Source organism: Brachycentrus maculatus, unplaced genomic scaffold (assembly GCF_059751285.1).
Source record: "Brachycentrus maculatus isolate JH-2025_06_01 unplaced genomic scaffold, ASM5975128v1 h1tg000958l, whole genome shotgun sequence".
Lineage (NCBI taxonomy): Eukaryota > Metazoa > Arthropoda > Insecta > Trichoptera > Brachycentridae > Brachycentrus > Brachycentrus maculatus.
In genome coordinates, this window is record NW_028281679.1 from 237188 (window position 1) to 295953 (window position 58766).

General features: G+C 30.8%; 2 protein-coding genes across 2 annotated transcripts; both read right to left on the bottom strand.

Annotated features, from left to right (window-relative positions):
* Positions 1 to 6846: 6846 nt before the first annotated feature.
* LOC148299773 (uncharacterized) lies at positions 6847 to 18086 on the bottom strand. Its single transcript, XM_088275701.1, has 3 exons — positions 18054 to 18086; positions 12052 to 12762; positions 6847 to 11274 (listed from the first exon to the last, which is right to left on the bottom strand). Exons 1-3 carry the CDS (start codon positions 18084 to 18086, stop codon positions 10882 to 10884), a joined length of 1137 nt encoding a protein of 378 aa, XP_088131827.1. The 3' UTR covers positions 6847 to 10881.
* A 34723-nt stretch (positions 18087 to 52809) lies between these two features.
* On the bottom strand, positions 52810 to 56236 carry LOC148299774 (uncharacterized). The gene is made up of 3 exons (XM_088275706.1): positions 56087 to 56236; positions 54842 to 54982; positions 52810 to 53765 (listed from the first exon to the last, which is right to left on the bottom strand). The coding sequence occupies exons 1-3, from the start codon at positions 56117 to 56119 to the stop codon at positions 53607 to 53609; spliced, it is 333 nt and encodes a 110-aa protein (XP_088131832.1). The 5' UTR covers positions 56120 to 56236; the 3' UTR covers positions 52810 to 53606.
* Positions 56237 to 58766: the final 2530 nt, after the last annotated feature.

Here is a 58766-nt window from a genome sequence, read left to right on the forward strand (position 1 = left end):
TGGTAAAATTCTACCACTCACCGTTGATTGATTTATAGCTCTATAAAAGACTAGACTACTTCCTAATATATTAAGATTTTGATAATTAAATCACCCTACTCTCGGGCTATTTTCTGAGTTAATTTTATAGAAAAAAAATCATCTTTTTTTCTGCAGAATTATGAAAACAGATATATTTTGCTATAAAAGTTGATTTTAGGATGGAACTTAAATATTTTTTCGTAAGCGTCGAGTGTTCCCTCTCTTTGTCTCGCATTAACTATTTTTGGCACAGGGTTTAGCGCAATAGTGCAGAAAAAGGACGTGTATCACTTACGTTTGTATGTTTGGGCGGTAAAAATTGATAATACAGCTGAAAATAAATACAATCCGAGAAAAGGTAATTTATACTTTCCTCGTTAGGTTATGGAAAAATGAACAATTAACCATTATAATTTATATTTGAAGCACTAACTTTGTGATTTTCCATTTTTTAATTAAAATGTAACTTTGTTTTAAAATCACTATATTTATAGTGATTTTAAAACAAAATTACATCTCAATTATAATTAACCATTAGTTAATATATCAAGAGTTAATAATAAGGGTTTTCATTATAAGTTTTCACTTGTTTGTGAGTGATTTTAGTAATATTAAGGGTTAATAAACAATTACTGATAAAATTCTAGATACACAGGCTCATTATTAGCATAAAAGCATGCTATTGTTGAGCAATTGCTACTTGGTAGCATGTGTTCACATACTTTGCTAGATATAAGCATGTTTATTTTGAGCATGCTCAAAAATCAACAGTTGTTAATTTTCGATAATGCTACCTGTAGCGCGAATGGTAAGGGTGTACTCTGAGCGTGGCTGCTTGTAAACACGCTAGTATTGATGTATGTAAACTAGTAAATATAAAAAAAAAACAAATGTTTTCTTTAATAATTTTATGTAAACAAGCATTCTTATTTCAGGCAAATGTATACAGCTAGAGATCATGCTTAGTTAGTAACATGTGCATCTGTATTTTAAAGGTTGGTAAATAATTTTAAGTGGACAATATATGCAATTAAACTTACCTCAGTGCGACATTCATTACAAGTGTATGCAACGGACCATATCATTATTACGTACGAAGATAATTGGCTCAGAAGAAAATATAAATACAAGAAATATGTGCGGTCATTTTTTTCTTTTGTGAGGTATACGATAGTCGCCAGGGAGTTAAACACATAAAGCACTATAGATATAAAAGCAAAAGAGAAGATTACGACGATCTTTAAGCTGTAAGATTTGTTGACCGTATCCACACAATCACAAAGAGAGTCAAAGATCCTGAGGCAAACATTCATCTTAAATGCGGAGTCTTCATATTGGGATGCGCAAATATTGTAAAGCGGATCTTTAGACCACTTCCTACCGTGAAAACGAAAGGGTATCGGGTTGCTTCCTATCAAATCTCTTTCGAGCATCATTCTTAGCTGCTTATTTAGAGTGCGTATATTTTCCAGAATGATTTGAACGGTTGATCGATAAATGATCAAAACTATAGAGCAATAAAGGGTCGGTGAGAACAAAACGAAACCCATTTCGTAAGATGTGAAAATCGGAATCGTAGACATAAAACTAAAATTGACAACAACCAATGTAAACTGAGTCATAAATAAGAACGCCAAACGTAGAATATTACTTCTCTTGATTCTTGAGAAGTTTTTATCGACGCTAATTTCTTTAAATAATCCGTCAGCGGTGTGCAAATGTTTCGTGATTTTAGCGTATTTATTTTTAGAAAAAAATATTAAAACTACAACCAAAAAGAATGCGGCCGATCCTAAATAAATACTGCACAGTGCACTCAGACTCCTGACAGCGTCAAATTGAGTTACTACCCTAAAATTCAACTCCCCGTACAGAAACATCTTTATAACGCAATATATGTAATAGAAAGCTACACACGTCAATAAGAAAAAGGACTTGATATTCAAAAAACTTTGTACTTTTCGTTGTTCAAATTTAAAATCGAACGGCATCGCTCCGAATAATAGGGCTGTGAGTCTTATCGGAAAGAAAGCTTGCTTGAAATCTTCAGCATAGAAAATATTTTTAAAGGGAAATCCGCAAAACTTGTACGAATTTTTAGGTTTGTGATTCATTTTCTTGACCACCTTAACTTTGATATTCCGCTTTTGAAAATCCATTTTGAATAGAAAAAAAAACTGAAGCCATCCTTATTTATAAAACCCTGCTAATTATAGTGCATGCGAACAATTATAATAATTAATAATTAATCATGTTTGTGACACGAATACTGCAATGACATCATGAATAAAAAATTATGCAGAATGATTTTGTAAGGGAGAGAGTACATTGTAATTACATGTTTGTGTAAAATCAATATATTAATATTAATTATTCTGCAGTTCAATAAATTAAATGATTATGAATGCCTTAACTAATGTGATTATACCTGAAGATAATTTTCACACGAATAACACAAAAAGGGAATATTTTAATTAAAGCTTACTGGTTAAATATGAATGAAATCCCATAAAAGCAAATAATTGACACACTTGGGACGGGAAAGGTATTTCTACCCGTTGGGTCAATTGGTGCTTATGGAAGGGAAGGGTATTTTTACTTTCTGCGCCGGCCTCATTTCAAAGTCACAAAAGAAGGAAATACATATGTAATGTTTTGATATGAATAGTATGTAACAATCTCTTTGTTACGGTCTTAACTGTACCATATGTACATAATTATCAAATCCCATCGCCAGCAGTCTGCAGGTGTAAAAAACACCCATCAGAATTATGTTAATATGATACTTATGCAATTTATTTACATTTGAAAAAATGCATTTGGTATTATAGGGTTATGTAGTCTTATGGTGGAGACTGACCGGAGCCATTTCATCGTAACGTGTTACGTTACGATGCGAGCATTCAGGCAGTCAGTACAGCGAGCCGAGCGCTCCATCCATAGTTTCGGATGCTCACTGATGCTCGCCGCGAGCGATGTTACGACGTTACGCTACGACGAAATGCTCCGGTTAGTCCCTAGAATTACACAATTTTTTGTCATGGAAAAAACTAGTCTTTTTTTAAAAAGTAAAAATTATATATTTTTCTTGCCATACAATAACGGCCATATGATCTCCGCGGCTATTTTGACCCGGCATCTTGATCTCATTTTGATCTCCCGGCAATGACTGCATACAGGTCGAGCTTCTAAAAGAACTAGGGGATAAGGGCATAAAAACAGTGCTGGATCTTTGCAACCTCATATGGAGAACGGGAACATGGCCTCAGGAATGGGCTGAATCTGTTTTCATTCCTCTTCACAAAAAAGGCTCATCCAAAAAGTGTGAAAACTATAGGACAATAGCACTTATCTCTCACACCAGCAAGATAATGCTATATGTTCTAAAAGCACGATTACACAGTTACATTGGATGGCAAATACCAAAGGAACAAGCTGGTTTTGTGAAAGGAAGAGGAACAAGAGAGCAGATCCTCAACATCCGCCAAGTGATCGAAAAAAGCCGAGAGTTCCTGACGCCAACAGTTTTATGCTTTATCGATTACAAAAAAGCTTTCGACTGCGTGAAGTGGGAACATCTGTGGAAAGTACTCATGGAGATGGGAGTCCCATCCCATTTGATAAAACTCATCCATGGACTTTATGCCCAAAGTAAGGCAATCGTAAGAATCAATGGCATAAACACTGCAAGCTTCCCCACTGAGAAAGGTGTAAGACAGGGATGCGTATTCTCCCCTGACCTGTTTAACATCTATGGGGAATACATCATGCGCAGGGCTCTCTACGAATGGAATGGAGGAGTGTCCATTGGTGGCGTAAAGCTGTCCAATATACGATATGCGGACGACACAACACTTTTGGCCAAAGACCCAAAAGAGATGGTAGATCTCCTTAAACGAGTAGAGATTGAGAGCAAGGCACTGGGACTAGAGATTAACCAAAGCAAGACCAAGATCATGATCATAGATCGATCTAAGAAGTTTGGTGATCTCGGGAACTCACTCGAAGGTTTAGAGATAATAAACGAGTTCCAGTTCCTTGGATCTCAAATCAGCAATGAAGGAACTTGTGAAGGAGAGATTAGACGTCGTATCGCCATCGCCAAAAGTGCCATGTCTAAGCTAGACAAAATCTGGAAAGACCGAGGTGTGAGTAACAACACCAAGATGAAGCTTGTCAGGAGCTTGGTCCACTCCATTTTTCTCTATGCTGCTGAAACATGGACTATAAAAGCAGCAGAAAGGAGAAAAATTGATGCCTTCGAAATGTGGTGTTGGAGGCGCATGCTCCGAATTCCATGGACAGCTAGACGCACCAATGAGTCCATTCGCCAGGAACTACGCTTGGATGGCTTGACTCTGGCCAATATCTGTACCCGACGGATTCTCCAGTTCTTTGGACACATTGCGCGTGGTAACGAGGATAGCCTGGAACGACTAGTTGTGATCGGTAGCCTGGAGGGAAAGAGAGGGAGAGGAAGATCCCCCACACGATGGACCGATCAAATTAAGGCAGCAGCAGGCACCTCAGTGGTTGGAGCGCTACGTGCAGCGCAGTCAAGGGATAACTGGAGAAGAGTCATTGCTTCTGCAAGGGTCACAACCCTCAGCAATGAGGATTAAGACGGAGAAGAATCCACACACTTGAAATTCAAAAATTCTCAGAATCATTCAACAGCAATTTCTAATCAAACCTGATTTTTTTATTAATTTAAAGAAAAAGAATAAAACTGTTCAAAAAATTATATTTTTTGTTGTCATGTAATTTCTTTCTAACATTCTAATATAAAATTTTTCTAACCTTTATCCACACCTAATATTTTCTATGTTAAAAATTTCAAGCAAGCTTTCTTTCCGATAAAATTCACTGCCCTTTTATTCTGTGCAATGCCTTTCAATTTTAAATTTGAATAACAAAAATTACATTTAAAAAAAAAGTCCTATTTCTTATTGACGTTTGTGGCTTTCTAAGACTTATTTTGCGTTACATATAAAGATGTTCCTGTACAGGGAGTTGAATTTAAAGATAATTAATCAATTTGACGCTGTCAGGAGTTTGAGTGCATAAGGCACTGCATCATATCGACGCGGTGTTATCTTGATTATTACATGAAAGCAAGGTGATCAATCCTGCGCTTCAGGTACAAGCCGAGAGTAATATGAAATAAATATTAGAATTGAACATTACACTATGAAGGCAGACAAAATGTTATAAAACATGCACGATAGTAAAACAAAGTATTCAAAAATTAAATTATTTATTTATTTATATTTTGTTTCAATAAAAATAAAATAACCAAAACCCTTTTTAATACAACAACAAAAGTTAATAAAATATTACATTCTACTTTTATAGCGAATAAAAATATATATTTTATTAAATATGTTTATTGGATTTATATAAATTTAAAAAAAAAAACTTTAAATAAATTATTTTAAAAGAGATATCACGCACATCGGCTGTCCAAACTCAAAACACAGTAAGGGAAATTTTTTTTGTAGTACGTTTTTTTGCATTTTTTGGATTAAGTAGATTCTACTTAGTCCAAAAATGCAAAAAAAAGTACTTAAAAAAAATGTCCCTTACTGTGTTTTAAGTTTGGACAGCCGACATATACATCAAATGTTCATGTATTTTTCTTATGGCTTCGAGGATAAGTATGAGAAAATCTCTTGATCAGCCGATGACAGGTCATTAGCCCTGTAAATACCCAGACTTCTATATTCTTTTCATCTATGTTCGGATGTCAAAAATGTAAAAACAACTCCTCTAAGTGGATAAACCGAGATTTGTGAACAAGTATTTAGACACGCTCAAAGTGAGCTTGTGCACTACACGGAATTTTACCATCCGGCAGTCAAGGTTTGAAAAATAAAAGCGACTATGACAGTTTAGCGTGATTGAATTTACGCCCAACGTGTTCACGCACCGATCAAGAGCACCGATCCGAAGAAAGATGGACAAAAGCACAAGCCAATCATCGTTTTATCATGCTAACTGAAGTGCCGGACGGTAAAATTCTGTGCAGTGCACAAATCGTTCACTCCTTTTAAGAACGTCATAAATAAAAAAACTTGATTTTTCAGGAGAACGTTTTTAAAGGTAAAAAATATAATACAATGTATTAAAAATAAATATCAAGCCACTTCTTGAACATTTACTGTGCAAAAGATCTTTTTAGGTAAAACCTGAAGGTTCTTTCTCCATTTGAAAAATATATACTATATTTAAAAAAAAATTAAACAATACATTTTCTTCAAAATCCAAAAACAACACTTTCTGTCCTGTAGCGGATAAATATTAAGTTAAAAATATGCCTCTTTTGCTGGGATATAGTACATTTTCTGGGCATTCCGAAAACACGCACAACTGAAAATTTACGATTTTTTATTTGTGACGTTCTTGAAAGCAGTGCACAAATGCCCAAAATGTTATGATTTTGAGTTTTTTTTAAATTATTTTAATTTAGTTATTTTATTATAAAATAATGTTAAACTAAGTTAATACTTAACAATAATACATAAAATTTTACAATAAAATTTAACAATTAACTTAAATTCATAATTCTTAAATTATCACGATAAATTGATAAAATAGCTTTTTTCTTATTTTATTTTTAAATTTTAATAAACAGTCGATTTTATGAATCAAATTCATAACAAACTAGCATAAAAAATATAATTTAACTAAACGAAATTATACAGTATTAATATTTATTTTTAATAGTAATAATAATAGGTTCAAAACAGTGTATAAATGATGTATGGAAATTTAAATTTACATACTATGTGTTTACTCCCATACATACACGGGTATCCTGTAATTAAATAAAGTGAGCAACACAAACACTTATCCAGAAAAAAATACAACTACAGTAAAACCTCGATATAAGAGACTGATTGGGGGGGAGGGTGTGTCTACTAAAGCCGAAAGTCCGTTATATACAAACAGGTTTAAAATAAATAAATAAACTTTCTTTTAAAAATATGAACACTGTTTAAACATAAATAAACAATTATAAAACTAACTAACTAACTAACCATCACGCCGCTTCCCCGCGGGGGTAGGCAGAGAGAATAGAGCGCCACACCACTCTGTCCTTGCAAACATTCTTCGCCTCTTCCACGTTCATGCATTGTTATAATAATAAACAATTATTATAACCCTTATCCGCACCAAATGGTGCATAGGGCACTGCATCAAATTGACGCAGTGTTATCTTGATCATTACTTACATGAAGGCAAGGTGATCACTCTTGCGCTTCAGGAACCAGTCCAGGGTAATATTAAATAAATATTACAGTGTTAAATCACTAATATTTATTTTCACCCCCCCCCTGGGAATCGAACCCGGGACCTCCAGCACGGTAGCTAAACACGCTGACCATTACACCACGGAGGCGGACAAAACCTCCTCTAAATAAGCAATACAAAACACAAACAAAAATCTCTTTATTGTCTTCGGACACTCGCCGTGAAGTGACATTGCTGTTACTGATGCGCTTACTTTCGGTAATCCTGCTTTGAAAAAGGAATAAGTTTTGTTGGCACTTTTGAAGTTTGCTGTTTTTTTTTATTTTCAATTCTAAAATTACGAAAATTCATATAAATAGTTGAACTTCATTTTCTGACAAATAGTTGATAAATGTTATTAGATCGTCGAGATGTGATCTTACCACTGATAATTTAATTTTTGGCAGTGTTATTGTTGCTCCGGCTAAGTGCAGTCTACTAGCAGGACGCCATTATGTTTCAAATTCTAGTGCCAGACGTGTGACATGATTATCATGGCTGCTAAAAATTGTTAACATGCGGAGACACTTAAATTTAAGCATACAAAGCATTAACAGGACTTTTTTAAAAAAAAATTACATTTGACCATATTTTTTGTCTGTTACATCCGAAGTCCGTTAAAAAGAGGTCCATAATATCGAGGTTTTACTGTACTTTTAACATGTTGTACTACTGTTGAAACAAATATCTTCAACCGTTATAAACATTAATTGACTCACAACATTTGAAAAGCTGTAAACATCAGAAAAATTTAGATAACGGTAAATTTCTGATTAATTATTATTTTAAATAAATTTTCTCACTTGGATATATTTCTTTTCTGATTCTAGCTTATGTATGTACCTGCATTTTATATAAAAGAACACTAACATCTTAAATGATTATTAAAATAAAAAATTTGATCATTCGTCAATAACCTGTGTAAAATACTGAGCACAGTAGATATATTTTCAATGTCATACAGGTTTTTCATTTTAAAGTGGACATTTTACAAACCAAATTGGATGCCTTACAAATAAAATTGGATGTTTAACAAATTAAATAAAACATTTTACAAAACAAATCGAAATTTTTATTGTATTTGACGAAAAAATTAAATTTTTAAAAATATATTCAAAGTAGTACTCATGATTCAAAGTAGTATTGAAAATCTTGTCTAAAATCTTAAGTACACATCACGCGCACAGACTATGACAGCACGCAGCGCAGGTTTGCCAACTTGCCGACTAACACACATGCTAGTCTTAAGAATAAAAGGTGTGGGCAGGTATTTACACTGACGATATTTGTATGTCGTACTAATATGAATATATTTTTTTTAAATTTCAACTTTTTTTATAAAATACAATATAACGTCCAATTTGTTTTGTAAGGCGTCCAATTTAGTTTTTATAATGTAAAGTTTTTAACTTTGTTTTAGTTGTATAAGTGAAAAACCTGTATAACCAAATCATAAAGATAGTTACTTATAAAAATATTAAATTTTAACAAAAAAATTAATTAAACTGTAGCGAAAACCCTGTTTGGTTTGATATATGTATTACAATATCAACTACAATAATAAACAGGGGTAAAAATGGGTATACAAATATTTACTTTTTACGACACTGAAGTTGAGCACTGTGAAACATTGATACTTTTTTAAATAGAGCAAAGGGCACTGCCATAGTGTTATCTGATCATTCATTGGATTGGTTTAGTCTAGGGGGATATTAAATAAATATGAGAGTGAAAATCACTTATTTTCACCCTCTTGGATATAAAACCCGGGACCTCCAGCGCTGTAGCTAAATGCGATATCCAACATCCTCATATTAATAAGTATGATTAATTGACCATCATGCCACTCTCCACAAGGGTAGGCAGAGAAGTTCACCATATCAGAGAGGAGCACCATATCACTCTATCTTTATAAAAATAAAGAAATCTCTTTCAAGAATCATGAACATTTGATATGCTTTTACAAATTGAAAAATAAACACAGGTACCTTCTTCTCACTTAACGGCAGAGTTTTGTTCTAAAGATTAGATCAATTACCGAGAAACTTAATTATTTCTGCTTAAGGCGATTCAGTTGGCTAGGCCATGTGTCCGCATGCCTTTCGAGCGCCGCCATCAGGCTTGCCTCCTTTACAAGGCATCAGGTTCGTGCCGCCCAGGACGACCACTGCTGACAATTCCTCACCAGCTATCGTCTGAACTGCGGGATGTAGACCTGACTTGAGAGGATGCAAGGGAGCTGGTAGTCAACAGAAAAGCCTGGAGACAGTTTGTGAACTCCGTATGCTCCACATAGGGAGTGGATATGGTTGAAGTAAGTAATTATTAAGCACAAACAAATTATGAATTACACAACTTTAAAATAAATAACAAATATAAATGTTCGCATTATATTGAACAGAGTGAACGTGTTAACCCTGACATAAATAAATTTAAATTTATTCATTTAAAAAAACAAATGTACAAAAATAATTATGTCCATTATATTAATACAATCATTTTCCATGTGAACTCTAGCTCTTTCAGAAATATGCAGCTTGGAGATAGTGGTGTAGCCTAATACAATTTAACGACATTTTCTTACTATATACATATCAAGATTCGGTTGTATAAATTAAAAATATTTGCAATAATTTACATACACCCGCCGCTAATCACACACAATTAAATTGCACTGTATGAAGTTAGCTTCAAAGTATGAGCAAAATATTGTAAATTTATTGGATTTATAAAACTTGTATTTAATTTATTTGATTATATTGCATATTTGAAACGTTAAAATAATAAAATATATATTTATTTTTCAGTGATGATGAATATCACGTTTGGACAGTATTTTGTAATAATTATTTAAGGGGCTTCAGAAAGCAGTACTTTCTGATATTTATAAACATCTAGCTGTACCTGATTATGCGTTAATGTGGCTCAGACTGGTCAAACGGAAAATAAATAAAATGAAAAGCACACATTTGTCAAATTTCATAATGCTTTTGAAGTAACGATAATGTTAAAAATCTATGACAAACTTGTATAAATGGAGATAGCACATTTACCAAAATATTTATGATCTCCTAATCAGTTTCTCATAAATAAACACTGATTGATCATAACAGCCCTCATAAATATCTTTTAAATATGCATATTATTGCTGTGAGTGTTTGAAATGTGGTGTTGGAGGCGCATGCTCCGAATTCCATGGAAAGCTAGACGCACCAATGAGTCCATTCGTCAGGAGTTACACTTGGATGGCTTGACTCTGGCCAATCTCTGTACACAATGGATTCTTCAGTTCTTTGGACATGTTGCGAACGGCAATGAGTATAGCCTGGAATGACTGATTGTGATCGGTAGTCTGAAGGAGAAGAGAGGGAGAGGAAGATCCGTCACACGATGGACCATTGAAATTACGACAGCAGCAGGCACCTCGGTGGTTGGAGCACTACATGCAGCGCAGTCAAGGGATAACTGGAGAAAAGACATCGCTTCGGCAAGGGTCAAAACCCTCAGTAATTGAGAAAAAGAATCGCTGTGATAAAAACTACAATTATAAATAAAATGTATAAGTACCTACGCATAACCCGGTATCATGCTTTTGGGATTTAAATCTCTGGATTCTATGGAGTCATTATCATCGTCTGTTTTCAAGTTCAGCAAATGTTTTCGCTCCATGGAAAACTCCAGGCCGCGATGGTTATACCTGAAGTGGCTCTTCATGTTGGATTTTTGCGAGAAACCCTTCCCGCACACCGGGCAGCTGTACGGGGTTTCTCCGGTGTGAATTCGCTCGTGCTCCTTCAAGGTCTTGAGGATTGCGAATTTACCTTCGCAAAACTTGCAAGAGTATGGCTTCTCTCCTGTATGGACGCGCAGATGGAGGGTCAAGCAAGGTTTGGATATGAATTTTCTGTTGCAAACATCACACTGGAATTCTTTTTCGCCGGTGTGACTCTTCATGTGTAACTGTAATCAAATAGTAAACACATGCAATGGTTTAAAAATTCCTAAAATCACATTAATGGATTAGAATTTGTCTAAACCAGTGGTCAGTAAACATTTTAGAGATGAGGTAAAAAAAAAAAGTGATATAGCGGGTAGAAGTACTTTGTTATATTTATTAACACGTTAAACGCCAATACTAAAATTTGTCAATTTTGAAATTCACAAAAAAAACTTTTCAGTAATTTATGTATTTTAATAATATAATGTGTTGAGTTTATTTAAGTTTTTGATTTGAGACATTATCAATGTCTTAATAAGAAGAAACGCGTCACGTATTAACATATACATAAATAATTGTAGAATTCAATCCAATAAACCTTGTTTAATTTTAGATATATTACCTAACAATTCCTTCTTTTCTGACTTTGAAATGAGACCGGCTAAAAAGGTAAAAATACCATTCCCGTCCTTAAGCATCAATTGACCGAACGGGTAGATATGCTTTTCCCGCCTTAAGTGTGTTAAATTTGACATGGGTATTTGTAAACAGCAGTTTTTGAGAGAGAGAGAAATGATTATTTGACAGATGAGAATCGTAGCAAATTCGCCAACCATTACACCATGGAGGCTGACACAAATTACTAATCAGATAACTTAAAAAACTTGAAAATGTATTGTAAAATGTGCCCTTGGCACGGGAAAACCCAGTGAGCACACATTATTGTAAATGTATTAAAAAAACCCATTATTGTAAATTTGAAATTGTAAATATGATTGAAAAAATACTGATAAACATACTTTTAGGCCAGAACTTGAAGAGAGATATTTCAGGCAAAGCGTGCACTGAACGGCCCTCGCTTTTTTATGCACCATATCCATGTGCCTTTTTGTATCTCTGGGAGTCTTGAATAGTTTCCCGCACGCCTCACACGGGTAGCTCTTCACGTCCGTGTGGATCTTCTTGTGCTCGTGCAAGTGCCACTTTTCAAAGAAGGTCTTTGAGCAGATATCGCAGGTGAACGGCCTGTCAGTCTTGTGCGTTTTCAGATGGGAATTCAACGAGGACATTTTGGGGAACATCTTCCCGCAGAACGGGCAGAGCGTGCTCTTTGAAGCCGTTTCCCGTTTCTTCAGTGTAGCTATATCAAAGTCATCGGTTACTAACGATTCATCGGCGGATTTGTTCTTCGATACCCTTTTCTTAACTTTCCGTTTAACCCTATGCCCGTTTTCTCTCAACGATCTCTTCTTCCTCTTCTTAGTCTCTAACTCTTCAGGTTTTATTTCATCGTAACTCATGTAATCCGAGCCGTAATTGTTATTGATCCCGTCATCGTCGGAGTACATTTCATCCTTGACCAAGCATTTAACACCGTCTGGAAATTGGTTGGACGTGTTGCGCAGAATTTGGTCGCTTTGCTGACATTGTTTCTTGAAATTAGACCCGATTTCGATAATGCTGCAACATTTGGTGCACACGTGGTCGGGAAATCCATCTTCTTCTAAAACCTGGTGGTAAAATTATCAATTAATTGGTTAAATGGTTTAAATAGAGATCATGATAATCTGTAATAGTCCTTAAAAGGTCTAAAGGTGGGGATTGACCAGTCATTTTGTCGTAACGTAACACGTTACGATGCGAGCATTCGTATAGTCAGCACAGCGTTCCGAGTGCTCCATCCAAAGTCAGATCCTCGCCGCGAATGTTACGTTACGACGAAATATGGAGGTTAATCCTCCAAGTACCAAACACCTTAAAGTAAGTCAAAATTCTAAAGTGTTGCTTGGAGTAGTAAACTATAAGATAATAGTTTCACCATTGAAATTTTACCATTGTTTCCATAAACACCTGTTTAACCACTTTATGCTTGGATTTTACTTTATGCTTTATTTTTTCACAAAAATAGAACTAAAAATATCATTATTATAATTTAGGTTATTTTATTTTTTAATTAAAGAGTTTACATAGTTTAAATGTTTTCTAGTTCAAAAAACCAAATCAAAAGCATTTTTTTTAAACTTAACTAATATAAAAATAAAATAAAATAAGTTTACTAAAAAAAAAACAAAAATCATAAAGATAAAATTTGGTAATTTATCAAATAATTTCCAGCGTTACTGTCTGTTCATATTTATTTTACCTCTGATTTATTTATATTCATATTGATTTTATTTATGTTCATATTTATTTTACTTTACACATATTTATACTATACATATTTATACATATTTATTTTATTTATGATCATATTTATTTTACCTGTGAATTATATTTACAAAAAGCATAACAACTAGAGGTAAAATAACTGTAGATTCACTGTTCTTAATATCCATAAAATTACGGAAGAAAATTTTCGACTAACATCAAAAAGTTTCATATAATTATTATATACCTAGCCTAATCATAGAAAAGTAATAATTATGATACGCTTTATCAGTGCAAATATTGTCCATCCACTATAGGAAGTTTCCAATCTTTTATTAGTTATGTCTGTATTGATAAACTATGTCTTCCAAAAATAAGTAAACAAGATGACGAGAGTTTGTACATGGATTCCTGATATCTGAATAAACATCCCTATCTATTTGTACTCCGATATGATAATTAGTATATATTCAGCATTGTTTGGAATCAATGGTAATTCCTGATTTGGCATTCTGTCAGATGAGTTGTGAGTCGAGTCATTAGCATTGTCATTCTGAAAAATCCTTGGTTCCGTAAATTACTTCTAACCATCACGCCGCTTCTCCGCAGGGGTAGGCAGAGAGAATAGAGCGCCACACCACTCTGTCCTTGCAAGCATTCTACGCCTCTTCCACGTTCATGCATCTCCTCATACATACCCGCCGATTGTTACAACTCCTAACCTGACCACTTTCAAGTATTTGGCATACCTGATCGTGCCATGTTTTTCTCGGTCTTCCTCTGCTTATTTTCCCACTAACATTCGCCTCATAAATTTGTTTTACCGTTCATTCCTCACTCATTTGTTCTACATGTCCAAACCATCTCAACACACTTTTCTTAATTTTATCGATAATGCTTATCTCAGCTTTGCATTCCTTCCTTATTTCACTATTCGCACATCTATTATACATCGTTTTGTCGCACATTCTTCTGAGAGATCGCATTTCGACTGCATTCAGTCTACTTTCATCCTTCGTTTGCCAACTCCATGTTTCACTTCCGTAAATTATACTGTAATATTTATAACATTAACCGGTTAACTACCAAAAGCATCTTGAGATGCATAATTTTCTGTGAACGGAGCGCCGCTCATACAAAAATTACGTCTTAAGACGCGTCGTTTTAAATGGGCTTTTAGTAAATTATTTCAAATGTACAAATATATTGAACGCATAGTGACATCTATTGAGAATATCTTTGCATACTTAGAATTGAAACAGAATTTGTTTTTACCACTTTAAATGTAAATTAAAGAGAGCTTTGTCGTCGGAACAACTGACGGTGCTCAGGGTTGTCCAATAATCCCCGAGTTGCTGTCACTGCCGAATCTGATGACAGTGATTTTAGTGTCGATTCTGATTATTTTTATTTTTTAATTTTTTAAAATCATAGCGTGTGTGTGTGTATACTTTTAATATTAAACTAACATAAACAATTACTTTTGACATATAATTTAGTTTTCATATTTTCTATGACAAATTTTGTGACAACCCTGCACCATGAACAATTAGTTTTATGATTATGGATAAATGACTGCACGATTGGCGCGCCCTTAATTTATTTGGTAATTTTTATAAATAAATGTTACACTTTCAATAACGATATGTTTAGAAGGTTTTATTTTTGTCGTAAAATTCGCAGCGTGCTGGGTACCGCCATACATGTACCTGCCGGCACTTAAAAGGTTATCAATTTTATATCTTTACCATAACAACATCTTCCACCTGATCCCATATTATATCATATTTTTTTAAAGTATTACCTGGAGAAAAGTAACAAAAATATTCCATTTAAACACTAAATATGACAGAAAAAATACAATCAAAATATGCTAGAATAATTAAATAACCAATTACTTGCCTCGAGTTCACAGAAAGTTTGTAAATAATGGACCATCAATATGTCATCGTAGATTTTAAAACTTGCTCCGTCGCATAAACATAACCTACACGTATTGCCTTCCCCTTTTACGTACGAAGTAATTTCATCTTTGGGAGTTAACTCCACTTTAAAAAGGTCCGACATTATTGTATTCTGGTATTAAAAGGTCGGGTGTGAGAACATAAATATTCTTACGGTCTTAAATAAACCACTAAACCACTTCCATTTTAAAATCAGATTGGAATCGTTTACAAATCTGACACTTCGACAATATTATTTACGTTCAGTTGGTAAAACGATTCCATACCTCGTCGGTGGGTTGGTAGCATTGATTCTCGGGTGCGTTCGAAAATATTATACGGCGATCACCGACTTTTACCGATTCGTGCCGCGAAAACGAGACGATCGATCTAGTACAATTTGATTACATACATAGGAAAATATTAAAATTTGATGTAATGAATTCAGTGTTTGACGCAAAACACCAATAACTTCGAAAACTTGTTGAAATGTATTCTAAGAACTTTGTTTTAAGCAATTATACATAATGGGAAAGTGTTTTTATAACTTTTGAGTCGGGTTATTTAAACATCTTTTCTAATATTTAATTAATTTTATTGTATAGAAATACATTTGGAGTATGGTATTTATATTCACGTCTAGTTTATAAATTAGGTATTCATGAACATAACTTAAATGAGAACTTAATATACATTTTTCAAACGTTCGTTTCTGGAAATAGGTTAACTGTAAATTAAAAATATGCGTTACATCAAGAAATTCGCTTCTGATTGATTCAATAAATTAGATTAGGGTCCCATCTTTCATTCTTGAGCCAAGCAAATATATATTTACTCGTACTATTAATTGAAAAATTATAACATTCATTTCTCATTCGTAATATGTAAATGTAATAGAAGGATTACAAATTCATAATTTAATAAATAAATAAAAAATCAAATATAAAAGCTTATTTATTATTAGAGAATAACGCCCTAAAAATTAAACGGCGTCAAAAAAAAATAATTGTAAAGAATAAATCGAGAGGCTATTTTTTTGTTCTTCTTTTCTAAGTAGGCTCTTTAAACTTATATCTGTCTTCCCATTTTAACGAACTATGTACGTTAATGATTTAATGGAATAACATTGGTAATGTAACTTATACAAGCTATAGGCATTTTCTGCACAAAGAAGAACATTTGGGCTTTATGCCTTCCGTAGGGCAGCGTTCCTCCCACCATTTCATGTGTCATGTTGTCAAAATTTACGTAATAGGTGTAATTGCCCTGGAAAATAAAAAAAATATTTGATGTAGATAAATTATAATAAAACAAACGCAATAAGGTCTTTTACTATTTAAATAAAAAAATTCAGAGAAATTATATTTAATCATGGTTTTCAACCCCTGCCTTGTATATATGTAACATGGAATTTTGTCTAGCCTCCCACTTGTCTAATTGCGTCGATAATAACAAATCCCGGTCACTGGTCAAATAAAATAAATATGGAAAAAACTAAATAGTTTTATTTTATTTTATAATTTACGTAAATTCAAGTAAAAGGTCGGGATATACTTACAGGACTTAAATGACAATTTTTCCCAAATGGGAGATATTTCAAAACCTTCTGTAAAAATTCTTCTTGACACAATTTCTTAAAACTCAGAGTGACCACTTGGCGGTATTCCCCGTTCATCCAAATGTATGAACGCAATCTAGCCTGAAAGTAAGTAGGTACTACGTATTATGTAAAAGCATATTTATATTATGATAACAAGAGTTTTTTTGTTCCTTCTTCGGGACTGGACTGTACTTCACAGGATCATTTCTGTAGTACTTCCTCCCTCCTAATTTGCTTCTTCTTCTTCTTTGTTTTTGAGGGATTAGACTCCTGCGACGTAGATTCCCAGCTGTCAATCCATCTCTTTGGTGGCCTGCCTGGGAGTCGTCTACTTTGCGCTTGGCCGTGCAGTGCAATGTTGGGGAGTCTGGATGGTTCCATTCTCCTTACATGCGCATACCATTGTCTTTGACTTCCATATTCATGCATCTCTTCATACATACTCGCCGATTATTCCGACTCCTGACCTGACCACTTTCAAGTACTTGAAATACTTGATGGTGCCAAGTTTACCTCGGTCTTCCTTTTCTTTTATTACCAGGCACATACGCCCCATAAATTTGTTTTACTATTCTTTCTTCACTCATTCGTTCCACATGCCCAAACCATCTCAAATAATACCTTTCTTAATTTTATCGATGCTTATCTCAGCCTAGCACTATTTTATTATTTCACCATTCGAACATCGTTTTGCCACACATTAGTAAACTTTCATCCTTCTTTTGCCAAATCCACAGTTTACTTCTATAAATTGGTACCAGGACTCCTTTGTGTATTGCCAGTTTAGCTTTCACTGATTGGTTTCAATTCCCATTACTGATTTCAGTGCACCATTCACTCTGTTCCCATCATTCATTCTCCTTTCTATACCTTTATTAATCATTCCTTTCCATCTTTAGATATACATATATCTATCAGGCAGAGATAAGCATTATCTATCAATAATGCTTATCTGTCTTACTTATTTGACCATTCAAACATCTGTCATACATCGTTTTGCCGTACATTTGTCTGAGAGAATAAAAACATATTAGTATGATTACTGTCACGGACTATTTAGCAACCCTACATCGGAATAAATATTCAATATAAATAACCCTTATCCAATTACCTGAATTGGTCCAATTTCCTTGAAAACGAACATTTTGCCTTCTAGTACCTACTCTGCACCTTCAATTCGAATTTCGTTGATGAGTGTTTTGTTGTTTATCTTTTTATCGGGGCATAGTTCAATTGATTCCAACTGATTATAATATTTTCCCTTAAATTATAAGACGAATTACATTTCATTACTCACATACACATTTGATCCGTTAATATATATCGCTCACTCCTTTCAACAATGTCATATACCAAAAAAAATATTTTTAAGGAGATCGTTTTTAATGTTTAAAAATATTCAAAATGTATTAAAAATAAATATCAAACCACTTATTGAACTTTTTACTGTGCAACAGATCTTTTTAGGTAAAACCTGAATATTTAGTATATTTAAAAAATATATTAAACAATACCTTTTCTTCAAAATGCAAAAACAACACTTTCTGCCCTGTAGCGGGTAAATATTAAGTTAAAAACATGCAACTTTTGCTGAATATAGTACATTTTGTGGGCATTCCGAAAACATGAACAACTGAAAATTGACGATTTTTATATATGCCGTTGTTGAATGAATAAGCGATATTTTTAAACCCTTAATCCGCACCCAATGATGCATAGGGCACTAAAACAAATAACGCAGTGTTATCTTGATTGTTAACGCGTAAAGGAAAGCGGCTACCGTTCTGGAGGTCCCGGGTTCGATTCCCAGGGGGGGTCAAATGAATATAAGCGATTTTTCACTAAAATATTTATTCAGTATTACCTTGGACTGATACCTGAAGCGGAGGGCTGATCACCTTTCCTTCGTGTTAACGATCAAGATAACACTGTGTTTATATAATGCAGTGACCTATGCACCATTAGGGTGCGCATAATGGTTTGAATTGAAAATTGAAAAATATATACTTACCAACGAAGCAGACTTTGCTGCAACTTGAATCATTCGATAATCATCAAATATGACACACAAATAAATAAAAACTAAAATTGCATTTGAAATACAAAACATTCTGATTCGTTCTAATGTACGTTGGATAATGACATTATATGTTAAATATTCTAGTATTGTCGATTTCTTTCATAATACCAATACCAAATTACTGTTTAATATGTGAGATATGTATCTCTACGGATGTTATCATTGTCACATCTAATCCCATGCTTTTAAACAATAATTAACTTTTTTTAGTAATCTATATTTATAAACTACAACTAGGGAACATATCGCTCACTCCTTTCAAGAACGTCATAAATCAAAAATCGTAAATTTTCAGTTGTGCATGTTTTCGGAATGCCCAAAAAACGTACTATATCCCAGAAAAAGAGGCATATTTTTAACATAATATTTACCCACTACAGGGCAGAAAGTGTTGTTTTTGCATTTTGAAGAAAAGGTATTGTTTTTTTTTTTTTTTAAATATACTATTTATTTTTCAAATGGAAAAAAAACCTTCAGGTTTTGCCTAAAAAGATCTGTTGCACAGTAAAAAGTTCAATAAGTGGCTTGATATTTATTTTTAATACATTGTGTTATATTTTTAAACTTTAAAAACGTTCTCCTGAGAAATCAAGTTTTTTGATTTATGACGTTCTTGAAAGGAGTGAGCGATATGTTTAGTCTATTTACATATATTTGATCTAAATTATTGTGTTATATTTCATATATTATTAGATTAAAACCAATATTTTTAGCTTTTCCACTTTATTTTTATTTGACCAGCGACCGGGTTTCGTCGTTACAGACATCATCAGACTGGTGATGTCTGTGTCCAGTCTGATGATGTCTGTAACGACGAAATCGGGTCGCTGGTCAAATAAAAATAAAGTGCAAAAGCTAAAAATATTGGTTTTAATCTAATAATATATTAAAAATGCAATTCCATCACGAAGTGTCAGTGGATAATATAAATCTGTTATATTTCAATTATTGTATCATTTCGTCGTGTTGGGGAAACAAGTTTCTATGTGGATTCCTTATAGTTTTGAGATATGAGAGGTTTAAATTTTAGATAATGTTTTCTCTAATATTCTATATAAATACTTGATTATTATTTTAACAATATGATTAAATCAAACCGGAAAGCAAATTTAATGCAACATTTTTTAGAAAAGTTGGAAAATTAAATAATTTTTAAGTAAAAAAAGTTCGGATAGAACCTTGTAACCTTGAGATTTTTCAAAATTATTCAAATAACACAATGCAACAACGTTCTATCTCAAATAGAACCTTGTTGCAGTCACTTAGATGACCAAAATATTTATTTTAATTTGTTTTTACTGCCAAAGTTGGTGGAATGAAAACGTTTTTTTTAAATATTTTATTATCAATAACATTAGGAAAAACAAACAAAACATAACGTATATTGATTATCATAAATAAGGTTGATATTTTTTACATTATAGGAAACAATTTAACAGAAATAAGCATAACACAATAAAACTTTAATTAAAATATGATAAATTCAAAAAAATTTATACAATTAATTCTCGAAATAAAGCATTATAAGACATGAGTGAATGAGAAGACACGAGGAAATGAATTTATATGATCCCTGACCAAGCGCCTTTTTTCTTAGCAATTTTGTGGTGTTTTCCATGTTTACCCCTTCTGTTTTGTGAAAGTATACCTGTTGTAGCGTCTTCTAATATGGACACCGTATATAACCTTCTAAGATTTACCTATCTAGTGTTACCAAATTAAATATTTTGCATACGAAATATGATTGATTCATTTTTTAAATAGTATTTAAACGTAAACTTTTTTAAACGTATTTAAATGATATTTTAGAAATAAAATGATATTTTTCATTTCGTGACAGTTCATAATGCTTTTTAGGAATGATGTTTCTTATATCTTCTGAAATCCAGTGCCCCGCACTTAAATTTGCACTTTTCCAAGCAATTTTTCTTTTTGAGTACTTTTTTAGCAGCAACCAATTTGCCTCTGGTAAATAATGATAAATTCAACAGTGTAAATTCCACAGGTTATATATATATATATATATATATATATATATATATATATATATATATATATATATATATATATATATATATATATATATATATATATATATATATATATATATATATATATATATATATATATATATATATATATATATATATATATATATATATGTATATATATATATATACACATATATATATATATATATATATATATATATATATATATATATATATATATATATATATATATATATATATATATATATATATATATATATATATATATATATATATATATATATATATATATATATATATATATATATATATATATATATATATATATATATATATATATATATATATATATATATATATATATATATATATATATATATATATATATATATATATATATATATATATATATATATATATATATATATATATATATATATATATATATATATATATATATATATATATATATATATATATATATATATATATATATATATATATATATATATATATATATATATATATATATATATATATATATATATATATATATATATATATATATATATATATATATATATATATATATATATATATATATATATATATATATATATATATATATATATATATATATATATATATATATATATATATATATATATATATATATATATATATATATATATATATATATATATATATATATATATATATATATATATATATATATATATATATATATATATATATATTTAACAGAATGGTGACTCTCTTAATTGAGTCGACAAAATAAAAACCTCATATGCATCAATGTATTTTTTCAGGAGGAAATAAATTACACAATAAATATTTAGTTATTTGAAAAAGAATGATTGTATTTTTTGATAATTAGAATACAATATTGTAAACATCTTACGAATTAAAAATTAAACGAAAGTAACGGGATAACTTAAATATTTATTAGATTTTCAATACATTATGTTAAAACGTATTCATTATTTTCTTATTTTTTAAAATTTCTTATCAATTATAATATTTTTGATACATTTTTTTTAAAAAATGTATAGAAAAGAATTAACACACAGCTACAGTAAAACCTCGATATAACGGACCTTTATTTAACGATTCTCGGATATAATGAAAAAATGTAAATAAAAGTTTTTTTTCAAAATAATAATGGACAAATATCGCCATGCTTAAATTCAAGTGTCGCATGTAAACAATTTTTAGCGGCCATGATAATCGCGTCATACGTCTCGCAGTCAGACCTGGCCAATCCAAATTGCACCCGTGACGTCAGATTTATTTAGATTTATTTCAAACCTGTTTTCATACATCAAACTTCCGGCTTTAGTGGACACTCCCTCCCCCCAAGTCGTCTGTTATATCGAGGTTTTACTATATTTTTCTTACCTAAAGTGCGCTGACGGATATATTCAATTTCCAATTTTTATACCTTATTATAATTTTACCCACAATTTGTATAAATAAAATAAAACACAGATTTCAGGTACGTTTTTACGTAAAAGGATAACTTTTACTGACGTAACTTATGCAAAGGAGTGGTGTTTTTGTCTGAAAGAATAAAATCTGGGCGCTGTGACTGCCATAAGGCAGTGCGTCTCCAAACAGTTCGTGGGCCATGCTATTAGCGTTGACATAGAACGTGTAATTACCCTGAAAATAAATTATTGTAATAGTAAAATAGATAATGTCATAATCAAATCGGCAAATGTTATCATGAAAGCGATAAATGTAATTTATGTACGAAAGATAATTGTAATAAGGTAGGGTATGTATGAAGAGATGCATGAATGTGGAAGAGGCGAAGATTGTTTGCAATGACAGATTGGTGTGGCGTTCTCTCGGTCTCGGTCATTCTCTCGGTCTACCCCTGCAGAGAAGCAGCGTGATGGTTAGTTACTTAGTTTTTTTTAAATGTAATAACAAAATAGATAAATGTAATAATAAAATAGAATAATTTTATAATGAAATAGATAAATTTAATAATAAAATATAATAAAAGTTATGATCATACGCGCATTTTTATGTACCTATAACAGTTTTTTTCTGTTGTGAAAAAAGCTTTAGGACCGCAGTAGAAGCGCCGTCTGTTGAAGGTAACAGAATCATACAAAATACTAAACTTCATTCATGGCGGACAACTTGCTTCTTGATTGTTCGGCTGTCCAAATTTAAAACACAGTAAGGGACATTTTTTTGTAGTAGGTTTTATTTTCATTTTTGGACTAAGTAGAGTCTACTTAGTCCATAAATGCAAAAAAAAACCTTCTACAAAAAAAATGTCCCTAACTGTGTTTTAAATTTGGACAGCCGTGTTGGCAATAAGCATTTTCGATGTCTTCAATTGAATTGTTGTTTCACGGATTCTCGTTTACAATTCTGTCTATAATTGAACGTTACACAAGTGTTTAAAGTGATCAATTAAGCCAGCCAAATGCCAGGTCGCAAACCAGACCCTTGAGACGATATTTGTAAAAGTGGTGGTGTATAATTTAGCCAAATATTATACAGTAATTATGTTTATCTTTTCGGACTTAAATGGCAGTTTTTGCCAAAAGGAAGATATTTCAAAAGCTTCTGTAAAAATTGCTCCTGGCATAGTTTCTTGAAGTTCAAAGTGAGCGCTTGTCGTTTTTCACCGTCGGTCCACATGTATGTTCGCAATCTGGCCTAAAATGTTTATTACAATACATATATATTAATAATAATAATAATAAAACCCTTTTCCGCACCTCAATGGTGCATAGGGCACTGCGTCATATAAACGCAGTGTTATCTTGATCGTTTTACACTTGAAGGAAAGGTGATCAGCCCTCCGCTTCAGGTACCAGTCCAGGGTAATATTGAATAAATATGACAGTGAAAAAATCACTTATATTTATTTTACCCCCCTTGGGAATCGAACCCGGGACCTCCAGAACGGTAGCCGAGCATGCTGACCATCACACTACGGAGGCGGACTATATATATATATATATATATATATATATATATACAGTATCTACTCAATGAATTAGGGCCACCCATTATTTTTTAGAATACTCTGAAATCTTTTGGATTATTATATTTATTTTACATAAATACTTTAAGTTTTCTATTGACATCTAATATCATGTATATTACCTTCAATAATATGTAAAATATACCTGGATTATTTAAGCCTTTACAAAATTTCAAACCCTTTTTCTGAGAAAGGTCCCTAATTAGCACAGGTAGACAGATAGTTGAATGTTCGAAAAATAGTCCTATCTCATTTATTAGTGAAGTTTCTTGAGTTCTGGTTGTTGTTTTGTTCAGAGAGGTTATTTAATTATCGTGTCTTGTGAAAAAAACTTAATTTTTAATTTTAGTTCATAAAGTATAATTTTTTTTTGTAAACACAAGTGTTTTTTTTGAAAAGGACAAAATGGGAAAAAGTAAAGACATTTCTGAGGAAAAAAAGTCTAGTGTTATAATGCTACTAAAATTAGAAATACTATCTAATATAGAAATTTCAAAAAAAGTAAACGTTTCTCGTCAAACAGTGGACAGAATATCAAAATCCATAAAAAATCAGTCACCCGCCACCAGCAATCGGCGAAAGAACTGTTGTAGGATTAGAAAAACAACACCGAGGACTGATCGAAAAATCGTTCAAAGTGCCTTAGAAAACCGTAGTGCATCAGCAAAAACATTAAAAATCAAATTGGAAGAAGAGGGTATAAATATATCGGTATCAACACTGAGGCGACGTCTTTACGAAGTAAATCTGAAATGCAGGCGCCCTGTAAAAGTACCAAAATTGACACCACGAATGAAAGCGGATCGATTAAAATGGTCCAGGCTACATCGAAATTACTCGGTAGATGATTGGAAAAAGGTATTTATTTAAATTGAATTTTCAACATATCATTTTAGTAAATAAACTTATATATTTGAATTAAACTTAAATTTTCATTATTTTTCAGGTCATCTTTAGTGATGAGTGCCGGTTAGAAGCCGTGACAGAGAGCCGTCGATTTGTCAGGAGAACACCAATGGAACGTTACAATGAGTCCTGTGTGGTAAAAGTTATCAAACACCCCCCTGCAACAATGATATGGTCATGTATTATTAACAATTTACCTGGGCCGCTGTTTTTCGTGGAAGGAACAATGAACCAAAATTCCTATAAGCAGGTCCTCGAACGAATTTTATTGCCCTTCTACCATACACTCGACCCAACAGAAGGTCCATACACCTTCATGCAGGATGGGGCACCTTGCCACCGGGCTAAATCAATAATAAAATTTTTGTCTAACAAAAATCTGCCTTTGCTCCCCTGGCCTGGAAATTCTCCGGACCTTAATCCTATAGAAAACGTATGGAGCATGTTATAAAATAAGGTATACTCATTTCCAAATCCGACAGTAGACTGTCTAAAAAAAATATTCAAAAAATTTGGTCAGAAGACGAAGAAACAAAAAACATGATAAAACAGTGCATTTTAAGTATGCCAAAAAGAATTGAGGCAGTTATTTCTGCCAAAGGTGGAAATACTAAATACTAACTATATTTATATGAAAATATATGCATAATTTAAGCGTAATAAAGTGTTCATGTGTAAATAAAATTCAATGTTGTTTTATTCAAGGTTTTCTCTGAGTTATTCCTGTTTGAATTGAGAAATTGCGCGAAATTCTGCGTGGCCCTAATTCATTGAGTAGATACTGTATATATATATATATATATATATATATATATATATATATATATATATATATATATATATATATATATATATATATATATATATATATATATATATATATATATATATATATATATATATATATATATATGTATATATATATATATATATATATATATATATATATATATATATATATATATATATATATATATATATATATATATATATATTTATATATATATATATATATATATACATATATATATATATATATATATATATATATATATATATATATATATATATATATATATATATATATATATATATATATATATATATATATATATATATATATATATATATATATATATATGTATATATATATATATATATATATACATATATATATATATATATATATATATATATATATATATATATATATATATACATATATATATATATATATATATATATATATATATATATATATATATATATATATATATATATATATATATATATATATTTATATATATATATATATATTTATATATATATATACATATATATATATATATATAATATATATATATATATATATATATATATATATATATATATATATATATATATATATATATATATATATATATATATATATATATATATATATATATATATATATATATATATATATATATATATATATTTATTTATATATATATATATATATATATATGTATACATATATATATATATAAATATATATACATATATACTTGCAGAATATTCTTAACTTTGGCTTCATGATTCCCAGCCTGCAGATTTTGCATTAAGGGTAACGAAACACCAATCCACATTCTTTATAACTGTGACGCACTCGCTCGCAAACGAAGTCACATCCTTGGAGGACCACTACTGGACTCCGAAAAGGTGAAGCTCTTACCACCAAGACAGATCATGAGCTACATGACTCATGTAGGTCTTGAAATTGAGCTGTGATACAGAGGGAGGTCATAAAAGACCTAATATCGCACTCCTTTCAAGAACGTCACATTTCAAAAATCGTCAATTTTCAGTTGTGCATGTTTTCGGAATGTCCAGAAAATGTACTTTATCCCAGCAAAAGCGGCATATTTTGAACTTAATATTTACCTGCTACAGGGCAGAAAGTGTTATTTTTGCATTTTGAAGAAAATGTATTTTTTTAAATAGACTAAATATTTTTCAAATGCAGAAAAAACATTCAGGTTTTACCTAAAAATATCTGTTGTACAGTAAAAAGTTCAATAAGTAGTTTGATATTTATTTTCAATACATTTCATTATATTTTTAAATTTTAGAAATTATCTCCTGAAAAATCAATTATTTTTGATTTATGACGTTCTTGAAAAGAGTGAGCGATATGGTCGCAGTGACATAAGGAATCCTTAGACCTCATAACAACAACAAAAAAAACAAACAAAAACTACCATATATAAAATAAATTTTAAAAAATACCTGCATCGGCCCCACTGGCTTCAAAACAAACATTTTTCCTTCGAGGGTAGTTTTGTCATCTTGTAGTCGAATCTGATTAATGATCGTTTTATTGTCTGTTTTCTTATCGGCACAAAGATTGACTTCTTGCAGCTGGATGTAATACTTGCCCTTAAATTTTATCAATAAAACAAAGCAATAAGTAAAGTAGTATAAAATAATATAAAGTAGGATAAATGTTCCTTCCAAATTTGTGTATTTTTTTATAAGAGTTTGTATATTAAAATTGTATCAATTAATATATGCGAGAAGAACAAAGAGACGCAGTTCATTAACTTTTAAATGTTTACAACATTGTCCCCGCCACATGCAACTCCTTTAAAAACGTATATAAGGCAAATTTTTGTGTGCTCAGATAAGATTAAAATTCAAACGTATATACATACGTCGCGCTCGCGCTTTGTCTATTGGCGTTGCTTTGTTCTTCTCGCCCTTATAACTTTTATAATTTTCTATAAATAAATAATTGTCTTCATTTGCGCGTTTCCGTCTTCCTAACCATAAGTGTTCCAGTACCATTAGTCGCAACAATAACGTAGTTGCTTAATTAATACAACAGCTATATTTTATGACATCTCATCAACGATGAAGAAGAATATGGAAGTCTGGCATTTACGGGGCTGACGGCCGTCATAGGCTGGTTTATGTGATCACTTTACACACGTGTAACATTAACCAATTCTACCCATTGTTGATAACCACACTATTCAAATTCTTGAAAGTTCTATGTATTTGATCTAATTTCGAAACATTGTTCATGAATCACTAGAACTTCGCTAGAGAAATCTATTGGTGAGATGAAAAGAAAAGAAGCTTTTTATTGAGCAGAAACTCTTTGAAAGCCTATGACGGTCGTCAGCCTCTTTAAATGCCCAGACATCCATTTTCTTCTTCATCTTTGATGAGATGTCAAAAAATAATGTAACAATAACTCTTATAATTATAGATAATCCAGATTTTTTAACAAGTATTTGGACACACTCAAAATGTTGTAATACAACAGTAGTTTGTAATTTATGTTTTTTAATGTTCAAGCACTAATTTCAAACAGCTAACATACATTTATAAGGTTTTTAAACGATTTTGGCAAATATCACTAGTCTGTTTTTAGTTGGTTGGAAGATATTGCTTTTTAGCAATAAGCCCGCCAATGTACTTATTTATTTTAAGTGCCTACATGAAGTTTAAATAAATAAATAAATAAAGAGTAACCCCGCCATAAAACTTAAAATGTTGAAGCCTAAGTAAGGCTATGATAAGTGGTGTTGCATGAGCTGTAGCTAGATTTCAGTCACTTGGACGTTGGATAATTAAAAAAAAACTCATGTTTGCGAAAGGCATATGCGAAGGCAAAAACTACAGAGGACAACAGTAAATGCATATTTTTCTGTATTTTCTGATAGTTTGGTCTTCTTTGCCCAAAACTAACGTATAGGAGGCATTCTACTTTACATTTTTTCCAAAAAAATACGTAAGTCTTACCATTTTCGCAGCGCATACATCATTTGTAAAAAAACTTAAAAGAATATTTACTAAAATACTAGCACAAATTATGGAAAGCATTGTCACGTGTTCCTATGGACAGTACCCAAATACAAATTGTTTTGTTTACTAAAATTTGGTAATTATTGGATGAAAATTCATTTTGCGGATGTTTTTTTTCGTGATGGCAAACTATGCAAATTGCACGATATTAAATAACAATTATTACCTATATGCAATTACGATCGTTTTGTATATTAAAGAGATTCGGGTCGGTGTATTTTTAGATGTTATTTATATCATTTTGTACAATGACACAGCACTTATTTGGTTTTGTGCACGTTTTGGATCCATGGATATTTCAACATCCAATCTAACCCGTAGTTGGCAACCTTTTGATAGAAATAAAGATTAAAAAATATCATTTCAGAATCGGGTAAAAGTTCTTTAAAAATTACGGTATCTAGAAAAAAAGGAAATATGTATATACATGTTTGGATGTATGCGTAAAAATAAATTTATTATATTAAACAAACATGTAAAAAATATTCTGACTAGCATAGTGTCGATGATAACAATTTAAAAAATACCTCTATTCATTTACTTCTTCTTCTTCTTTTAAATGGCTTTTCACCCATCTTGGGTGTTCAAGTCAGTGTCGAGTTATTATTCATTTACTTATAATTATTCACGCATAAAAATAAACATTATAACTTACTCACCAATCATATATATATATATATATATATATATATATATATATATATATATATATATATATATATATATATATATATATATATATATATATATATATATATATATATATATATAAATATGTATATATATATATATATATATATATATATATATATATATATATATATATATTTATATATATATATATATTACATGTGGTAGACATTTTATATAGTTTTGAGTATGTAAATGGTGCAGGGTGGTATTGTTTGCATGTTGTGGTAGTGATTGTCCTGACGAAGAGACGGGTACGTCTCGAAACCTGTACACATAAAAATCTCGGTGAGTGGTTATATACTAATATTATTAACATTTTTGTAAAAAAATAAATAAGTAAAAACTTAAAATGTAAGTAGTTTTGTGGCATTTTACTGTATTATTCTTCCTCTAATTTTTGTTTTTTTTTTTAAATATAACATTAATATGTTTATTACAAAATAATTTGAATCGAATACAGAGATTGTCATCAAAGCAATTTAAATCTAATTTTATAACAAACACAGCAACAAGCAAGTCATATTTTGTATATCAAAAATTGCTTGCTTCATTGTTGAACATATTTTGAAGAACAACAGAATGGTATCCAATTTTCTAGCAAATATTTCAATTCCTATTTTTATTTTCTTTTTATTTTAATGGATAATAATACATTTGCGTTAAGCGCGAAGATAGCTACGATGGTAAGCAGGGATTTGTTATTTGTTGAATTCCACATCTCGAAATAGTCGGTAGGTTTCTGGAATTGTCGGAAGTGCATTTCACTTATAAAAATAGTAGTATGTACAGGGTGGCGCAAAAAGAATCACCCTATTGGAAGATTTTATAATTATTGCAAACAGCGTCATACATTAATCATATTTTAAATTTATGAATTTGACAGCTGCAGTATATAAAAAAAATAATTGAACGGGCGCAAAAGTAAATCAACACTGGCATATCATCTTTTCGACTTTCCAGAAATAAATTGTAAAGGTCCAAATAACGATTTCCAATACTCATTTTATATTTATAATTTTTACGGTGGCGCAAAATTATTAATCTCGTAATCGTAAATTTTCAGCTGTGCATGTTTTCGGAATGCCCAAAAAATGTACTTTATCCCAGCAATAGCGGCATATTTTTAACATAATATTTACCCGCTGCAGGGCAGAAAGTGTTGTTTTTGTATTTTGAAGAAAAGGTATTGTTTAATTATTTTTTTTTAATATCCTTAATATTTTTGAAATGGTGAAAAAACCTTCAGGTTTTACCTAAAAAGATTTATTGCACAGTAAAATGTTCAATAAGTAGCTTGATATTTATTTTTAAAACATTTCATTATATTCTTAAACTTTAAAAACGATCGCCTGAAAAATCAAATTTTTTGATATATGACGTTGTTGAAAGGAGTGAGCGAAATGTCAAATATGATTTCCGTGAGACGTCATTTGCAAAAAATATAACATCTTCCGATATGGTGCTGGGTGGGATAAAGCTCCCTGATAATAAGAAAAAATGCTATGTGCACCCACCTCTTTTTAATATATTTTTTATATGTTATGATTTAAGGGTAAATATTTTAACCACATCGAAGAACTCGAGCTGTGCCCAGATAAAAAAATTAACGATAAATCTCTTATCAATGAAATTCAAACCGAAGGGAAATCAGAGATTATAATAGGAAAAATATTTGCCTTCAAAGAAATGGGCCCTATACAGGTATTTTTATTTTTATTTTTTTCCATAAATTTTATCATGAATATGAAACCGCGTGACTTCATATGTTCTTCTTAGTGGATTATAATCTGAGTAATGATTGTTTTGTCCGCCTCCGTAGTGTAATGGTCAGCATGCTCGGCTACCGTTCTGGAGGTCCCGGGTTCGATTCCCAAGGGGGGTTAAATAAATATTAGTGATTTTTTCACTCTAATATTTATTCAATATTACCCTGGACTGGTACCTGAAACGGAGGGCTGATCAATTTTCCTTCATGTGTTAACGATCAAGATAACACTGCGTTTATATAATGCAGTGCCCTATGCACCATTGGGGTGCGGATAAGGGTTTGAATGAATGAAAAATGAATGATGATTGGTTTGCTTCTTTCATGATCAGTCTCCACCTGACTCTATCCTTCGCTGGTTTCTTCAACTCGACGCATCCACTACAACGCATGTCGGAGATAATTTGGTCCATGTGGGTTAAGCGGGTCGTCCTCTGTAGTTTGTACCTTCGCACATGTCATTTGCATCACTTTACACACGTGTGTGATTCATTGTTCTCCCCCCATGATTGACAACCACACCACTCAACTTTTTGGAACTCATACATTTATCATCAATCTAATGATCATTTACTCATTTATATGATATGCTATTTATCTGCAGTATCTTCATATGCAGTATCTACAACATTTTGAGCGTGTCCAAATACTTGTTCACAAATCCAGATTATTTCCAATTAAAGTTAACTAACTAACTAACTAACTAACCATCACGCCGCTTCCCCGCAGGGGTAGGCAGAGAGAATAGAGCGCCACACCACTTTGTCCTTGCAAACATTCTTCGCCTCTTCCACGTTCATGCATCTCCTCATACATACCCGCCGATTGTTAGGACTCCTAACCTGATCACTTTCAAGTATTTAGCATACCTGATCGTACCATGTTTTTCTCGGTCTTCCTCTGCTTCTTTTCCCACTAACATTCGCCTCATAAATTTGTTTTACCGTTCTTTCCTCACTCATTCGTTCTACATACGTGTCCAAACCATTTCAACACACCTTTCTTAAGTTTTTCTTATTTTTTTCAATTAAAGTTATTTTTCAAATTATTTTTTTATATCTCAACAAAGATGAACATCTTAACCATGACGGTCGTAAGCCCCGTAAATACCCAGACTTCCATATTCTTCTTCATCTATGTTGAGACGTCAAAAAATAATAAATGTAGTATCTATGTTTGATTTGAGTGAGCTGTATTTAGCAGAGGCCCTTTTAAACGGATGAAAGATCTTACTAAATTATTTTTACACACTGGGGAGACGCCTGAAAACATGATTTTCATTTTTAGGCTAGATTGCGGACATTCATATGGTTTAACGGTGCTTTCCGGCACGGGATCACACTGAGTTTCAAAAAATTATGCCAGGAAGAATTTTTACAAAAAATGATGAAATATCTCCCGTTTGGAAAGAATTGTCATTTGAGGCCGGTAAGTTTATGAAATACTTGATAATGACAAGTTTTCCTCGGTCTTCCTTTGCATGTACTACCAACCACATTCGCCTCATGAATTTGTTTTACTATTCTTTCTTCAAATATTCGAATCACATGCCCAAACCATCTCAACAAACCCTTCATAATTTATCATAAATATTATTTAAATAATAGGTTTATCCAGGGCTTTTTTTATGTCACGCGGGAGAAGGACGTTCCGACACACTTTTTTACGGATACATATTTTTTTAAATTTTTAAAATCAATTAGACAATTTCTTGAATATTTTTCGCAGATACTTTGTGGCACATTTTTTAAACTTTATAAAATTATACAACTTTGTTTTAACAAAATTATTATTAGTACACTTTAACCAACCGGTTTCGACAAGAACCATGTCATCATCAGGGTTTATTAAATTCTAAAACATTAACATACTCATAGTTAATTACATTTCCTTACCAAAAACTTCCACACACTCCGTACACCATATGAGAATACGATAAAAAAAATATGATTTAAATGTTATTTTTACTGTACATCATATTTTCATATGGTGTACGGAGTGTGTGGAAGTTTTTAGTAACATAATGTAATAAACTATGAGTATTTTAATGTTTTAAAATTTTATAAACCCTGATGATGACAAGGTTCTTGTCGAAACCGGTTGGTTAAAGTGTACTAATAATAATTTTAAAAAAGTGGTTGGAACAAAGTTTGCGCTTACGTAATTATATAGGTACAAAATGTATTTATATAATTCGTCAAAATGATTAAAATATGGCATTGTAATAAATATTTAAATCATATTTGTGTATTTACATTATTTTTAAGTAAAAATCTCGACATGGTTCCGTGACCTTTTTTGTTAAAAATAAAAGCCCGTAATCTATGTTAAATTTAAAAAAAAAAAAATTTTTTTCAGGGGAATCACACCTTTCGAGTAAACCTCGACGATATTACTCACCAGATATTAGGAGATTCAGTGCTCTATGGGAGATATAAAGGCCAAATATTATTCTATGAGCTGAAAACCCCAATACTTTGTGTAAATTTCATTGGTAGTATAGTTCCAGATCAATAAATAACTACATTAATTGATTCAGCTGTCTTTTTATGGTAATACCTATCCACTTTTAATTAAATTCCACTTGGTAAATACCACAGTTTTATAAAATCTATTGTGATATGTGTTGCATTTTGTCATTTGAAAATGATGCAGAACGCATCGAAACACGTGTCATCTTAGATTTGTTGAAATAGTGGTACTTACTAGAGAAATTTAAATAAAATATGTAAACACATTTTTAAATATATATATAAATATAAATATATATATATATATATATATATATATATATATATATATATATATATATATATATATATATATATATATATATATATATATATATATATATATATATATATATATATATATATATATATATATATATATATATATATATATATATATATATATATATATATATATATATATATATATATATATATATATATATATATATATATATATATATATATATATATATATATATATATATATATATATATATATATATATATATATATATATATATATATATATATATATATATATATATATATATATATATATATATATATATATATATATATATATATTTACAAATATATATACCATTTATGTTGAAATAAAACACACGAATTAAATCATTTGAAAACATTATTTTATTCAATCATTTAAAATATGAAAATACCAAAATTAAGAATAGCATGGTAAAAAGTACAAATTTCAGCAGTAATAATTACCGAAACAGTAATAAATAAAAAAAATATTTACATATAAAAACTTTTCAAAAATGCCAAAATTTATAAATTTTAGTAGATTGCTCTCTATTCCGCTGAATAATAATCGCTGAATAATTTAACAAAAATATATATATATATAAATATATATAAAAAAATACTTTTGTACTTTTTACAGACAACTTTTGAGATTATTAATGTAACACGACCAGTTTTGAGAACCACAAATGTTCTCATAAATTTATCCTCGCGTTTTTTTGTCAACTTTTAAAATGTGACGGCAGCCAAACGAATTATGCTTATTTTTGCTTCGAGTTTACTAAATACTATGACCTTATACGATGCACTGCCCTATGCACCATTGGGTGCGGATGAGGGTTTAAAGAAGAAGAAATATTATTCAAAATAACCAAAAGCGATTTTTAACAATCTATCTTACTTGTTTAAAGGTGTCTCAACTTGATATGAAACATGTATCATTCTTCCTTTTTTATGAAAGAAGATGGGAGTCTGAGCGTCCCAGGGCTTACGACCTGGCATTTGGCTGGCTTAAGCGATCATTCTCTCAATACACTTGTGTTACACAATTTCACCATTCCGCTAATTATTAAACATTCATATTGCATTATTTATTTAATCCTGTATAAATGCATTGGTCTTCTATCCTACCGCATACTGGTGAGGTTTTCGATACATTCGTGAAGCATGGCCGATTGTTACGCCATCAGTTGAGGCATTGGTAAAGTATATATTAATTTTTTGACATCTCAACATAGATGAAGAAAAATATGGAAATCTGTGCATTTACGGGACTTGAGATGTTAAAAAAAACATGAAAAATAACTCCTATATCGGAGATAATCCAGATCTGTGAACAAGTACTTGGACACACTCAAAATATTATAAATAAATTATCTGATTAAATTATATGCTACAATAATATTTAAAAGGATATTTTCTGGCGTTTCTAATGTATGTGATTATAATTCCAGGAATTGGACGTCACTTACAAATGAAAGAGTTTCTGCTTGATAAAAAATTTCTTCATTTCACGAATAGATGTCGCTAGTGAAAATTCTAGTGATTCTTGTAAAATGTTTCGAAATTGGATAATATACAATATATAGAACTTCCAAGAATTTGATTAGTGTGGTTGTCAATCATGGGTAGAATTGGTGAATGTGCCACGTGTGTAAAGTAATCACTCAAATCAGCCTATGGCGGTTGTTAGCCCCGTAATTCTATGTTGAGATGTAAAAAAATCAGTATTTTTAAAGCTCATTTCTTTTTCATACTTTACTTTTTTTAAAACGGTAATGTGGACATGGACCATTATTCAGCTGGAACCACACTACTAACGTAATTTATACAAAGCGTGGGCGATTTTAGCTGATAGAACAGTATTTGCGCCTTGTATCTTCCATACGGTATTGCATCCCCCATCATCTGATGGGTTATAACGTTTGAATCAACACGAAAGGTATAGTTCCCCTGAAAAATTACGAATAAAAGATCACGTACATATAAAGGTGGAGACTGACCGGAGCATTTCGTCGTGACGTAACACGTTACGATGCGAACATTCAGGCAGTCAGTACAGCGAGCCGAGCGCTCCATCCATAGTTTCGGATGCTCGCTGATGCTCGCCGCGAGCGATGTTACGACGAGTTGCTCCGGTCAGTCTCCATTTTAATGTTAAACACACTAAATGGTACACTGAAATCAATTATAGCAAATAAAAGCTTAAGAGCTTAAGGCTGAGAAAAGCATTATCGATAAAATTAAGAAAGGTGTGTTGAGATGGTTTGAACATGTGGAGCGTATGAGTGAAGAAAGAACGGTTAAACAAATTTATGGGGTGAATGTAGTTGGAAAAAGAAGCAGAGGACGACCGAGGAAAACTTGGCACAATCAGGTATGTCAAATACTTGAAAGCGGCCGGGTCAGGAGTCGTAATATCGTCGGGTATGTATGAGGAGATGCATGAATGTAGAAGAGGCAAAGAATGTTTGCAAAGACAGAGTGGTGTGGCGTTCGATTCTCTCTGCCCACCCCTGCGGGGAAGCGGCGTGATGGTTAGTTAGTTTATTATTTTTTTTAAGCTTAAGAGCTGAATCTTAACTTGTCCTGGTACCAATCCTAATGTATAGAAGTGTATCATGAAGTTCAAAAAATCTTAAAATGCTATCTCTCAGACGAATGTGCGAAAAACCGATGTATGATAGGTGTAAATAATGCAAGGCTGAGATTATGTATTAAAATTAAACAACTTCAAAAAATGGCAAAATATAAAAACAATAAACAGGTGTGATAAATAGGCATAAGAAGCTTATTTAGAAGAAATAAATGAGAAAATATAAAAAATTACAAAATCTAACAAATAAGAAAAGAAAAACATAAGGTAAAAACAAAATATGAAAATATGACTAATCACTACATATGTATCTTTTCATAAAGTACTTTTTCAGATCATTTATTTTGGATCCCCAAATGGGTTCTATTTAATATATCGCTCACTCCTTTCAAGAACGTCATAAATCAAAAATCGTAAATTTTCAGTTGTGCATGTTTTCGGAATGCCCAGAAAATGTACTATATCTCAGCAAAAGAGGCATGTTTTTAACTTAATATTTACCCGCTACAGGGCAGAGAGTGTTGTTTTGCATTTTGAAGAAAATGTATTGTTTAAGTAATTTTTTAAAAATAAACTGAATATTTTTCGAATGGAGAAAAAACAGTTAGGTTTTACCTAAAAAGATCTATTGCACAGTAAAAAGTTCAATAAGTGGCTTGATATTTATTTTTAATATATTGTATTATATTTTTAAACTTTTAAAACGTTCTCCTGAAAAATCAAGTTTTTTGATTTATGACGTTCTTGAAAGGAGTGAGCGATATGTCAGGCAACTGGTTAATTTGGGTATAGGCAATATATTTTAAGGACCTTACTCCAAATTAAGTAGTGTTTATCGGCTCCACGTGTATTTTGTTATGTCCTCGTGTATTATGACTATGAATTTCTATGTTAAAAATCGTAACTTAACTTACCGGGCGTAAATGGCAATTCTTTCCAAACGGAAGGTATTTCATCAATTTTTGTAAAAATTCTTCCTGGCATAATTTTTTGAAACTCAGCGACATTCCGTGTCGGAATGCACCGTCCATCCATAGGAATGTCCGCAGTCTGGCCTTTAAAAAAATTGATTGGAATTTAACACCCAGCCTATAGTCAACTTTGTCTTTGCACTATTCCGTGTCTGTCTGCTGTGCTGGTCGGGGTTGTGGGCGTCTGTGTACCGGCCAACGTCGGGTCGGAATCGGATCTAGCCGACTAACTGAACTAAACACTAATCCCTTTCACTGCCTACACCGAGGTACTTCTAGAAAATTTGGTCACGGATTTAAAACTTGTATTTATTTAGATTGGCAGTGACAGGGATATTGAAAGCTTTTAAATGTAAATTCACAATAAAATCGGGATACAATTTTATGTTGTTTCACATTTTCAATAAATTTTGCAACATACTTTTTTTAAAAAATGCTTTGCAAGAGCAAATCTGTCAGGAAGCCTAGATGCTTCTGTATCAGATCTGGGCATGCTGTGGGACAGCTTTCAATATGGCTTCAGAGTATCTAAAAGAGCTGTATGTTCCAGACAAATAAGTTGTTAGACGTCTCACGATTCGATTGGATACAACGACTGCTATGGGAAAAATGGTTTTACCAGCTCACTACCAGCGCACTAAATTTGGCGAGTGTGCCTTTACTGTTGTTTTTATTTTAATGTTGTATTGAAATCTGATACAGCAAATAAAATTCTTTCAGCGAAAGTAATAAATTTTTGAGGCGATTGTGTTTGGTAATAAAAGCAGAGAAAAACCGAGGAAAACTTGGCATAATCAAGATATTTAAATACTTGAAAGTGGTCAGGTCAGGAGTTAGAATAATCGGCGGGTATGTACGAGGAAATGCGTTAAAGAGGAAGAAGCAATGATTATTTGCTAAAATAGATTAGTGTGACGTTTTATTATCTCTGCCTACCCCTGCGGAGAAGCGGCGTGACTATTAGTTAGTTAGTTAATTAGTCAATTTAAAGAAAAAAAATTTTAATTATCACGATAAACTGTAAGAAAAAATATTATTTTAATACCTGTATAGGGCCCATTTCTTTGAAGGCAAATATCTTCCCAATTACAATCTTTGATTCGCCTTCAGTGTAAAGTTCGTTGATGACCATTTTTTCGTCTATTTTTTTATTGGGACACAGCTCGACTTCCTCTAATTGGTTAAAATATTTACCCTTAAAACATAACCAGTAAAAACATATGAATATAGTTCAATAGGGGAAGTTTGTCATGTAATAAAATTTTTACCTCTTTCAGGGCTCTTATTAAAAGGGCGTTTAATTTTGACCTACGATTTTTATAATTTGTATTTTTATATTATTTGTATTTATAAATATGAAAGCAAAACACTTTAATATATCGTTCAAAATAAAAGAGATCAAAATAAAATATGGAACAAAGGCAAAATAAAGGAATGGGTAAAATGATCAAGAGTTAATTCTTTGAAAACTCTTTAAAGTTTTTAATTTTTTTCTCTCTTTTTTTGTGTGTATATTAGGTTAAAATAGATAAAAAATCAATTAAAAAAAACGTGTGTAAAAGAACTCTGCCGGCAAGACATGGTGGGTCTCTGCAAAAAAAGTTAATTGTGTTTGTAATTTTTTGAGTGACTGTATTCAGTATATGTACGAGTATTCATATGTATGTAGTTAGTTAACCAATAAATGTTTATAAACATGTATGTATATAGTTATTTCATGTAATATGTCATTATTATCGTGAATTTCATTCCAATTAAGTACTTATTGTATAAACGCCCTTATTTGTGATTAAATGGGATACAATACGGTGCGCTATTCACCAATACGAGCAGTAAATGTTGAAAGAAAAAGAAGAATTTAAATTTCTTGAAAGTTTTTCGCAGATACTTTGTGGCACATTTTATAAACTTTATAAAATAACACGTTTATAAACTTTATTTATAATGTGGCACATTTTATAAACTTTATTTATAAAATAAACTTTATAAAATTTTATAAACTTTATAAAATAAAACAACAAACTTTGTTTTAACCACTTTTTATTGGTACACTTTATCCAACCGGTTTCGACAAAAACCTTGTCATCATCAGGATTTATGTACTAAATTCTAAAATATTAAAATACTCATAGTTTTACCCTTCCCTTACCAAAAACTTCCACGCACTCCGTACACCATATGAAAATATTATTAAAAAAACTACTAAATGTTGTTTTATTACGCATTGCTTAGCAAATACGTCAACTCCGAATGACAACTTGTGGGCCAACAAAAAAAAACAATAAAAAGTGGTTAAAACAAAGTTATTTTATTTTTATTATGAATTTAAATCCCTATTTACCATTCCAGACTTCTTCGCGCAGAAAACTAAGTTACTATAATACATGAATACTAAAAACCAAATTAAAATATTCTTCATAACAGTTGTTTGAAAAATGAGGAACATTTTGGCAGAGGTTATCGACGGTAAAACTGAAATAGATTACAACGCAGGAAAAATACTTGTTTACGTTATGGAAATATATCAAATTTGTTAGTAATTGCCATCATTATGATTTCTATTGTCAATAGTATTTATTTTCGAAATAATCTTGTTTTTTGTCATTTCTTTCCATCTAATACACAGGTTCTCAAACGTTTTATGTCCAGCACCTCTTGCCGAAATTTTTCACAGACAGAATCTAGAAATTTCTAGAATGTCTCCTTATTGAAAAAGAGTAGGAATAAAAAGATGTTGTCCACTTCCCAGGGATTTGGAAAACTTTTAAATGAATTCAAAATAAAATCTGGATACAATTTTGCTTCACATTTTCTTATTTAAATAAAAACATCTTCTCTTCTTCTACTTCTTTTTCTAGATCCTAAGGACCTGTTTGTGCCTCCGCTTGTAGCTCTTGGGATGTTGACTCCGAGCTGTCTTTTCACCTTTTTGGAGGTCTGCCTGGGAGTCTGCGTCCTTCAGGGATTTCTTGAAGGGCGATACGTGGAAGTCTGTCATCTGACATTCTGTTTACATGATCATTCCAGTATTGCCTTCGTTGTCGTCCACACCTCACGATATCCTCCGTCTTACACATACTCCAGATGTCGGTATTTCTTACTCGGCCTTGCAATGTGTTTCCGGTTATGGATCGGAGAGTCTTCATCTCGGAGGTTCGAAGTCGAGATTTTGTTCTAGAAGTATCTGCTCTTGCCTCAAAACAACTTAATTCATATAAACAAAAACTTGAAATTGCTTTGCAAGAGAAGGTCTGTCAGGAAGCCTAGATGCTTCTATATTAGATCTGAGAATGTGGTTGGACAGCTTTCAATATCTGTGTGTGCGTATAACTTATGAATGAGATTCGTAGTAGAATGTCCATGAATAAGTTTGGCTAGTAGTTGGTTGAGTGGGAAATGCGATGATTGAACATTTTTTCCGTGTCTGTCTGCTTTGCTGGTTGAAGTTGTGTCAGGTCGGAATCGGATCTAGCTAACTAATTGAATTAACTTACTAATAATTATTTTCACTCCCTACTCTGGGGCACTTCTAGAAACTTGGCGGAGGTTTTACAAACTTGTATTTACTTAGATTGGCAGTAACAGGGGCATTGAAAGCTATAAAATGTCGATTCATAGTAAAATCGGGACACAATTTTAATTGACTTTTTCTAACTTAGTTCATACAATAAAATTGCTTTGCAAGAGAGGTCTGTCAGGAAGCCTAGATGCTTCTGTATCAGATCTGGGAATGCGGTTGGGAGCGCTTTCCATGCGCAATTCATAAGGGTTTCAATAAATTACTTAAAACAAAATTTACTGTCCTAAAAATGCTTTTCCTAGTGGAAAAACAACATTATGCAAGATAAAGCACTATACGGGTAAATTAGTTTTTTGATTTCTGATAGAGTATTGCTGGATTGCCTTAGAATCTTTCCGTCAAAAAATGATAAGCTGTTGCTTAAAAAGCTTGTCGCATAGGAAAATATCTCAAAGAAAATAGATAGTGACTTGAAATTTAAAAAAAAATTGAAGCTTGAATCACTACGTAAGACTCAAAGAAATTGAAGAAAATTATATTAAAATAATCCCAAAAAAGTATAGGCAGTAAAAGGGCCCAAAAAGAGAGTAATAATATATTAATGCCTTTGATCTATTATTTTAACTAGCTAACTATTCCCACATCATTCTTTATCTATGTTATCAAAATTCAGGGAGCTCATAAACATGAATACCAAATTAAAACACACGTCATCATTCGAAATAAAACATCTTTATTATTATACACTGCATTAAAAAACATAGATAGGTACTAAACCTATTTATTAAACCTTCAAAAATAAACATCAATAAATATTTCTCATAATAAATAAAACATCATTATTCGGATTTCGTATTCAGGGCATTTAAACTCTTTTTAAGGATTTATCTATATCAGTGTTTCCCAACCTTATTTGTGGAGGTCCTACCCTCTCTTCAACCTTCAACGTCCCAAGGACCCAACTCTAAAATTTAGAATTAGCTTCATACACGGTGTTTGAAAATTTGGTTGGTTTTAAGATACTGCTTTTTAGCAATTACCCCGCTAATGTTCTTATTTATTTTCTGTACATGAAGTTTAAATAAATAAATTTAAAAAAAAAGATTTCTTGAATGTTTTCCGCAGATATTTTGTGGAACATTTAACATTTTTTTAGGATTTTTATGTTATTTTTTTAGGAGTTTGTTGAAGTTTTTGGTGAGAGTATTTTAATGTTTTTGATTTTAAATAAACCCTGATGATGACAATGTATTGTTGAAGCTGGTAGGTTGAATTGTATTAGTAAAAAAGTGGTGAAAACAAAGTTAATTAATTTTATAAAGAAACGATTCAATATCTTTCAAGTCATTTTTTCTTCTTCTAACAATATCGATTAATTCAGATATTTTTACACATAAAAATGACGCGGAAAGCTTCGAAACACGTGTCACAGTAGATTTTAAGAAAAAGTGGTATTTACTTAGTATTTTTTTTAATTATAAATGGATAGTTAACCACGTTAGAGTTTATTAATGTTATCACGACTAGTTTTGAGAACTAGCGATTTTTCTTCAATTCGTAAAAATAAAAACAGTTTGTATTTTCAAATTTTGATGCTGATTTATATGATCGTATATTCATTAATAAATTTAAAAGTGTTCTCATAAACCATCATTACCATAAACAATAAAGATACCTGCTGAATAATTTTAAAGAAAAAGGAGAAGTGATATTAATTGGTGATACCAACATTAATTTGCTGGACTCTAAAGACAACGCTGTTCTGACATGAAAATATGATGGCATCACATGGTATGACAAGGTACATAAATGATACAACTAGGGAAGCTGTCACAAAACAGATCACGACTAGCTCGTATTTGGACTATATATATGTGCGTGATAGGGAGTGCGTACTACTACAAGCTTGTGTTCTGGAGTGCGCTATTGCTGACCACTATATGACTGCCATCTCCATCGTTCCGTTGGAACAAAGGGAAAATAAAGGAATGGGTGAATGATCAAGAGTTTATTTTATGAAAATTGTAAAATGTTTATATTCTTCATTTTTCTCTCTTTTTTTTGTGTGTATTAGGTTAAAATCGTTAAAAACAATAAAAAAGGTATTCAAAAGGAACTCCACCGACAAGACACACAAAAATTGTTTTAAATATGTTTACAATTGTGATTGTAATAAATGTATACAATTTATGTTTAAAAAAAATTAGTACCCATCTTACATGTTGTTTTTTACCGAATGCAGTCAAATAAGTTGAGTTTACCGTTACTGGGTTATTATTTAGCTGGAATGATCTCACCAATGTAGTTTAAACAAAGTACAGGAGTTTTGAGATGATAGAATAATAATTTCGACTTATATCTCCCGTACGGAAATGAGTCACCCATTATTTGATGAGTTAAATTGTTTGGATTGATACGAATGGTATAATTACCCTGAAACAAAGAATTGTGTATTATTTATTGATTTGGCATTTACCTCGTAATATAACATGATGATTTAAATACAAATTATAAAATACTTGTATTAGACCACTTTTGAGTTTATTAAAAAAAAACACGACTAGTTTCAAAAACAGGTTAAAATAAAAATATTTTTTTACCCTTTGATGAGAGCATCTGTAGTTTTGGAAACTAGTCATGTTGACGTTAATAACCTAATGAAAGTGGTCTTATGCAAGCGTTTTATTATTTATATTTATATCATCGCTTTCTTTCACAAAATTCATCTGTGTTTGAAAACAATCTTTGCCTCTTCCACATTTATGGATCTGCTCACACATACTTAATCATGCCAAGTTTTCCTCGATTTTTGTCTGCTTCTATTACCAACCACGTTCACCGCATTAACACCTCCTCCGCGATGGTGGGTCTGATCAGACCCACCATCGCGGAAAATTTTTAATTACTTAATAGGTAATTTTTTTACGTCGTTTTCCTTCAGTGTAATCGTTCTTCGAACAATTACCTACAAATTGAGATATAAACGAAAATTATCGGACCAGATTCGAATGAGTTATTTTAAAAAAAAAAGAACAAATAAAAGATCAAAAATCATATTGAGTAAGGTCAGTTGTTCGCTATCAATGTGTTAGTGTGCCGTCTGCCGTGCCCTCGAACTCCCCAAAACAAAAGCAAACATTGTCAATCTTTGGCGATTGATTCTGTATATTGTTTTTCTTACATTCGTTTTAAACTGATTTATTTGTTTACTTGTATGAAAAATACTAAGGATCACGTTTAAAAAAAGTGTAATTATTACATAAGTTGTTAATATTTTCATAAATTGATTCGGCAGTTACTTTTTGGTAAAATCTAACCATTTTTAATTTAAGTTTTACTTAGAAAATACCACAAATAGTGGTAATATATAGTATATAATAGATTTATGTATATATACAACACCGACACACACAAAGTTACTAACTTCAAAACTTCTCAATAAACTGTTTTATGTTTGAACAATTTCTAGTTTTTTTTTTTAAAATCTTTTCGACACTTTACCACAATGAATGGCAGGAAAAAAATAAATATCTCATAACGAGATTGGACGACTTTTGGACAGTTCTAAAATTGAAAGAAAAGTGAGAAAGTAGTGAAGATGACAGTGATTTAGAATTCAAAAACCTTAGATACAGAATTTGAAAGTGAAACAGAAAACTTGGTTTTGTAAGAAATGTCAGTAAGTGATGAAGACATCGATTTTAACAAGAAAAGTAGCGATTGTCTTCTGATTTTTTGATTATAATTTACTTGTCAATATTAAAATTAAATTTGTTACCTATTATGTCTAACGAACTTGTATATAAAAATAATTTATACCCAAAAATTATTATTATTTAGTACCGTACAAAATTATATTCATAATTTCTAAGACCCGCAAATCTATGTAAGAAATGGCGAACATTAAATGAATATTTACACCATTTTGGGCAATTCTGTTTATAATTTTCAATGAAAATTTTACCATTTTCACTGTATTTAAAATAAATTTTAATTGCACTATGGACAAAAATTTATCTTGAATTATGAGCTCAAGTCAAAATACCAGAATCATTTTGTCGTTTTTGGAGCTAACCGCCACGTTTTATATTTGAAGATAACAAATAAAAGTTAAAAATTCTATCTTTTATGATGTTGACTTAAATTTAGTTAAAAAATTAAAAACACAAATTATTTGAATTCAGTAAAAATAAACATGTTTACAACCACTGCTTCATGCCGATCATGCCTCACGCGGATGCGACATGCTACGCGGTGGTAGTTAGCAGCTGCGTTCGGTCGAGTTCGCATGTAAAACGATGCGCTTGGATAATTTAAATTCAAAACTATCAAAAACTTGAAAATTCTCATACAAAACTTATGACACAATATCCTATTGCTATGTAGCCTATTTTGATAAATATATAAAATATAAAAACCCGACAAAAACGCCTAAAAGGCGATTTCTGTACTGGGTCAGATCAGACCCACCACCGCTGGGCGTGTTTTGTTTGAGGGCATCGGGCTTAAGGTGTTAATTAGTTTTACTATTCTTTCTTCACTCATTCGTTGCTCATGCCCAAACCATCTCGACACACCTTTCTTAATTTTATCGAAAATGCTTACCTCAGCCTTGCATTATTTCCTTATATCACTATTCAAACCTCTATCATACATCCTTTTTCCGCACTGACAGATCGCATTTTGACTGCATTCAGTCTACTTTCATCCTTCTTTCGCCAACTCCGTGCTTCATCATACATTAGTGTTGGTATCAGGACTCCATTGTGCATTGCCAGTTGAGCTTTTGCTGATAGGTTATCATACTTACTGGGTTTAATTGACAATTCTTTCCAAATGGAAGGTATTTGACCATTTTCTGTAAAAATTCTTCCTGGCATAATTTTTTGAAACTGAGTGACGTCACCTGACGGAATTTACCGTCGTTCCACAAGTATGTCTGCAATCTGGCCTAAAACGAAAAAATATGTAATTAAAAATTACAGGTCAAATCCCTTTGTAGCGAATGCCGAATTAACGAAATTTCCAGTATAACGAATCTCCAATTCTTCCCCGGAAAACTTCCATATAAAATGTACTGAACCAAAATTCAATGAAGCGAAGCTGATCTCAAAAAAACGAACTTTTTTTTTCAAAATTTTAAAATGATATTACAATTCATTTAAAAAAATTGTAAAGTCAAAAAGAAAATTTCCGATTTCTTTCATCAAAAATTAAAAACCTATTTGAACTTTTATTTCACTTTTCTTTCATTGCTTATAATTTTCTTTTTTCCAATAAAGTCACAGTTCGAAAAATCATAGTTTCATTTCTGTTATGTTGTAGTATGTAGGTACCTATATTGTATTGATCACTGGCCGGAAGGTCGGGTGTAGTGTAACAGTAATAAGAGTAGGTATAATATAGCGATAAAATAAATTTAAAACGTGTCATATCCTGTACATCCAGTGTAACGAATTTTCGTTATAGCGAAATATTTTTTTGGTCCCGTGAAGTTCGTAATACCGAGATTCGCTGTATAACTTACCTTCACCTGTAGTCGAATCTACCGCAGAATTTTCCTATTTAAACCCTAGACCACGTGACAAGTTTCAATGCACCTTAAGGGTGTAGTCTCAGACGTACAAATTCAGTACGTGACCTTACGTTCAATACGCGAAAGACCACAAGAGTCACTGGGCAATATTTAAAAAAATACATATTGGAATTCGATTTTTTTTTCTCTTTTTTTGAATATGTATTGTAAAAATATTTTTCATTTTTTTTTATCTTCTTACCTTTCAATAACTCTTTTTCTTTTCAAAACAATAAATAATGGTTGCAAAATATTTGGAAGACCATATACAGTATTTATTTTGAAGGAAAACTCATTTATTCAATACAAAAACGGTGTTTAAAGCAAAAAAATCAATTACATCAAATGTTGCTGATTATCCCGTCTTAATACGGGACTATCGTTAAACGTAAGACAGTATGAAACTGGAAAACGTTTACAAAAAACTTTTTTTTTTAAATTAGTGCAACAAGTTTTCTGAAAACATTATATAAAATACAATTATAAATTATATGGGTAAAAATGAAGATATATCCTAGTTGTCACAACATTCTTTACATGTGTTGCCTCGGTTCTCCCCAACGATTGAATGTCCGTCGTAAATTTTACGAATGTACCGTTATCTAGAGTTAAAGATGTGATGAAATTAGAGAAATTCAAATATATATATTTTTTATCTTTGTATTTTAGTGATAAAAGCAAAATAATTACCTATAATATACAAGTATGTATTACACATATCGCTCACTCTTTACAACAACGTCATATATCAAAAATCGTCAATTTTCAGTTGGGTATGTTTTCGGAACGCCCAGAAAATATACTTTATCCCAGCAAAAGCGGCATATTTTAAACTTAATATTTACCCGCTACATGGCAGAAGGTGTTGTTTTTTCATTTCAAAGAAAAGGTATAGTTTAAGTATTTTTTAAATAAACTAAATATTTTTCAAATGGAGAAAAAACCTTCAGGTTTAACCTAAATAGATCTGTAGCACAGTAAAAAGTTGAATAAGTGGCTTGAAATTTATTTTTAATACATTTTATTATATTTTTTAACTTTAAAAACGTTCTCCTGAGAAATCAAGTTTTTTGATTTATGACGTTCTTGAAAGGAGTGAGCGATATATTGTTCATGGATTTACGATAAACGTAAATTGACTTCGTGAATAACATGATGATTTATTTACAAAAATAAAACCCGCATGTAAAAATACTTTCTGTAATTCGTTAATGTGTGTGCTTATCTCAGTCATGCAATATTTCCTTATTTCACAATTCGAACACCTATCATACATCGGTTCGCCGCACATTCGTCTGAGAGATTGCATTTCGACTGCGTTCAGTATATTTTTACCCTTTTGTTATTTTGTTAACTCCATGCTACACTTCTATACATTAGGATTGGTACCAGGACAAGTTAAGATTCAGCTCTTAAGCTTTTATTTGCCATAACGCTATAAACGATCTCCTGAAAAATCAAGTTTTTTGATATATGACGTTGTTGAAAGGAGTGAGCGATTTGTACAAGTATGTACTAGCAAAAGTAACTATATATTACAGTAGTACAAGTATGTTTTACGTATGTTTACCTGTATTGTTCCAGTATCTTTAAAAACATATATGTTTACCGCTAGAATCTTATCATCTTTGTCTAGGATTTCAGTAATTATTGTTTTATTGTCAGTCCACTTATCGGGACACAGTTCGATTTCACCAACCTTGTTAAAATATTTACCCTTAAATAAAAAAGATTATTATTAAAACTTTTATATTCACCTGTAGGTGAAAACAACTGTAATTTTCGAAACTAGTCGTGTGTAGTAAAATTACACTGATTAAGTAGTATTATATGTTACAGTTGCAAGTTTTTAATTATTTTTTCATACAATAAGCTTGCGCGAATTTTATCGTTACGACAAAAAAGTATTCATAACTAACTAACTAACTAACTAACCATCACGCCGCTTCTCCGCAGGGGTAGACAGAGAGAATAGAGCGCCACACCACTCTGTCCTTGCAAACATTCTTCGCCTCTTCCACGTTCATGCATCTCCTCATACATACCCGCCGATTGTTACGACTCCTAACCTGACCACTTTCAAGTATTTGGCATACCTGATCGTGCCATGTTTTTCTCGGTCTTCCTCTGCTTATTTTCCCGCTAACATTCGCCTCATAAATTTGTTTTACCGTTCTTTCCTCACTCATTCGTTCTACATGTCCAAACCATCTCAACACACCTTTCTTAATTTTATCGATAATGCTTATCTCAGCTTTGCATTCCTTCCTTATTTCACTATTCGTACATCTATCATACATCGTTTTAAGTATTCATTATCTAGCTAATTAAACATCACGCCGCTTCTCCGTAGGGGTAGGCAGAGAGAATAGAGTGCCACACCAATCTGTTTTTGCAAACAATCTTCGCCTCTTCCATGTTCATGCATCTCACACATACTCACTGATTATTCCGCCTTCTGACCTGACCACTTTCAAGTATTTGAAATACCATTTTTTGCCAAGTTTTCCTCGGTTTCTTTGTATTTTTATTAACAACCATATTCATTTTACAAAAGTTAAAATGTATAAAAACAATAAAAAATGTATTTAAAAAGAACTCGAGAACCGACAAGACACAAAAAGTGGCTTGGTGGGACTCGGCAATTTAAAAAAAAATGATTATATTTTTTCTTTAAATAAATGTTTATAATTTATTAAAAAAAATAATAAAACAAAAAAGAAGAAAAATAATTCTTGCAATTATTTTTAGTTGCTAATATTTGTTTTCAAACTCCGCCTCCGTGGTAGGCGCATTTGGCTACCGTGCTGGCTCTCGGGCTCGATTCCCGGGGGATCAAAATCATAAGTGATTTAGACTCTCATATCGTAATATAATAATAAAATCTACCTTTACTCGAAATAATACATACAATGTCACTCAAAAATGGTCGGGTGAAAAAAAAAATCGAAATAAAAAAAAATCATCGAATTGATGCTCGCAAATACTTACAACAGACAACGCATGAGTTTTAGGGAATTGCACTATGTTACAAATATCCATACATGTTAAAAAATAAATTAATAAATAAACTAACATTCTCTGAGACATATGAAAAATTTCAAAGAACATTCTACACTATTTTTTTTAATGGAATTTGTTTTAAAGAAATTATGAACTGGATTCCAATTATATCACATGTAGTTATGCTAATTTTCTTGATAATCATTTGGATCATCAACTCTGTAGGGATGTTCAAAGCAACATTTTTTTATTTTAAATGTCTCACCAAGCACAAAGGACACAGAGAACTTGATCATATTGTGAACCAGGCAATCGCCATGGATCTTCCTAGAATGACATCTAGAGAATGACTAAAGGATATTGGACTAAAGGACTAAAGGACTAAAAGAATAAAGGATATCTATGATGTATATGTAGTTATAAGTCATATTTTAAAATTTTGTTTTTAACCTAATAACTTTTAATGTTTTTTTATATTTTCTCATTTCGCTCACTCCTTTCAAGAACGTCATAAATCAAAAAACTTGATTTTCCAGAAGAACGTTTTTAAAGTTTAAAAATATAACACAATGTATTAAAAATAAATATCAAGCGACTTATTGAACTTTTTACTGTGCAACAAATCTTTTTAGTTATCTAAACCTGAAGGTTTTTTTCTCCATTTGAAAAATATAAATAAAATAATTAAACAATATTTTTTCTTCAAAATGCAAAAACAACACCTTCTGCCCTGTAGCGGGTAAATATTATGTTAAAAATATGCCTAATTTTCTGGGATATAGTACATTTTCTGGGCATTCCAAAAACATGCACAACTGAAAATTGACTATTTTTTATTTATGAGGTTCTTGAAAGGAGTGAGCGATTTGTTATATTTTCTAATTTTTTTTTATAATTTCTCATTTGTTTATTTTAAAAATGCTTCTTACCTTATATTTTTTTTCATTTATTTTATTAAATATGCTTTTTCTTTTACCTGTTTATTGTTTGTATATTTTGTCATGTATTAGTTTTTTGTAATTAAAAAAAAATCTTTTTTGTTACTTTATTATTTGTTTTCCAGTCTTGTTAACCTTAATCCCATGTCCCAAAATGGGAAATAAAAATTACTCAACGGGAATATTATATGTGTATATGACTTATGTATATAATATGTTTTATTAAAAATAAATAAGACGTGGATGCTGCAGAAAGAAAACATGATTGGAAGGCATGGCCTAGATGACGTTATCCATGATATAAGGACCTACAACCTGAGGACGAGGACAGCTAACCAAACAGTCTACAAAGACGATAAGTTGGGATAGAGTTAGGAATAAGAAGAAATAGCTATCACCAAAATAAATGGAATAAGCAGAATCATAAAATGCGATTTGTTTACATCTACATAAATAAGTGAATATTCAAATATTATTATTTTGACATCTCATCAAATATGAATAAGAATATGGTAGTCTGGGCATTTACGGGCTGACGACCGTCATAGGCTGGTTTAAGTGATCACTTTACACACGTGTAACATTCACTAATTCCACCCATTATTGACAACCACGCCACTCAAATTCTTGGAAGTCCTATATAAATGAACCACTTTAGAAACCCTGTTCTTGAATCACTAGAGCTTTACTAGAGACATCTATTGGTGAGAAGAAAAGAAGCTTTTTTTATTGAGTAGAATCATATACATGAGAAACGCCAGAAAATATCATTTCAATTTTTATTATTTTAGCTTATAATTTGACCAGTTAATTTATTTACAACATTTATATTTGGACCCACTCAAAATGAGAACTGTGGAATTCCAAGAGGAAGGCTTTTGTTCAATACTGGATACAAAAAGAGGGCTAAAGTGTGTAAGTAAAGAAACTTTTTTATTTCTATAGTAACAATATTCATTTTTTAATCTAAACATCCCTAAAATTATATAATTTAAATTGTATGCCATCACATTTGGTATTTTAAACTTTTGTTATCTAAAAAAATCTTAATTATGGGAAATGGTAAATGTATTTTGTTTTCCACAAAATGCTGATGATATTATCAATCACGCATTAGCTCAGAGAAGTATCAACATACATTAGAGTTAAAAGTGAAAATAATGGGTTCCAGGTAAGGTCGATAAACTATATCATCAGTGCGTTTTCGTGATTGAAGGTTTTGATTGAAACGTGATCATACAACGTCAATTCGATTCTTCAATATGTCAACGCCATCTCACTCCAAATTACATTTTGACATCTCAAAATAGATGAAGTAGAACTTTTATTTGACCGGTGACATCGTTGTATATATATATACCTATCTGTTATATAAACAACGAGGCAGGGGTTGAAAATATGATTTTATGTAAATCAAAAAAAAAAACAACTTCTAAATTGTTTTTTTCCACTTTTATTTAATTTGACCAGTGACGTTTGACCAGTGAGTTTCGTCGTTACCGACCAAATCAGATCCAGTCTTATGATGTTGGTAACGTCAAAACCTGGTCACTGTTCATATAAAATAAACGTGGAAACTAGTTATATATTGTTGTTTTATAATATAAAACACTGTTTACCAAGAAATTTCCATATAAATTTTGAGGAAAAAAATCAACTACATATGAATATAGCTATTATCACTTTATTCTTATTGAACCAGTGATCGAGTTTCTTCATTACCAACATCTTCACACTGATGGAAGGCTAGACTAAATTCGGTAATAATGATTTTAATATGATAATATACCAAGTGGCCGTAAAATGAAAAATGAAATAAGATTTTCCTGAATGTTTTTCGCAGATACTTTGTGGTACATTTTTATAAACTTTATAAAATAAAACAACTTTTAAACATTTAAGAGTTTTTTCCCGTTTTTTTAAATCACATTTTCATATGGTGTACGGAGTGCGTTTAAGTTTTTGGTATCGTAAAGGAAGGGTAATTATCTATAGCCTAACTATGAGTTTTTCAATGTTTTAGAATTAGAAAATAAACCCTGATGATGACAAGGTTCTTGTTGAAACCGGTTGGAAAAAGTGTACCAATATAAATTGGTTAAAATAAAGTTGTTTTATTTTATGAAATTAATAAAATAAGAGTTTTTTTTGCATTCGGAAAAGACGTTTAATTTTCTGAAATGTAATTTACAAAATACTTTATTACTCTTTCTTACGATGATCTCTTTACCAGGTGAAAATACAAACTCAATTTAAATAAATCAAATTTAATTTGAATTTAAATCACACCGCTCAATCCTTTCAACAACGTCATATATCAAAAAACTTGATTTTTCAGGAGATCGTTTTTAATGTTTAAAAATATAATGAAATGTAATAAAAATAAATATCAAGCCACTTATTGAACTTTTTACTGTGCAACAGATCTTTTTAGGTAAAACCTGATTGTTTTTTCTCCATTTGAAAAATATTCAGTATATTTAAAAAAATAATTAAGCAATGGATTTTCTTAAAAATGCAAAAACAACACTTTCTGCCCTGTAGCGGGTAAATACTTAGTTAAAAATATGACGCTTTTGCTGGGATATAGAATATTTTCTGGGCATTCCGAAATCATGCAAAACTGAAAATTGACGATTTTTAATATGTGACGTTGTTGAAAATAGTGAGCGATATCAAAATACATGTTGTATACTTTTAAATAATATTTTTAATTATTGATTTACTTAGTAAAAATACCACTATTTATAGAATATCACTATTATTTTCAAACACCGTACAGTGATTGAAAATGATGCGGAATGCATCGAAACATGTGTCACAGTGGATTTTAAGAAATGCACAGCTGAAAATTGTCGTTTTTTTTATAAATGACGTTGTTGAAAGGAGTGAGCGACATGTCAATGTCAAATCAATGAATAATTTATTGGATACATTATTCAATTCAGTGGTAAAAATTCGCCATTGTAAATCAAACACAACGTGGGCGTTTTTAGTTGAAAGAAATAAATTTGCCCTTTATATTTTCCATATGGCATGATTCCTCCAAGCACTTCGTGTGATATGATGTTTGGATTTATCTCATATGTGTAATTTCCCTGAAAAAAATATTGATGAAATTAAGAAATTATTAAAAAATATATATGATTAAAGAAAACACTTCGTTTTTTACCACTTGAGTTTTATTATAGACTACATGTTTCAGAAGTTCAACTTCCATCATTCAGGTCTGTATAATAACTATTATTATACAGACCTGAATGATGGAAGTTTAACTTCTGAAACATGTAGTCTATAATAAAACTCAAGTGGTAAAAAACGAAGTGTTTTCTTTAATCATTGTAACATGTCTTTCCACAAAGTTAATGCCGAAACAATAAATAAAAATATATATGGTCAGCACGCTCGGCTACCGTTCTGGAGGTCCCGGGTTCGATTCCCAAGGGGGTTCAAATAAATATAAGTGATTTTTTTACTGTAATATTAATTTATATTACCCTGGACTGGTACCTGAAGCGGAGGGCTGATCACCTTTCCTTCATATTTAAACGATCAAGATTACACTGCGTTTATATGACGCAGTGCCCTATGCACCATTGGGTGCGGATAAGGGTTTTATTATTTATTAATAAAAAAGTTGTGTCGGGTTGTAGTCCCGTAGTTAGTTTTATTGAAAGCTGTCCCACCGCATGCCCAGACCTGATACAGAAGCATCTAGGCTTCCTGACAGATCTGCTCTTGCAAAGCAATATTTAAAAAAAATTAAGTTGCGAAATTTATTGACATTGTGAAACAACATAAAATTGTGTCCAGATCCCATGGTTAGTTAGTGTCGCGGACTCTTGAGTCAGAGTTTCTGGGTTCGAGCCATCACAACCACAATTCGATACCTATTTTTAACAATGAGCCGCTTAGCCTCACAGTAAAAGTACGAAATGGTAATAATAAAACACTTTTTTTTAATTCATTAAAAAACACCTGACTTATGTGTACTAATCTCTACATAGATGGCTGTTGTGAACTCATATGTACTGTGTTATAAATTTGATCAAATTCAGATTCAAATATGAATAATGCCAAAAATAATATTTTATTCAGGAAAAAATAATATTTCACGATTGTTTTGATAATTTTATCAATCGATTATTTGTACAACTTATCATAAGAAACTTACTGGTTTTAAATGACAATTTTTACCAAACGGAAGATGTTTCAAAAGATTATGCAAAAATTGTTCTTGGCATAGTTTTTCGAAGGTGAGTGAGGCCAGTTGACGAAATTCTTGGTTTTTCCACACGTACATCCTCAGTTTCCCCTAAAAGAAATAGGAATAAAGTAATATTATGTAATATACTTTATCCAAAGTAAGAATGGTGGATTTCGAAGAGATGAAAAAGGTGCAAAAAGTGAGAAATTTGAATAAAAAAGTTTTTTTAAGGACACTTGAATATGACCACTTTTCGAGTCTTGAGAACTTCAGATGTTCTCTTCAACAGCTCAAAACATGGAACCCATAGTACTGAGCAGGAACACAAGGCAGACTTAAGCGTAAAAACTCTACCAGTCTTGATTGAACATCTTTTTCAATTTTTTTTCTTCTTCTTCTTCTTCTTCTTCATAGAACCCTTTTCCGAACTTAGAGGTGCATTCCATCTAATGAAAGAGGTGTTATCTTAAAGGTCCATTAAATGTAAGCAAGGTGATCAGTTTATCAGGTGTCGGTCTAGACTGTTAAACTAAATAGTAAAGTAAAAATTCGCTTAATTTATTTTGTCTCCCCTTGGGGATCGAACGAAAGATCACAGGCATGATTGTCTAACGTACTAACCACATCAATACGGAGGCAGGCACATCAGTTATTTAACTGCTATATGTTCCATGTGACACGAAAATGAACCACATGCTAGTACGAAGCACCAGCTTTTGACAATATAATGAATTAAAAGAGCTGAATGTTGTACTCCATGGTACTTGGTGTATAGTGAAAAAAAAATTGTTTTTGGATATATATATATATATATATATATATATATATATATATATATATATATATATATATATATATATATATATATATATATATATATATATATATATATATATATATATATAAATATATATATATATATATATATATATATATATATATATATATATATATATATATATATATATATATATATATATATATATATATATATATATATATATATATATATATATATATATATATATATATATATATATATATATATATATATATATATATATATATATATATATTTATATATATTTATATATATTTATATATATATATATATATATATATATATATATATATATATATATATATATATATATATAAAAATATATACATAAAGTTTTGTATTTTTTTTTAAAATAAATATTATTTATTTACCTGTATAGGACCCACTTCTTTGAAAACGACCATTTTTGATACGATGTTGGTTTTATTACCTTGGCCTTCGAGTCGAACCTCATTTATTATGGTTTTATTATTTATTCTCTTATTAGGGCAAAGTTCGATTCGTTCCAACTGATTGAAATATTTTCCCTAAAATTGACAACTTCACGTGTCTATTAAAAATATAGATAAGCGTTCCATATATTTATAAAAATAGCTTTTTTTAGGCTTAAAAATATGGCTTTATATGTATCTAGAGAAATTACAAGCAGTCTAAAGCGGGGAAAGGATCCCTTTTTTGGAAGTCGACGTTTTTTATTTTTTTGTGTTTTAACTATTGACTATTTATTATTTTAGTTTTTTGCTATTAATCCCCTGGAACCAACCAAGTAAACCCAGAAAACCCCCGGTTTTAATTATAAAAAAAGAAACTCAAAAATATATTAGACAAAAGTGGCATATATAAATTAAACTGTGACTGGGAAGGTTCATTAATTGGTATAACTTCCAAAAAAAACAAAACAACAATCGGAACATGAATTATGCTTAAGATTTTTTTAAATTCATAAACCTATTATTAGATTAAAACCAATATTTTTAGCTTTTCCACTTTTTTATTTGTCCAGCGACCGGGTTTCGTCGTTACCGACATCATCAGACTGGTGATGTCTGTGTCCAGTCTGATGATGTCTGTAACGACGAAACCCGGTCGCTGGTCAAATAAAAAAGTGGAAAAGCTAAAAATATTGGTTTTAATCTAATAATATATTAAAAATGCAATTCCATCACGAAGTGTCAGTGGATAATATAAATCTATTAAATTCATTAACCATTTAATAGAGAATAATCACAAATATAACGACAATAGAAATCCTAAAAATTAAATAATTTGAAACCATAGAAATTCATAAAAATATAAATAATAATAAAGCTTAAATTGTATTTTTTATTGAGTCGGCATTAACTTTGTGGAATTACACTAAAAATTAAACACTTGAATATACTACATTAATGAGTTTTATTTATATGTATATACGACTATTTTATTTATTGTTTCGGCATTAACTTTGTGGTAAGACATGTTACAATGATTAAAGAAAACACTTCGTTTTTTACCACTTGAGTGGTAAAAAACCAAGTGTTTTCTTTAATCATAATATACGACTAGTTTCGAAAACATCTGTAAGTTTTCGAAACTAGTCGTGTATATCATTAAAGTGGTATATTCAAGTGTTTAATTAAAAAAAAAATAATTATATGAAAATGACTAAAACCTCCCCTCTATTGTCTATGTTCCCACTTAATACAAATAAATAAAATAAGAAACAGCTCCTACTCCCTCTTCAATCTTCAAGCTCAGAAATTTAGACTTAGTTTCACATATGGCAGCAGTCGGGAAACTTTTTTTAACCATTACCCCAAAATATTTTTGCGTAAGTCGATATAACCCCCTCCCTCCATATTGAAAAGAAGTCAATCAATGTATATTTTATTTTTTTTTTATTTAATTTACACGGGAAAAAAAGGTTTTATTAAAATAATGTATGTAATAGACAAATAAAATGAAATTCTTAGCAAAAAAATACCCCATTTAGGTGTTAGAAAATATAATAAATGCACGTGTCACAATAGATTAATATAAATAATGGTTTTTACAAGTTGAACTTAAAAGAAAAATGGGTAGATTTTACCGCAAATTGAGTGCCGAATGAGTTGATTATGATTATGAGCCTATTAAAAAATGCTTAAAATCGAAAACGCTAGCTGTAATTACCATCGCACCCATATTTACACAAAACACAAGCAAATCTTTGAAAAAAATATGCATTAGAATGTGAAACCAGACGTTTTGAAATAACATTGTGATTTTTGAAAAACAATGGTCTACAATGAAATATTTGCCAACTAAAAATCTTATTTGATCACATGTATTATAATCCCAGCATCCTCCACATAACATATATATAAAAACATATTAGTAATTGGTGATTTCACCATTTCCGAGGTATATCATTTATCAAATTGGAATCGGACAATTCTGGGCTATTTGTGTATGCAATTACATTTTTGTGTGTTTTTTTTTAATCTCATTATAAGAATGGTTCAATTTAGCATTGTTTAAAAAACAAGCGTTTTTTATTGTCCATATCTCAACATAGGTGAAAAATAATATGGAAGTCTGGGTATTTACAAGGCTTGCTACTTCTCGTAGGCTCGTTTAACTGATCACTTTACATACGTGTAATATTCGCCATTTAACCCATGATTGACAGCCACACTACTCAATTTTAGATAGTTATATTACTCGTATGATGAATGTGTGTTTTCAAAAGTACAAAATAATTGTATGGAATGAATTTGATATTTTTTTTCTCTGCAACTGGTAAGTAGTAATTTAATTTCAATAAAAGAGAAATATTCATGAATGCCAATAATAAACACTAAAAACATGTTAAGAAATCTCTATTAAACTCTCTATAGAAACATATTTGAATGTTTGAATCAAGGATACCAATAATAAACACTAAACACATGTTTAGAAATCTCTATAGAAACATCTTTGAATGTTTGAATCAAGGATACCAATAATAAACACTAAACACATGTTTAGAAATCTCTATTGAAATCTCTATAGAAACATCTTTGAAAGTTTGAATCAAGGATACCAATAATA

Bases quoted from the DNA above. Each gene is read 5' to 3' on its own strand.
- LOC148299774 (XM_088275706.1), bottom strand. From the start codon at position 56,119: ATGGTCGTTTTCAAAGAAGTGGGTCCTATACAG. The intron at 54,983-56,086 runs GTAAATAAATAA...TATTTCTTTTAG, and splicing joins AAGAAGTGGGTCCTATACAG to GGGAAACTGAGGATGTACGT. The intron at 53,766-54,841 runs GTAAGTTTCTTA...TATTTTTTTCAG, and splicing joins AAAATTGTCATTTAAAACCA to GGAAATTACACATATGAGAT.
- LOC148299773 (XM_088275701.1), bottom strand. From the start codon at position 18,086: ATGTTCGTTTTCAAGGAAATTGGACCAATTCAG. The intron at 12,763-18,053 runs GTAATTGGATAA...TTTTACCACCAG, and splicing joins AGGAAATTGGACCAATTCAG to GTTTTAGAAGAAGATGGATT. The intron at 11,275-12,051 runs GTATGTTTATCA...ATTTGATTACAG, and splicing joins CTTCAAGTTCTGGCCTAAAA to TTACACATGAAGAGTCACAC.